This window comes from Amblyomma mixtum, chromosome 1 (assembly GCF_055824585.1).
Source record: "Amblyomma mixtum isolate Tamu chromosome 1, ASM5582458v1, whole genome shotgun sequence".
NCBI lineage: Eukaryota > Metazoa > Arthropoda > Arachnida > Ixodida > Ixodidae > Amblyomma > Amblyomma mixtum.
The window spans coordinates 169,042,779-169,114,867 of NC_143012.1; the positions used below are offsets into that span (position 1 = coordinate 169,042,779).

At 45.4% G+C, this 72,089-nt stretch overlaps 1 protein-coding gene, 1 long non-coding RNA gene and 1 pseudogene across 2 annotated transcripts; 1 reads left to right on the forward strand and 2 right to left on the reverse strand.

The window, feature by feature from the left end:
- Positions 1-11,993: 11,993 nt before the first annotated feature.
- Positions 11,994-56,032, reverse strand: LOC149369741 (uncharacterized). Its single transcript, XM_089559341.1, has 4 exons — positions 54,174-56,032; positions 33,705-33,854; positions 17,983-18,136; positions 11,994-12,106 (listed from the first exon to the last, which is right to left on the reverse strand). Exons 1-3 carry the CDS (start codon positions 54,310-54,312, stop codon positions 18,060-18,062), a joined length of 366 nt encoding a protein of 121 aa, XP_089415467.1. The 5' UTR covers positions 54,313-56,032; the 3' UTR covers positions 11,994-12,106; positions 17,983-18,059.
- Positions 12,492-13,689, forward strand: LOC149369742 (uncharacterized; annotated as a pseudogene).
- On the reverse strand, positions 35,047-36,847 carry LOC149369743 (uncharacterized). Its single transcript, XR_016289551.1, has 2 exons — positions 36,207-36,847; positions 35,047-35,296 (listed from the first exon to the last, which is right to left on the reverse strand). It is a non-coding gene; the product is annotated as an uncharacterized LOC149369743 (long non-coding RNA).
- Positions 56,033-72,089: the final 16,057 nt, after the last annotated feature.

Below are 72,089 nucleotides of genomic sequence, written 5' to 3' on the forward strand. Positions count from 1 at the left end.
CCAGTCGCAGACAAGCAGGCTGTTACGTAGCTGCACTTCAGTAAACGACGTTGCTTTTTCTGCGACAGTAAAAAATTAGCTGTAGGAGCACTTTTCAAATAGTTCTATTTTAAGATATGGTAAGCAGAAGATTTGAGAAGCACTGGCACAACGAAATACTATATTTTCATGAGTGTGTTCCATTTCAGACACAGGACACTATCTGTCTGGTCGCACGCATGTGGCGTGCCTTGGGCTAGTGTGAGCGGACGCAGTTAGTGAAAAATTCTCCACAGTAATTCCTTTTGTGCACTTGTCGCACGTTAAATTTGTCCTGCTTCACAAGGGAAGGACAGGCCTTATGCCTATTATACCCCTGTACTGGAACCGGACACATTGCTAGAGTTTCTCAATATAGTAAGTAGAGCCACACACGTCCGAGGATTTAAAATGCAGCGCAATGGTGTAGCACCTGCTCAGAAGCATGCTGTTAGTGAATATTATATTACAGAATTTAATAGTGGAAGCCTAGTTGATGAATTAGCTAGTGAAAAGCAGCAAGCTAGCTTGTCTTTCTGATGCCAAAAAGGGCGTCGCCACTTGGCGCCTTACGTAAGGTGTTTCTTAGGCGGCAACGGGGTGATGAAATAAACACAATATTGCCAGTTCCTTAGCCCTTCGTCCACACTTCTCACGTATGAGGTTTCATATTGCAGTGCATCAGAAACGCAGCAATGATTTAATAATTTCCTATGCATTCGTATTTCTTCCACACGAAGCGCATAGAGAATTGGTTTGGCTCAGTGGGGTTTCACGTCCTAAAGCGACAAAGGCTATGAGGGACGCCGTAGTCAAGGGCTACGGAAATTGCGACCACCTGGGGTTCTTTAACAAGCGCTGACACTGCACCGTACACAGGCCTCTAGAATTTCGCCTCCATCAAAATTCCACCGCTCTGGCCGGGGTCAAACCCGGGTACACCTGCTTAGCAGACGAGCGCCTTAACCACTGAGCCATCGCGGCGGGAAGAACTGTCAGGATAAACAGCGTACTCACTGCTTCAAAGGCCAAGAAATGAAGTTTAGCGGCAGTACCCTTACGGTACCTAGAATTAAGAAATCAAGTGCAATAAATCTGGAAACAAACCTTGTCTGCCAAAGTGTCATCGTTGTCAAAAGTGGCCGTTTTCCTTGCGTTCTTGTCGTACGATTGGACAGAGAGGAGGCCGCTGTCATAGACGAGCTTCGCTCCCAGACCATACGGGGAGAATCCGCCACAGAGCTGCAGGAAGTGATGACAGGGGCATGTGGCATCCCGGATTGATAAAAATGATTTCAAGAGCCCACAGACTCCGTACTTTGCCCATGGTGCGTTAAGTGGTTATGCGACACTACTGATGTTCTTTAAATATTCTAGCTTCACTTGACTAGAACAGTTAGTCACAAACGACTGCCGATCGCCCAATGGTCTTCGGCTCGTGTGCCCCGACATGCGCCGTGGCTCTTTTAAGAACCTGTAATCAAACCCATTGCTCTTTTTGATGATAGAAGCCTTTTGTTCACACAATCTTGGTCTCAGGTGATGTGGCAAAAGGCAATACACTTTTGCGTGACGAGGCCCTGTCACCCATTACATTGCTCAGCAGGATGACAACAACACATGCTAAATCAACATTTAGAGTCGATACTCTTGACTGCGTTCTTGTGACACTCCGCCCCCTTTATACGACACATATCTCATCCATTTAGGTCTCACGCCATTACGCTGCATTTGGTGTGAGGTGCGGGTATCATTTTGATTCTGGTTGTGAAGCTTCGACGTCCTGCGGCTGCTGTGGCCGTCGGGCATGTGGTAGTTGTACCACACAGCCCTTTTTTGTCTCTTATTGGGAAACTTCTTGAGGTTGCACTTTCTACACAGTCTGCTATACCGGTAATGGTTCGCACCGCCCGGCTGTGCCCAGCCCGCCAGACCAGAACCGACCTCACTATTAACCCCAGCCCCGTCCCTTGCCCTGACCAGAAGACAGGAGTACGAACTGACGAGACCGCAGCGACCAGGCCCTATGACCTCACCGACCCGAGAAGACATCTAGATGCTGTTCGGTGCGTTCATGTGCCTCGGCCTTCGGATCCAGGGGACGTGTGGCCCAGAAGCTTAGTCAGCCAGCGCTCCTCCAACCATCCTTTAATTCACCGTGGCGGCAAGCCCCTCACCTTCTTGCTTTCTGCTGTGAAATATTCCTTCACGCCCATTGTCCTGTCGTGCTTAACATCCTCAATGCCCTTCCAGTTCGCGATCGTTACGATCACTCGGTTGCCCTGGATCATATCACAGGCAAGTAGATGACGGAGCGGACAGCGGCGCGGAGAGGTGATTGAAGGTTAGACCACAGCGCATATCCTTACTCATCGCTCGAAATAATCTGCTCTTCCGAATCAGCAGCGAGCAGTGTGCAATATTTTGTGAAAAAAAACCTAAAGCATTGTCTTTATGCCATCGAACTTGCAGCCTCATGTAGCAATAAGGAACGGATACATATATAACTTGTGTCAAATAAAAAACAGGATAGGTCTTGGGTTCTTAATGAAACGATTCTGTTATTTGTACAATCACTGTCTTACCGTGTCGTCACAAGCCCATTTGATTAAAGCGACCACTTAATGTGAAGAAAACAATTTTGAAAGCTGGAAACTCGGACAGTGATGCTGTCTTGTCAGCGCAATCCGGATATTTATGGAGTCGTTGAGAAGACGTGCGTGATGGAAGTTCAGGTTATCCCAACAATCCAGCTGGTAAACCTGTCAAGTTGCTCCAACTACTCGTGAAAAAAAGCAAGGTATGTAATGCAAGAGAGCCCTAACCAGTCCATTCAAGACTGACATTGGAAGTAATAGCTGCTCGTTTACGAAACCCGTAGTGTGATCGAGATTTACGCAGGATCTAGATATATAGTCTCCAAGTAGATACATAAAGGAGTGGATCGAGACAATGACGCGGAAATAGGCGCGCACACGCGCGCCGTATAGGAGCTCAGCCGAGTTGGTGGTTGTTCATGCTTAAAACAATACGAAAAGACACAAGGACGCATAAACAGATGCACACGTGGACGCTGTTCCTCTGCCCTTTTCTAGTTTACACTGTTTTATGTATGTACAGTCAGGAACTCACCCAAGCTTCTCCACATCCAAGAGTACTATGCGGAAAAGGCCTGCGCTGGCATGCGTCCTGGTTATCAGCTCTATGTGTTGCGGATACAGTAGAGTTTCCTTTTATTGTCAGCTTTTTTAGCTGTGCAAGGGACATCTGGCATCTTCTACATGAATATCTACTTAGTTGCTCTCGAAGGAGGGAGAAGTTCCATGAAACATGTGCTAAAACCCACGTGAAAATGCAGACTGCCTGCGTTTCCAACATTATTTTTAACACCTTGTGTAATGCAGCCATTTATCGAACAATTCATAGTAAGGACGCATTTAACTTCAGTAATTTTCAAAAATGTACAAATTAGAAACTTTAACAACCTTGGAAGCGTATACAAAAAAATAACGCAACTTGATAATTCGCACACTTAACGTCTAGAAAAGCCAAATGTTCGGCCAGATTTTTCTTACATGTTGGAGAGTCACTATCCTTGTTCTGTTGCACGGGCTGAAAAATCCGAATGTGCCGATGTATGGGTTTCCGTCGTCCGGGCGTCTCACCACGTATTCGCGCCCGTGTAGGCTCACCGAGAGCACGAGTGCCGGGTGGCGCGGCAGGCGGCTCATATAAAACAGCAGTTCGATGGCGGATCCCTGCAGGACAGCAGCGCAGAGCAGGTGCACACCCCATGTTACAGTCGCCGCCTTTGTAACTGCTGTCTACTGTTTGGGGTAGTGAGGATGGATTAGAGGAAAAATTTATCTCCCGCTAAGGCACATTCAACACTTCGTACACAGACTTGATAAGGTCTGCCTTGAATTACCACCTAATCTCGAAGACTGTAGTACTAAGCTTTCATTTCCTGCTAACGTCTCAATCACTGGCGACAAAGTTGCTGGCCGGCCTTTCCATGGCACACTACTTTGATCGTGCACTGGATTGAGACAGCTGAAAGGTAACACAACTTCGGAGTCCGTTGATAGTGGTGGGACGTTGTATACACTTGGAGGCCAATAAGAAGGGTTGACAATAAATTGAAAACAATGCATTGCTACAGGGTTATGTCCTCAATCTCTGGTTCTTTATACAGAATGATATCGCTCAGCGGCGATTGTGCATTTCAGCCACTTTTAAGTGCAACCACGCAAGCTAAGACTCGATGACGCGAAATCAGTGTCAGCTTCGAAACGCATAAGTGTTTCTTTCTAAACCAGGTAGCACCAAACAGCTCCTGTGAGCATATACTATACGAATCACTTGCCGCAAGTATAAAGCCTACATGAACCGCTTCACCGTTTCGTAATCCACGGCTCTATTAGCGCCTCGTATATGCCGCGACGTCCTTTTCTGTGACGCTTAAAGCCGACAATGCTCAGCGCACGTACATTCCGTAACGGAGACCGGAAAGTCAGAGCTGGAAAATATTTGCCGTCAACCATCATCAGCATCATCATCAGCGTGACTACGCGCACTGCAGGGCAAAGGTCACAATAATGTCTCCCCAGTTAACCCTGTCCTTTGCCAGCTGCGGCCTCAGTACCCGCGCAAACTTCTTTCTCTCATCCGCCTACCTAACTTTCTTCCGCCCCCGGCTACGCTTTCCTCCTCTTGGAATCCTCTCCGTTACCCTTAAGGACCAGCGCTTATCTTGAATTCGCATTACATGCACTTGTCAAGCCCATTTCATTGTCTTGATTTTGACTAGGATATCATAAATCCGCGTTTTTTCTTTCACCCACTCTGCCCTCTTCCGGTCTCTTAACGTTACACTTATCAGTTTTCGCTCCATAGTTCGCTACGCTGTCTTAACTCAAGCTGGACCTTTTTCATTACACTCCACGTTTCTGACCCATAGGTGAGTGCAGGTAATATACAGCTGTCGTATACTTTCACCCTTGGTGATATTGGCAAACTGCCATTGATGATCTTAGACAACCTGTCATATGCGCTCCACCCCAATCTCATTATTCAAATTTTTTCTCTCCCATGATCGAGACCAGCTGGCACTACTTGCCCTAAGTTGACGTGTTCCCTTACCACTTACAGCTCCTCGCTACCGATTGTAAACTGCTTTTCCGTTGCGAGACTGTTGAACGTTAGTTTGGTTTTCTGCATGTTAATTTTGAGACCTACCGCTCTGCTCTGCCTGTCTAACTCATTCATCATGCTTCGGAGCTCATCGCATGACTGACTTAGCAAGAAAATATCATCAGCGAATCGCAAACTCCTCAGGTATTCTCCTTGAACACTGGTCCCAACTCTTCCCAATCCAGGCCTCGGAAAACCGCCTGTAAACAGGCGGTGAATAGCATTGGCCAGATCGTGTATCCCTGCCCGACCCTCTTCCTTACTGGAATTTTATTCCTGACTTTATGGAGGACTATAGTAGCTGTCAACTGGTTATAGATGTCTTCCAATACATTCGCATAAAACTCTTCGACACCCTGATTCCGCAATGCCTGCATGACTGCTGAGGATTCTACGGAGTCAAATGCTTTTTCGTAATAGGTGACGGCTATATATAGGTGGTTGTTATATTCTGCGGATTTCTTTGTCCCCTGATCGTCAATAAGGGTATGGTTCACTATCGAGTATCTCATACGAAAACCGTCTAATCATTTCATTGAGTGATTTTTAAGGTTCTCCTAATATTACTACGATTACTTGATTAAATGCATTTTGGCAATGGACAGTAAGCTGATGCCTTTGTGATGTTTGCAGACGTTGGCGTCTCCTTTCTTATGAACTAAGATAATGTTGGCGTTCTTCCGAGCCTCTGGTAAGCTGGGGGTCATAAGGCAGTGCGTATATAGGGTGACTAGTTTTTCTAGCACAATTCACCTCCCCGCCCCGTCGTTCAACAGATCTCCTGTTACCTGATTATCACCAGCTGCTTTCCCCTTTGGGTCGCTCCTAAGGCTTTTCTTTCTCTTTCGTTACTGAGCGGATGAAAAATTTACCGACGATTACGTTACTTCCTAATGCGAAATTTGAGCGCAGCAAAAAGCTGTTTCACCTTTTCGATAGATTGAGGCAAAGGAATCGAGCAACACATGTATGCACTATCACAGAGTTTTTTTTTTATTTTTCACACGTATTCCTTTAACAAAGATCCCACTAACAGTTCTTGACAGTCATGATTGAAGCTTTGTGGTCGGAGAAATAGACTGATATATGTTCGACTTGGTACACCAATGCTTGATTCTCAAAGACGAGATCTATACAAGTGCCTCGCGAGGTTGTCACAGCCGTGGGACGTGTTACGAGCGAGAGGAACGGGATGTTCTCCCGCATAAGTGTTAGGAAATTGCTGTTTGTCTTTATGTCAACATTAAAGTCCTCCACTACTAACATCGGTGTGGATCGATGGACGGTTAATGCGAGTTGCAGGAAGTGCACGACGTCTTTCGTGAGTGCGGTAGGGGCGAAGTAGGCAGCTACTACCAGCAAGCCGTTGGGCAACTTTGCGGCGCACAGTTCGCCAAGTTCATGTGACGTGCCAAACATTTCGACTGGTATTGCAGAGAGACCTGTGCGCAAGTAGATAGCGACTCCCGCCGCTCTGTTGTGGTCTCTGCGAGCACCACAGCAGTATAGGAAATCTATGATTTCGAGAGGCTCTTCGGGATCCATCGAGGTTTCAGCAAAGCAAAGTACAGAGGAATGGCGCAGAATGTGATCGTGGTGTACGTCCTTGGCATGTGCGGCAAGGGAGCGTACGTTAAGAATGTGGTTGTGAATGATGAATCAAGTGCTGCCAGCGAATGACGCGTCCATTGGCTGTCTGCGTGTGTTACTGATGTGTGGTTAACATGTTAAGCTTCGCCTGTAAGAGTGGAACGCGACAGCGTCTTGCAACGCTGCCAGGGAGTCCACAGAACGCCATCGCCAATTGGGCTGTACGCCTTGCTGGACGGTAAATTTATTTTTTGAGGAAAGGAAATGTATCTCTCTCGCATATCTGGGTGGACACCTGCACCTCGCCGTAAGGGGAAGGGGGAAGATGGGAGTGAACGAAGACGCCGTATTAGCTAGACGCGCCTTTGTTCATTCCAAACCATTCAGCTGGCATTACGGAGTGGCTAGCGTGCTCGTATCGCACTCCGGAGACCCTGGTTCGATTCCCCAACTCGACCAATTTCGTTCTCGGTTTTATAGATTTATGCGGTCTAACTAGAAAGGTTAATTAGGCTATTCATATTTACATTATTGCATTTCTATCCACCGTGTTCTGTCATTAACCTGTCAATTGTTGGAACTGTCTAGGATGTTCGACACAACATATATGAAACGAGCAACGTCTTACTGAGTGGGGAAGTGCGTGGTGGTGGTGGGAACGCGGCTTCGTACTTATCTGTTTTTTTTTCAGCAGCGTCTCCTTCCGCGGACGCTGTTGTCGCTGCGGCGCGCGTCTTTCTTTTCTTTTCTTCTGACCTCTTCATTCTCCTCAATATTAATTAGGCTAATTGATTAATTAAGCAATTAACTAAACTCAGTCCAACTTAGTTGCAGCATCACTATACGATCCCTTTGATTGGTTGCATGGTTACTAGCCAAAGTACAATTGGCCCCATTTGAAATTCGCGCACTGTGACGTCACGAGCATTTCGACCAATTGAAAAGCATGACATTGGGGGCGGAGCTGGTTACGAGGCCGACGCCGACGCCGACGCCGACGCCGACGCGAAACCCAGGAACGGACGCCAAAGAGCTGCGCTCTAAAATTGCTCTGCGCTACTTCTTCTCTCACGTTAACGTTCTGATTGCAGTGGCTACTGTATAGATTTGTGTAGAACGGTTCGGCTACTTTAACTATCTCATTCATAATGCCAATAATATTTGCAACCTCTTTGTCTCATAACGTAGACATCCGTTTTGTAGATATGCCTAGTTTTCTCTTTCCAGCTTTTAGGCTACCTCTGTTCTTTAGAGCATGCCCGATTCTCCCCCCAATAGCTTCCTTATGTCGGCTACCTTGCGCCTATTTATTAACTGTGATAGCTCTACTAGTTCTAATCTGTTTGAATGGTTAGACATTGTCATGCTTTGCCGTTTCTTAATAAGATCTTTTGTCTCCCGAGATAGATTAACGGTATCCTGTCGAACCATCCTGACGCTACTACTCCGCACACCGCAATGATAGCTCTGAGATTATCGTTCATTGTTGCAACATTAAGATCACCTTACTGACTTAAAGGCGAATCTGTTCTGCAGTGATATCTCGAATTCCTATACTTTCCCTCTCATCGCTAACTCCTTAACGGGCTTCTGCTTCAATAGTTTCTTCCGTTACCTCTTGAAGTATGAGCTAATTCGAGACCTTACCAATCTGTGGTCGCTACAGCGCACATTCCCGGGGCCCTCCATATGTGCACGGTGCTAGGTTTGCCACATATTATGAAGTATATTTCAGTTTTAGTCCCACCACTGGGGCTTTTCCAGGTACGCTTTCTGTTCTTTCGTTTCCGGGAAAAAGTACTCATGGTCAGTTAAATATTTCTCTCTGCGAACTGCACTATTAAGTCGCCCCTGCTATTCCTTGAGTCTATGCCAAAGTCACCTACCGCCAGGTCTCCAGTCTGCCTCTCGCCTATTTTCGCATCACCCAATCTTGCTGGCCCCATAAAGAAGATATGAACCCTGCCACATTAATAAATCGCGTCGTGCCACTAATCCTGCTTGCCGCCCAGTCTGATCCCGGTCGCATGCTTAACGGCGTCGGAGCAGTCCGTGCATCTTACACAGTCGCAAAAGAATATTATTTGAACATTATACAAACTTAGTCAATTTATTTAAAAATCATCTAGAACTTGAATGCATGCTCTATTGGTTTTGAATAATTAGAAAATATACATTTAATTTTTTCAGCGAATATCACAGGAAGATATTCGATTTCCTATACCTAAGATTCGAATACTCGCACATCCATAGCAGTATAGCTGCTTCCCTAGCGCATCACAATCAAAGACGTTACCTTCAAAGATGATATGTGCACTAAGTTTCGTAATTCTGCCAGGCTCACTGAGTACGCCACATTCCTACCTGCTGATTTCAAGAAACAAAAACTTGACTCTATGATCCCCAGCAAGCGTCTTTGAAGAGCGACATTTACTCACTGCTTTAAACTGGCACTTAAAATACTCGACGCCTTCCTTTTGTCGCCCTGCCTCTTTTATTTAATGTTGATACAGCACCAACGATTTAGACAGACAACAGTTGTTCGACAACCAACAGCTGTCTTACAAACGATTGTGAACTACTAGAATACGGAATGCGTTAAGAGCAAACTGAGAACGCTGCTGTGATTACAGGAGTCAAAGTAATAAGGCGCCGTCGCTTAAGGTCTCGCGATGTCCTTCTCACCTCTCCTCGACACTTCATACTTGGAGAGCTGTGTAGTGCAAGCGGCTTGGCGTGACAACAGGTGCAATTCATTTTGTGGCTAGTGCGGCTGCCCTAAGCGCATCAGCATAAAGCCACGTGAACACAATCCCCACTTAAAAGTACTGCAAACCACAGGGTATCAGTAAAGAAGAAACTTACCAAGGTGTGCCCATATGTGAAATTGAACCTGCTAGGGAATGAGTGCACATTCGGGGGGGTGATGACGCAGTCTGGCCTCAGGTCATCAGAGTAGGAGATATGCCCGATTGCAACGAAGATCTGCGGTGAGAATACTTGTCTGAAATCCAAGATGAGTGGACAGGGAAAAAAGTGAAAAGACTCGCATAGGTGATCTAAGAATACGTAAAGAATGTTACACGGCTTCCGGTAGCAACGTTTAATGTTTCGCTTTTGTGCGTATATGCTGCGTCTTCCTGTGCGTGTCAGTATCGCATTACCAGCCGTGTAGTTTCCATTATTTTTTTTGACATTGCCTATTCTTCAAGTTTGTTCAATTGCCCTTTCAATCCCTTCACCTCGAAACGGGCTTGAAAGGCTGGAATCAGCCGCCTTAGCGCTGTTGGTAGAGCACTGCACCCGACGTAGCGAGCGCCGCGGTTTTGGCAGTCTAGATTGCATACGTAGCATAAGAGGCTTCTCGCAGAGCTGCAGAGCAAGCTGTGTAATGAGGCTGCACGTAGCACTTGCGGTATCAGAAGGTGCCACGTCAGCCGCTATGGTCCCAGGTTGCGCTGGAGAAGACACTCAAAGCTAGGTTACACGGAGCATAAACCAAATCCTGAGTAGAAGGGTGAACAGGTGCCGCCGTAGATTAGTTGGTGGAGCACCGACCAAAAGATGCAGATGTCGTGGTTTTGGACCACAGAAGCGGCAATCCGCAGTTGTGTTTCGGTTAAAAATGACTGCACAATTAATTCCCGACGATCAAGACAAAAACACAACATTCTTTTACCCTTTACTTGACATGAATCACTGTTGGCTTATTCTATGTCTATCGTTTCGCTAACTTTGTTTGCTCCGTCTCTAGTCTGCTAGTCTGCTAGCTAGCTAGTCTGTCCTCACGCACTAGTACATCGCAGAAAAAGGACGACAACAAGGAGAAAAAATAACGACAACTCACGGTCATTCTTTTACATGTGCGTATTTTTGATTATTTTCCGTGGCTCACGAGATGCACAAGTTTGCCTTCAGATAAACTATTTCTTTTTTTCCCGTATCCAGCAGAAGGGTCACTGATACACAGACCACCTGTCGACTTCGTATGTAGTCTTTGTGCACAGCATTCCACTTGTGGCAAACGTGATATAGGCCACAGCGGGTGATGTATCATTGAACGTAGAACGTCTACAAAAGCATCTCTGGTAGTTGATTCCCTATTTGGTGGAGGTCATTTAACCACTTTCGCCTTTGCTCGCACAAACCAGCATGCCACGTGTTGTTGAAACGAGCAGGGATGCTGTGCAAGTTCAGCACTTAAACGTCACAGAAGTTTTGAAGCCTTCCGCATTCACAATCATAAAGATAAATGTATCAGTTTGGTTTGGTTTATGGGGTTTAACGTCCCAAAGCAGCTAAGGCTATGAGAGACGCCGTAGTGAAGGGCTCCGGAAATTTCCTGGGGTTTAAATCTTTAACGTGCACTTACATCGCACAGTACACGGGCCTCTAGAATTTCTCCTCCAAAAAAATTCAACCGCTGCGGCCGGGATCGAACCCGCGTCTTCTAGGTCAGCAGCCGAGCACCATATCCACTGAGCCACGGCGGCGGCGAAAATGTATCAGTGATCCTTCTCCTGCACTTGGGAATAAAGAAACAGGTTATATGAAGGAAACTTGTCCATCGCGTCAGCCACGTAAGAAGAAGGAAAAATTCGCAGACGTAAAATAACGAACGTGAGTTGTCGGAAACTCAACTTTTTGTGTTTTCTCTTTGATTATCAACCTTTTTTTCCCGGAAAGTACTGGCGCGCTAGGCGTTACTACCGCCTCGTTTGCGTATAAATGCCATTTTTTGCCCAATAAAATCTTTCAAAAGCCCAGCTTCCGTTGTATGTACTCTCCCCCTGTCCGTGTCTTCTATTTGAGCTGGTGATATCAGTCGCAGTGTTTCAAACTAACTACTCGACCAGCTGTCTACTCTTAAGGCTGCAAGTATGTGCACGATCTAGCGGCCGTGGTATGTCTCCCACGCGGTATGCTGACAGTGGCAATACTAACGAATGGGGCGGTTAGTAACTCAGCTTCAGGAAAAGAAATCGCAGCAAATACCTGAGCAGAAGATATCAACAGCATTGTTAGAGTTAGGAAAAAAACGAAAGGGAAGGTTTGGTAGGCCAGGGCTAGAAAACTACTCTATTTGGGGGAAAGAGGTGAATGGACTGAAAGAGATAAAGCCAGATTTTGATTGGAAGTTGACCAAAAACTTTGGTTTTACCGCCAAAACAAAAAAGAATCGGAATGCTCACTCCATGAGGTCGACGAAGGAGCTGTACTGCGTGGGGTTGAGTGGAGCCACGCCCAGGGCCATGTAGGTGTGGCGCGTGCGGCTCTGCTTCGACCAAAAGTTGCTATCGATTATCTGAAGAGCGAAAAAGGACAAGAGAAGGGCAAGTGAAGTGCAAACGTTAGTTTTCCTGCAATCACTGTATTTTAACACAGCTGGAATGGCTACCTATCCTTAGGCTTCGTCTGATGACGCGTCGCTCCGCGCAACTTTCGGGCTCGCAACATTCAATGTTTCCGCCCTGTGCCTCTTCTGCCGCAGCCGCAGTCTACGCTTGCAACCACCTTGACAGCGACGAAACCAATTATTTCACAAAAAAATGTGAACAACACCGCGCATGTGAAGCTGCCTCAAAAATCTTTCGCAAACTTCGTGCCCGGAGACCTACGTTGCTCATGCGCATGAAGTTAGATTGAAAGACTGTGGGCTCGGTGACTGCACCTCAGCGCAGCCATCTAATCCGCTAATCTTTGCGATGCAGACGATCAACCAGCTGTTCGTCAGCCTACTGTTGCCGACCTTGGCAAGCATTCTTTCGGGTGCGTTGTTTGACTGCGCACCACCATGCTCCAGTGACGAGCCGGGACGCTACCGCTTGCCGCTCATCAGCTGGCCGTCCCGAATGACTGCTGCCACAACAGAGGAACAGTGGCTGCCGGCGCCGAAGGAATCTTGGACGGCCGTACCATCAAGGACATCAACAGCTTCGCCCCATATAAAAGCACCCCCGCCACCGGCACCGTTCTGTGGGCTCGGTGACTGCACCTCAGCGCAGCCATCTAATCCGCTAATCTTTGCGATGCAGGTTAGTAAATCATATGCCTTATTTGCCAAAAGATCAAGCAATTATGTTTTGGTGCAGTTCCCGAGCCCACAGTGCTGTGTTGCCATTGCCGCCGAGTGTGCCACTGTTGTTAATTCTTTGCTATTGTTATCAGGAGATATCGAAACTAACCCTGGTCCTAACGACAACAGTGCAGTACTCACCGAACTCCAGAAACTAACCGCAGGCCAAACCCAACTAATAGCCGAAGTACAAGGACTGAAATCTCAGCTCACTACTACGGATAAAACCATAACCGATTTAAGCAATCGTATGGCCGACCTGGAAACACACTACCAAGCAGTACTTCCCCTTCGAAACGACATTGAAAAGATGCAGGCTGACACAAGCAACATGGCGCGTATAATCCAGGAACTAGAAACCCGCATAGATGACGCTGAAAACAGGTCACGCCGTAACAATCTCATCTTCTATGGTATCCCTGACGCTACTGATAGCGAAACGTGGGAAGAATCTAAAAAACTAATCATTGATGTTTGCCGTAATAACCTTCAAATAACTGTGGAACCTCACGAAATAGAAAGAGCTCATCGCCTCGGTCGTCACTCACAAGATTAAAAATCGTCCCATAATCGTGAAATTCACAAGTAGCAAAACTAAAGAATCCCTCCTATCAAATGGGCGAAATCTGAAAGACACGGTTTATAGTGTTGGAGAGGACTTCTCGCATGCCGTTCGTCACGCGCGAAAACAACTTGTTGCATTTGCTAAAGCCAGGTCTGCCAAATTTTCCTTGCGATTTAAAACACTTCACATCGGCTCGAACCGTTATATTTTTGACACTTCATCTAACACCGTAAAGCAACTCGCGTAGCAATCGTCCCTTCACCCTACACCAATAAAACGCCGGCGCGCGACACCCTCAAATGTTCCCTCAAATGTTCTCTCGTTTTCCGTGATATTCACTAACATCCGCAGCTTCCTCCCAAAGCGTGAACTCATATCCAACGTAATTTCGTCATCCAGGAGCAATATACTTATACTAACTGAAACTTGGTTAAACAGTAACGTGTCCGACGCTGAAGTTTTAACTGATTTACCCGAATTCAACGTCTACCGAAATGATCGAAAAGACTCACGGGAGGGCGGTGTTCTTGTTGCAATTCACCGAGGTATATCATGCTCTATTGCACACGTCACATCTGATATGGAATCATTATGGCTAATTATTCGCACTCCCCCTGTAACAGTACTTCTTGGCATTTGTTATAGGCCCCCGCAGTCAAATTCAAACTTCTGTCGACATCTGAACGATACTATAAATCATCTTGTTGTTAAATACCCAAATGCGCGCATTCTCCTTTTCGGGGAATTCAATTATCCGGACATTGATTGGCAGACTTTAGGCACTTCCTCATTAGCATGCAATACAGAGGCCAAGAACTTCATTGATGTCTGTACAAATTTTAACCTCACACAGTTAGTCTCGGAACCTAATCGCGTCACGCATGCAACCGCAAACATCCTTGACCTAATACTAACTAATAGCCCTGAGTACCTATCATCCATTAGTTATGTTCCAGAAATCAGCGACCATAAAATCTTACATGCTCTATTTTCGTTTATCCCAGCTCAGAAGCACCCATCCAGAAAAACAATAAATCTTTACGATAAAGGGAATTACGATGCAATAACTGAAGACCTTAACATGTTTTTTTCAGAGTACCAATCCACATTGCACACTCACTCTGTTCACGAAAACTGGTTGGTATTCAAAAATAAGTGAAATATGCTCCCTAATATGTTTATCCCCAGGGTATCTTTCCAAAATAACCGCAATAAGCCATGGTTTACTAAGCATCTAAAACGTCTAGAAAACAAGAAGAAACGCCTGTTTCGTACAGCCAAACACACTGATAATCAAGCCACTTGGGAAAAATACCTTGCATCTGAGAAATCATACTTACTTGCAGTTCGTAGCGCCAGGCGCTCATTTTATCACACTGACTTACCGAAGCTACTAATCAGCAATCCTAGACAATCCTGGCAGGTTTTAAATCCTAAGCACACTCATCATATTACACTCACTAACGACTTGCACGAAGCGGTTACTGACCATGAATCCGCAGAAATATTTAATAAGCATTTGCATCTGTTTTAACGAGTGAATTTGACATGCCTTCACAGTTACCATCGCTCAACACAGAAGCCATCATGCCAGCTATCACATTCTTCGCAGATGGTATCGCTTCCATAATTGATAACATGAAACTCTCATCATCAGCTGGTATGGACATGATTAATACAAAAGTGCTTAAAAATGTGAAATCAACATGTGCAGCCTACTTATCTTTGATTTTTTCGCAATCGTTCTCTTCAGGGATCATTCCAGATGACTGGAAAACGGGGAAGGTCGTTCCAGTCCACAAATCAGGTAACAGAGACTCCCCCATGAATTATCGCCCCATTTCATTAACTAGCGTACCCTGCAAAATCATGGAACATGTCATCTACTCTCAAATTATAAATTTCTTAGACTCAAATGATTTCTTCCATTCTTCACAACATGGGTTTCGTAAGGGCCTCTCTTGTGAAACCCAATTAGCGTTGTTCCTTCACGACTTGCACACTAATCTTGACCGTAACAAACAGACTGATGCCATATTTCTAGATTTTGCGAAAGCTTTTGACAAAATTCTCCACCGTCGTTTATTAGTAAAACTTGCGCAGCTGAACTTACATCCTAACATAATACAGTGGATTGAGAAGTTTCACACTAATCGTTCTCAATCAGTGTTTGCTAACGGCCACCTGTCTAACAGCCTCCCGGGTACATCAGGCGTTCCGCAAGGATCTGTACTCAGTCCATTACTCTTTTTAATATATATAGTAATGATTTACCTGACCACGTTTTCTGCAGTATTCGAATGTTTGCTGACGACTGAGTTATTTACCGCACTATTAATAACTCTCGTGATCAACTTAGTCTTCAAACCGATCTTAACAGCGTACTTAATTGGTGTAACAACTGGCTCATGTCCCTAAATCCTAATAAATGCAAACTCTTATCCTTCTCTCGTCGCCATAGCCCGCATCGTTTCCAATATTCCATTTCTACCACCTCGATTGATTCAGTATCATAAGTATCTAGGAGTCACCTTGTCTTGTGATTTATCTTGGCGCACCCATATTGGCAACATCATTTCAGCATCGAATAAAACACTTGGTTTTCTCAAGCGCATCTCCGCCTTGCCCCTCAACACGTAAAATTACTCGCATATAAATCGCTCATCAGACCAAAATTAGAATACGCCTCTGCCATATGGAGCCCACACCAAACTTATTTAATTAATGCATTAGAAGCTGTCCAAAACCGTGCCACTCGATTCATCCACTCTTCATACTCATATGACGTCAGTATTTCTTCATTGAAAGCATTATCAGGACTGCCGCCCCTTTTGTTCCGTCGTCGCATTTCGAGCCTCACCCTTTATCACAAAATATTTCATTCTTCCCTCAATCGGTCACCGTATATCACAGCTGCCGCACGCATATCTCACCGCACCAGTCATCCCCTACAAGTTGCCCGGCCACCATCGCATACTGCCACCTTTTCTGCTTCATTTTTCTTTCGAGCAGCAACGGACTGGAACGGCCTACCCCGTGACATCGTCAACATCGCTTCATCCTCTACTTTTCAAGAACATGTAACCGATCACCTTCAGTGCTAAATAATATTTACTGTTTTGTTTGCTCATTTCATTAAAATCCCACCCCTTATGCAATACCCCCGATACAAGGGGGCCTTTAACGTAAATAAAGTGAACTGAACTGAAAAAAAAAAAGGTTCTGCTGTGAGCGTGCTCATGTCTTTCGGGCGAATGTCAGGCAGAAAACTGAGTGTATTTCATGTGATCTATTGGTGCAAGCTGCCCAAATTCGCCTTTCCTGCAGAAGCAGACACGATAGATGCGTACAGGGTAGATTATACAATCACATGTATGATCTGCTGCACATAGCCAAATATATAAACTGTGTAAGCTATCGTCATTTCATAAATTGTCCTTTATTTAACCTGTATCACGCAGATTATGATGTGTCCACCTCACTTTACAGTTCAAGTGCGCACATCACACCGACGTATCTCTCACTGTTCTTAAAACAAAAATCCTAAACGTTAAAAAATCTCCCTTAATCTTTATTGTACGAGTGACGTGCAATTAATGCGAAACAATTACTAGTTTCATTACGAGATAAGCCGGTAGTGCGTGCGTGTGAGTATGTATGTGTACACGCGGAGATTACAGAAAATCCCAGCGATGGAAACAAAAATAGGGTGTTACCATCAAGCCGCCGCATGTTGCGCGAGGCAACCCGAGAACCCCCACTTGAGACAATCCTGCGTACACTCAACACTGGCCTATCTCTAAGAGGCGCCAGTTTTTCCGACAACATTCATACCTGAACTGTGACGCAACTGTTTGTCGTACAGCATTACGGGTGGTGTCATATGATTTCGATTTGCATATAGCGTGCATGTGCTAGTCAAGTTGGACGCTAGCTGGCCATAAGGATTAGAACCGCCGACATATGTATCTTAATGTGTATGCCTTCTGAGGCTATTTACCCCTTTTTCTCAAGGCGCTGCTCAGGTGTATACCGAGATGTCAGGCAGTCACTGAGCCATTTCGTTTCCACAATACCAGTTTTGGTATCAAAATAGTGATGCAACTGCTCTTTGTACAGCTTTCCGGGTTTTCTCTTGTGCGTGCGGGTGTGTGTGGGTGTTGCGTGAGTGGTTTGGTGGGTCGCGATGCACCCTGGGACAGCAATGCTTTTACATTCCCAAGCATAAGCTGTCTGAAGTGTCGCTGCCAAATTTTTGTTTTCGTTGCTTATACTCTAGAATGTAAGAAAAATTACCCAGAAACCGCTGCCAATTTTTGTTTTCGTTGCTCATACTCTAGAATGTAAGAAAAATTACCCAGAAATCGCTGCCAAATTTTTGTTTTCGTTGCTCATACTCTAGAATGTCAGAAAAATTACCCAGAAATAAGTTAGCTCCGACATATCGTCATCCTTTGTTAACACCACACAAACTGAGCCGCCTGCATGGCTGCGAAAACAGCAGATGCATTTCGCTGGCACTCAGGCATTTTGCGTGTACCTTCATCACACTCAGCGCCTTCCTGACGTGCGGGGTCGTGGCATAGTGGAGGTACGCGTTGAGGAACCCGAAGTGCGTTATTCCCTGTGCCCAGAGGGAGTCCAGACCCGTGGCGAAAGGCGCCGTCGAGCACTCCCGCTCGATGGTGTTGTCCCTGAAAAGAACAAGAAATTTATATGCACCACTTTAATGACAACGATCCGCTTTGGAATAAGAGCTACTTGAAAACTGGCCGTTTCCAAGCTCAGTATCCATGCCTCTGGTTTTTGTGATTGGCGCTGACGAAAGGGAGTATCTTCATTCAAGTTCGATTTCGTTGCTCCGCTTTAAACGAATTGCTGTGTTAGAAAATACGTTCTTAGTTCTCGTGCGGTATACTCTTCTGTAAGTGCGCCCATTCGTCGTGTCGAACCCAGTGTTTCATGCGATTCTGATATGTATGACACCCACTTTTATTTCATGACAAGTTTATTTCGGGTGAGAGCATGTTGTAATCAGAGAGATAAACAAAATTCCTAAAAAACAGTATTGAAAATTTGGCTTTGATCTATAACGCATGCCAACAAATCTTTTTCTTCATTAAAGGTATCACTTCAATTTCTACATATGGCTCTTCGCTTAGTGGCTTTATTTTTTCTAGAATTAGGAGAGAAAAACTGTGTGATATTTTTCAGTTCAGATTTCGGTAGAAATCGGGTTATTGTGAGAAGATTTCAACAATTCGGATGTTTTGAAGTCGTTCTTTTTTTCTTGCAGCTCAAGGCTGTTTACTATGCTCGTTTTTGCGCGGGACATAAAATGCCGCTATTTTTTCCTGGATATTTCACAAACAGCATGGAGATGACTCCAACTACTACAAAGTACATCGCATGCATGCAAAACCGGCCTCTCTTGTACACTGCGAAAGCCGTCATTAAGCATTAGTACGATTTTAAGCGGGCAAGTGCTCTGAAGCAGGACGTCATTAGCACGGACTTCGCTTCATACGATGGCGAATAAACGCTTGGTCAGTACCCATCTTCGAGCCTCTGTCCACTAAAAATTACTGTTTTTAGAGGACAGGCGTTTAGCGCCACACGTCACGTGGTTGCAGCCGAACAAACTAAAGGCATTTTTCTGGCCGCTTTACATTTCCGTGAAGGAATAGGAAAATTAGGTGGACTGATTTGACTTGTTATGTTCTTCTTGAAATTCCCCTGACTCTTCGCATATTTTACGGATTTTATGGTTATATTTAGGTCCTATGCGTTATATACACAAAAATACGAAGATAATATGATTGCAAAGACGTTCTCTTTTAGAATCCGATAGATGGGCGTAGGCACATGTTTACATTGTCTTCCTTTTCCATACTGCATTGCAGCATATTGAAGACCGAATCGTTTGAGGGTTCTCGCTTCCTGTAGTCGATGTTTGCTTCCCTTATCGTTTAACTGCACAGCGTAGACCGAGGAAACGAAGAAATTCGAGGCGCCTGATAATGCCTACTCGATGGCCTAGAAAAAAACAGAAGTAGAAATGATTTCATCAAACTGTTCATTCATACTCTAGAATGTTCAGAAGCGAAAACACACGGGGCCGTGTTTTTCAATTGCCTTGCCTTACGCTGCATTATTATTCCAGCAGTTGCAAGTGCCGTCTCTCAACACATGCCGTTTCTAGTTATGTGGTACAATACTAACGACCTCAAAGGCGCGCGAGGAGATTGACACTGAATTACTTTTCAGTCATTACGCATCTTAAGTTCCTTGTTATCGCATTATACTTTCACGGTGGTCGCTATAATCATGAAACCAAATTTTATTCCTGTCTTTAGGTTTTCTTCTCTTTAACGCGATGGCTTTAAGGATTCTGCTCAGCGGAGGAACGGCGAGAAAATGCTGGGTGGTGTAAAAGGTAGCAACGCCACACGTGAGGCGGCGGATAATATTGTGAAGAGGTCGGCACATGACTGAAATGTCATTATTACATGAAGTAATGTCGCCGTTATCTTTATCAGCCTGCCTGCGCCCTCTGTTCGATAAAGGTTTCTCCCATATCTCTCCAAATAACCTTTTCCTTTCCCAGCTGCAGCTTTCCCATCTTAATCTCATCCGCTCGCCTTACTTTCTGCCACCCCGGCTACAACTGCCTTCTCTTGGAATGAAGAAATGTAAAGCGAATTAACTACACTGAAGAGAACATTGGGATGGGATGGGATTCGAACCCAGCCTGCTTGGATACCTAGTCGGACACACTAGTGCTAGGCCAGAAAGGCACGTTCATTCGACTTGGAGAAAGGGAGGAATTGTCTGTTTTCTTCGATAGTGCCCATGTCTGCGAAGTGATATGCGAAGGGGACCCCAAGCCACTGAAGGGAGCCATTAAGGATATCGTCTATAATATCGAATACGGAATTTCTTCTTCCGAGTAAAGGCTCACGAATGTGCTTGTATTTTACCATTTGCAGAAGGTGATGGTTGGTTTAAAGTTTATTGGGTTTGAAGTCCAAACGCGACTTAGGCTATCAGAGACGCTGCAAAGGAGGGCTCCTGATAGTTCTGACCCCCGGGAATCTTTAACGTCCACTGACAGCGAACAGTAGACGGCTCTGTAGCATTTTGCCTTCATACAAAAGGCGACCGCAATGGTCGGGGTAAAACCAGCGGCTTTCGGATGAGCAGCCGGGCATCATAACCACCGGGTCACCGAGGGGGCCAAGGTGATGGTATTTCAAGAACACTTACAGTTGCATTGTTTAAGTTCCCTCAATTTCTGAATCGTTCATTATAGACCAGAGCATTTTTTATGCTTGCGGTTATAAACACTTGCCGTGATGCCTTCATGTACTGTGTTTGCAAAACAGCCTGAAGCTGCCTTATGACTGACAGCATCAATAAATAAAAATAAATAAAGAGGTAGATGTCAGGAGGAAAGGTTGCAACTTGCGGCCATGAGATTTTGGGACTGTGTTTCAAAAGTTATTTTAGCCTTATTTTGAAAATCTATCTGCGAAAGCTATTTCCGATCGCATTCTGCTGTAAATGGTGCCGGAAAAGTATATGTTTCGAAAGGAATTTTCAGCGTTTGACAATTGGCATTTGAGGATGACATCGACTCTGACGTGAAGCACAAAGCGCTATGTTTCTTTTCGTGGTGACAGGAAGGGAGGAGGAGGTGAAGCGTCTTGAACGCTTAATGTTCTCCTTTCTTGACCATGGGGTAAGCGAGGTTTGAAATTTTTCTTGTGCTTTTTTTTAGCGCTCGTTTCGCCTGACCAAGATCGCGATCGGAAGTGCCTTTAAAGCTGCAGACTGGAAATCCATGTGGCGCGCACAGTCTGCTACTAAAGCCGCAGTTGGACAATCGTACATTACTAGTAAATTTCCACTGATGTGCATGCAATCGATGTGCATAGTTCCAGGTAATCAGACCGCCTTGAAAGAGGGAATTCTTGTAACGCAGCATTTTAGATTACGGTGAATAAGTCGTTCATCATGTGGAGATATTTTTAACACTAGTTTTATTAGCTCACATTGTTGGCCGGCATTCGCGCAAACACTGCGCAGCTCTTGGAGACGAACGCTCCGACGACTTACTTGTACGAAAAGTGTGCTAGCACGTTACGCCGTGTAAGTGTTCTAGTAAGCACTGCCTTCTTCGAAAGACGCACACTCCGTTTAGAGTTTAGGCTGTAACGGTGCCGAAGCTAGAGCACCTCTTTGTGCGGGCTTCTGCGCCTGGAATTTAGGCCGACGTCCAAAATGCAGACAACCATTTTCCACATGTGAGTAAAGCTCAAGTACCAAGAGTGGCACCGTCCTGCGCTTCGTTTTGTACCTTATCACGTTTTCATTCTGCACCTAACCGGTACCTCGAGAAGTATGAGTAATATACGGCGGAGCAATAAATGACCCATACGCCTACTCGCTCTTCCTACATCTACACCCCAAAAGTGGTTCATCACAAACAATTAAAACCAAATGGTCGAATAGTTTAGCACTTAATCGCTCTGTCCATCATATTAAATGTCTAGCATGCTGTTTGAACCACTCCGTGTTTTCGAGAAGACCATTACCAAGGCTTCGAGGCGTACGAGTGATTTGCGGAGGAGCAGTGTCATTTTACGGGCGCACTAATTGCGTAACTTCCATTGTGTTGCCAGCAAAGTGTGTAGGAGTATAGGAAGATGCTATTGGCGTCAAATGAAATACGAACAGTGGTGGACGTGGCCAAAGGTACAGTTTGCGGCGTATATCAAGCGTCATCAGAGAGAGGCGCGCTCAACCGGTTTGCCATGGTTTATAGGTTTTGTTTTAATGAATGTTCGTTTTCTCTATTTCCTCTAGAGCGCCACATGCCTTCTTTCCACCGATCACAAATTCCGAAGGGAGTTAGCGCTGGCGGCTGCAGCTGTAGCCCGTGTGAGTGGTTAGTGCTCTTAACTACCTGCTTTGCAGCGCTTTTATTTTGCCCTGAGAACGGCCGTGTTATCAGCGCCTGGTTGTGATGTGAAGAAAGAAAGAATTGATCGGGCTGCGGTCGTTTCTAATGTCGCCTTTCGTGAAACGCGTGTTTCTGGCAGTGACAGTGACGAGCGCACGGCCTGAAGAGAGAGCGCGAGTCATTTTTCATTATCCTCACGATGTGTAGCAGCGTCTCGCTGCAAAGATGACAGGTCGTCCACAGTATTCATTTAACAGAATCGTGCAGTCATTACGTGATGAGGGTAGGCCCGTAATCTTACCGTGGGCACATACAGCTGGCGACAGGCATGGATTAAGCGGCAGCTGCAGCAGACACAGCCAACATTATTCGGCTCGTAAGATAAAATATACTTTTGAGTCGTGCGGAAGGATATCTACTATCCGACGCAGTCTACACGAAGCTACTCTGCGAAGTCAGCTACCGTCACTGGAGCAGGCGGTCGCAGAAACAAATAGGAACGCAAGACCTGCGTTTGCATGAGACCGCGCGTTATGGACTACGGAGGTCTGGCCCTCTGTGTTCTTCGCCAACGAGTCAACGTCTTCGACACATTGGGAGCAGCGCCAGGGAATTGGAGAGCCGACAATGCCAGGTGTGCCTTCCCTGCCATGTGCGAATGTGGAGACTGCAATATTAGAGGAAGGGTTTATTTTTATCCATTGGCCGTCATATTTAGTATTGCGACGCGAAATAAAACGGTTCTTTCAGTTCGGTATGATTTCTACAAGCACTCGGCCCGTAGCTCTGTTTTCTGTTCTGTTTTCCCCATTTAAACCTCTCTGGTGCTCGCAAAAGTCAATTGTAAGCCATGAAATTATCGGTTCTTGCGACTCCCAACATACTCTATGGGCTGCTATACAAGTTGGGTGGGAGCGCCTACACGTTTCGGACTTTGCTGCCCCACTTTACGACTACATTCCTCAGCCAATGACAGCAGTTGTAATCTCTGGAGGAGATTTCAAGTGCTGAAGCAAGATGGCGAGTTGATCCGGAGGGCGTCTGGATTGCCCTTTCCTTTTATGATCAGCAAGTGTACTGTTGGTTCGTCAAGCACAAGCGTATTTCGACTTACTGACACCTCGGTAAGGCTTCCCTGAGCGTGAACCAAAAGTGTGGGGTGGAGGTTCCGCAAATATTTGTCGTTACCATGAACAAAATCATTTTTTTTTTAATTCTACGTACGGAGAAAGTAACGGGTTCAGCGCACACTTGGTTTCAGGTATAAATAATGCAGACGGGAACGCCGTTGCGTTATGGAAACATTTTTCTTAATTTATGCAATCAGGTTCTCCTTTCTTCATTGATATCGCAACCAGACGCTGGTAACATGGCGATTTTGGAATCAAAATCAAAGCTGTACCGGACAGGTAGCTGAGAGCGCATGCTTCGTGCACGGGGGCCACTGCCGCTACCTTCAGCGATAGCGCGATGCGCCAGTTGCGATCGGTGTAATTAATGCATGTGACGCTCCAGTGGCAAAACAAGAAAAGGAACGCCAAAGAAAACAGAAGCAAAACTTTCGCAAACCGAATCAGGGTGCGGATCTAGACGGCGCAAAACTGTACTCACAGGTACTTTTTGCCATACGCACCGCTGTTCGCATTTCATTGCATGCCGATAGTATGCACAACAAGCAACGATGTTTAACGTGGTAGCGTTTGTTATAGATTTCGCTTTAAGCGCCAGACGTCGCAGCACCCAAGCACAACGGATCATCCCATTCTGCCTTCCACGAGCGCGAATCTCTGTTGCGCTTCAGACATTTATGAGATATTTGTCATGTTTGCAATATTCTCAGACAAATTAGCTTAGGGTGCTGAAACAGGTTCTCAAACCGGAAGGAAATACTTGAAGGTAAACGCATTAATCCAATCTTTTTGTCCCCAAGCCGCTACTGAAACTAAGCTCCGTGAACAATGACGTATTCGGAAATATTTAAGCAAATCTACGTAGAAAGAAATGAATCCTTGTCGTACAAAGCCAGCTTCTTTATCAATCAACTACTATGGATCCAATTTCTTGGTCATAATCCTGTCACTGTTGATTTCTTATAGAGTTTTCCTTGCTTTACGCTCCACTGGAAAACGAAAAGAAAGAATTAACCAGGTTTCGTTGGGATGTGTCACCTTTTTTGGTATAGAATGCAGCGACAGCTTACAGATACATGAATACCATTAGCCAATTTCAACACGTTGGGATCATTACTTTCTAAGCGCGAAATGAATGCTTGGAAAGTTGGCTTTCTAAACAAACGAACATTTTTGGCCAGAATGTGTCAAGCTAAGTGGTGTAAGACACGAATGCTGGGCTTAACGGCAACCATTGATAAATACTGGGCCGGATGAGCTTCCAAAAGACGCGTTGTTCAAGGTGCCTTGTTATGATTTACTCTTTCCAAACTGACTATCCTCTGCTGTACCATGCAGTCTGTCCATAGTGCGTATATAGGAAAGCGGCACTGTCATTCCCCATCACGAGACGCTCACTCGATGGCAAAGGACACGCCGAACTCGGTGATACCGCCAGCGCTCGCCCAGTTCAGGAAGGCTCTGGCGTTGGCCTCCAAGCTGCCGGCCCCCCATGTGAGCCGGTTGCTGCCTTCCGCGTAGAGTGAGTCGAAGAAGACAATGGTGCACACACCGTCGGGGGGCAGCCGAGTGTTGAAATCGAGCGACAATCCGACAGTGCACACCAGAGGGTGCACCGGCAATGGACGCTCCGCTGTGAAAAAAATGTGGCGTTGAGTGTGTGCGACGAGAACTTATAGCGTACTAAGCAATTTGTATAAGGTCTCAGGCTATATTCGCCACTCCTCTCGAAGATCTGCTCCCTGATGGAACATACTGAGGCACTCAGCTGGCATCAAACACAGATTAGATTATCGACAGGCTAAATCGAGACGTGGCGGGTGGTAAGAGGGCGCAATGCAGTAGGTTCACCCATAAATGCTCAATGGTTGTATCTCATCGAAGAAGACTACTTTCCCGTCCTAAGGCCAATGGGCCAAGTGTCGTTTCCCTACAACGGCACCATAGTGGCGCAGGAATTCAGCTCTACCAGTAAATTCATTCTACCCTATATGTATCGTCTGCACAAAAGTTTAGAGCCCACCGCGCCATTGAAATAAACGGTGCGGTGGGCTGTAAACTTTTGCAACAGACGGTACGTGCAAAATCCGATTGCACAGTATCACACACACATTAAGCTCACGGGCCCGCACTACCGATAAGGACATGTTCGCATTTTCTTTTGCATTATTTTCCTCACCTTTCGTAGTGCAAAATTTGTGACAGACTTCACTATTCCGAGGAAAAAAATCTGATGGCCACGTTTATTTGGCGACGCAGCAGCGAGCCACGTTGTTCGTTGTACCTTCCCGATGCCTTCATTCTTGCTCCCGAGTGCAGGCACGTGCACAGTATTGTATATGCTGCGTGCAATACGAGGGTATCTTCTGCAGGGTTGTAAGCCACGTGCCGCAGGTGGCATGGAAACAACTACTGACGAATTCAAGACCGAGTAATCGTTTCTATGTCACTTGGAGAGGCATATGCCGACTCTAGGAGAACCTAGCAGCGCTGAGGAAATATCGGCTTATGTTGGCAAACATTGGCGGGAAAATATTGGCTGAGCATTTGACAAAACTAAGGCGCACTGCTGCAACAGTCACTACGCTGTTTACAGGCGCCCTAAAAATATACATTTATGACCGCCACAAGTGATCACAGGTAAAGAAAACAGCGTGGACACCAGACGAAAGAAGAGGCCACATAAAACGGGCCGCTCTTTAGCCTATTTTAATCTTGTGCTTACAAAATCTTTTGTAATCAGAATCTCTGCCTAGCATCAAAATAACCTACCTACATTCTGTAGCCAAGCGCAGGTTAGTACAGTATGTGAAATATTTTCGATATAGAGATAAATGCAGTAGTGCGTAGGATTTGTGTCTTCTGCAGGTAAAGAAAAAGGCACGTAACAAAAAACTACAAGAGTGCCAAAGATACGTATCAATACCGAAAGAAGCTCTGGGATTTAACAGAACGTTGACGAAACCCAGAAAGGTCAAAAGTTAGCAGAATGCAAGAGGTGAAAACATGTAAAAACGTGAGCGTACAGAATAAACATTGAAACACCATGACAAGCAGTTGACATAATTAACAGAACCGATAAATAAAACCGACGAACTGAAGAGGTAAAGTTAAAATGTTGCCAGAAAAATATGTCACTGAAAATTTTTAAAAATTCTGGTAATATCATTATGATCACTTCAATCGCAATACCAAAGTGCCTCCGGTTTTAGCCAATAAACGTTCTAGGTATGAATTATTCGGTGAAAAGAGGAGTGCAGAGGAAGCGGGTTTCACTTGAAAAGGATGATCTCTACGGAATATTGCAGAGGGTGATGGAAAGAATCGTCGAGAAGGGAATAGATGTTGAAATATTATGAGATTTGTAAATCCAGAATGTTTTGTGACGATGGGAAATATCCTCTCATTCAGCACGAACATCTAACGCCATGACGCTTGTTGAACGCAATTAATCTTAAAAAATGAAGCGAACACCATGGTTTAGGCATCAGGAGTATCATGGCTTCCACAGTGTAAGGTTGACACGGGTGCCAAATAGCTAAAATGTCGTTAATCTTGGGAAAAATTACCTTGATATAAGACACTTTCCGAAACTGCGTAGCGCCATTTCAAGATTTGTTTTAGGATGCCTAGAGCGTGGTTATCAGATGTTACAGGTGAAGTCACACTGAACATAAACACCCAAGTACTTGTAAATAGTACTTCTCTCTGTTCTTTTGTGTATAAGGAAGTACTTGGCTCGGGCGCGGCTGCTTTCTTATAGATGTGTCCAAAGCATTTGCCAAGACGAACACAAAGTGTTAGTCTAATCAAAATCATTTTTAAAGTTTGACAGCCGGAGTCACTTTAATATTGCACATAGCTCAATCAGGGAGAAAACGTATTTGGGTACACCAATAAATATTACAAAACAGCAAGGAACCAAGTACAGTGCTCTGTGGATGACGTGTGCGATGTAGGAGTTAGTGTCACTGACAGAGAACTGAATGCAGGATGAGAGGATGTTTTTTACCCTTTACAAGGCGCACGCTGTATGCGTGCCTCTCATGCATCAAATGGGCAAAATGACACTCAGAATGGCTATATAAACTGAGTTGCAGCACTTCTCATCCGTTTCGGTTAGTGGTTTTGCAGGAAAAGGGGTTGCAATTTGTACGAATGACTTCGTAAAGATATCAGATGAGGTCCGTATTAGTACCCCCGTTTTATCGACGCATAACAAAACTTTCCATAAAATTAAAAATTAATTTATGCACTACTATGTAGTAGTTGACAGAAGAGAGAGGCTAAAAAGCGAATGAATTTTTCAAACCGAACTTTTTCCGCCAAAATTGGTCCCATCAACTAAACCCGTGCTTGTAACAACCCCGAAAACAGCAAGAAGGCGTATGAGCGAGAAACGAAAACACGCTAACTGGTTTGTTTTATTGATCGGTAGCATTCACCAAAAAAAAAAATTAGCACGTTGTGCACCGTTGTCCATTTCCTGGCACTTTAAGCAGCTGGGACAACGTGAGTGTTGCCTTCCCAAAATGGGTTAACTGATGATAGAATCTGGGGGTAAATACTGAGGTCCGTTAATTTAGGGAGAACACGGTTGTGAAAAAACCGTTGAAAAGTTTTGAAAAAAATCAAGAAACGAAGCGTGGGCGAGCAATGCAGTGTCTATGGAAGTAAATATATCGTTAGTGAACACAGAGTAGTGGATGTCACATCAGAATCTCTTGCAGAAACCATGTTGATACCGAAAAATATTGCCTGACCTTAGAGGTGGTAATTTCAGTTTCTATTGCGTACTCATAGAGCCTAGGATAGTTCAATGATCGAAATGGGTCAATAGTTGAGGGGATCGAATCCTCTTCCAGATTTGACTATGAGCATTAGACTGGCTAAAGGCCGTTATAAGGAATTAAACCAGATCGTAAACATTGCGGAAAAAGCGTGAATAATACTTCACAAATAACCCGAGCCGTTTTTCTTTTCAGTAGCTTGTTACTAAAGTAAACGTGATCCGAGCTGGTGGTAACAATAAGGTTAGCGAAAAAAAATAGCAGCTCCACTAAAGAATACTCGCAGCATAGAAAACACAATGAAACGAATGGAGACAAAACAGCGTCCTTCAGCAATTTGGTGGGAAGCATGAAGCTTGGCATCATTAGCTGCTCGCGGGGTTGTATCAAAGATTAAATGCGAATGAATTAAACCCCGGAATCACCGTGGGTTATTGCTTGCGTCGTTGGGAAGGCGTCGGTATAATATGAACAACGAGTTATTGGAAGCTTTCGTTGGGATTTTTGTGACAGTTCTATGCTCTTGCCATGAAGTTGGAAGGTGGATAGCAACTGCCTACCTATACAAACGTTTTTGCTTGTGGTTAGTTCTTAACAGAGGTCGTTGAGCCAAAGTGCGCTTTTACTGTACTTGATTGTGATTGCAGGTGTGAATCTCGGTGTAAGGGCATTTAGAAAAGCTACAAATGCTTTACAAATCTGTTCAACGGAGCGAAGGAACAATCAGCTAAATAATTCCCAGAGTAAGTGGTTAATTTGGACTGAATTAATGCTGTCACGACAACTTACCTATTTAGAAGCATTCAGCAGACAGGAAAAGAGAACAGAGGGGGTCGTCGCGACAGACATGAAGGAAGCTGAAAGTCACCGAGACCAAGGAGCAACGGGAATTCTTCAATCTTGTGGTGTTGATCGATGGGATATAATTTTGTAATTTTTATCGCTTGAATATAACTGATTAGAAAGCTGAAGAAACAACCACATGCCACCGATGAGATCCGAACCCACGACCTCCGAACCTCGCGTGTGTGTGGATCCCACTGGAGGCATGTGGTTGTTTTTTGTGCTGCTCTCTAATCAGTTCCCATTAACCGCTACAATTACTGACCACCAACGCTGCAAGACAGCATTAGAAATCACTGTATAAGTAGGAGCATAATTTTTTTTGTTTTTTTTGTACGAGCTTTTTATTTGTTTGTTTTTTCTCTGTATTGCTGCGCTGTATGTTGTGTATTATGTACTATTAAACAGCACACCTAGAACCCAACAGCTAATATTGTATAACTAGGAGCCATCATTTTTGCATTACTAATTAGTTTGCTGCACTGTACATTTTTTTCTTGAAATTTATGTAACCACTCGTCTCTATAATGCCTGTGGCCCTGAGAGTACTTGAAATGAATAAAATAAATAAAATAATTCCGCGATTAACCTCCCACCAATCGACATCACAAATTAAAAAAAAGTTCCTTGGTTCCGATGAATGTAGGTTTCTTCATGCTCTGTAGAGGCAGTTTTTCTATCGTTTAAAAATTGATTGATGTATTCAGTATTCATGTCAGGTGCACAAAGACTATGTCACTTATTTCAGAGGAAGAATCAGGGACATTCATTAACATCTAACCCGGAATGTCAGCAGCATTAGTCTAGGATCATTTGGTTGTAACGAGCTGAATAAGGGGAAATCTAGACAAGCCTGTCAGAAGACGTGTGCATTTTTTTCACCTCCTGGCACAGAGAGAGCGCCTTATTTGATAAGGGGGAAGTTAAAATCACCAGAGGCAGTACAAATTGAGGCAAAGTTACGACAACGACCACACATTTCAGCAAACATGCTATAAAATCCGGCTGTAAACCCAGTAAAAATGCAACGGCGATGATAGATCGCAACGTTAATTATATTTGTTTAATTGCCGTTCACTAAAATGAATACACAGTCAACAAAGCAGCAAATACGAATTGCTACCTGAATCAGTGCGTTTTTATTGCAGTTAGAATGCCACTCCTTCTGCTGCTCGTTCTTTCTAGAAACAATTTAATACAGAATACGCATGCGCGAATAATATCGTCAGAGACAGAGTCGTTGTCATATTTCAATTAAAGCATATAATGTGGCTGCAGATGAGTCGATCGGTTAGTAAAGTGTGACACATTTCGCAGTAACGCTTGTTATGTTAACGTATATGAAAGGAATTCATGAAAACGCTTTTGTCTTGACCTCGACGCTGCACCAGAGTGGGCAAAATCAGAACTCGAAGGTTGTCATTCGGAAGACTGGATATATGTGTGAGCATAACTGGCATTACCGACAGACCAAGAGGTAGATGTCGTTGAGCACATGAAGTTTAATAAAAAATTAACGGTGCTTTAGCTTTGCTTAAACCGCGTGAAAAGCGGTAGCGTCATGATTGTTCTTGTGCGGTTCTTGTGCGGTTCGTTCAGTCTTTCTTAAGTAATTTCCAGGCTAAACCATCGTGAAGCTATCGCTTCTAGCTCGGTTTAACCAAAGCTAAAGCACGTAATTTGATTCCTAGGCGCGCCGACGCTCTTGACATTATGTAGTCGGTTAAAGATGACGTGACTTGACGCCCTATCACGTAAACGCCGCGATTAGGCGCCTCGGCGTGCCCAAAGTCGGTCAAGTGACTAAAAATTTGGTTGACTTTGACGTGACCTTCACGTCATCGGCTTGACCTTGACCGGACCTCGCAACGACCTTGACCTGTCCGATTGTTCGGTCATTGGTCTGACCGTTCACCGTCCACCTGTTCTCTAAACTTATAACTGAAGGTTTGACCTTGGCTGAGCCTTGAAGGTCATCTCAGCACGAGACCTCTAGTAGTGGTGCTATCGCTATTCCAAGTCGTCAATTTTGCCCTTGACCCTGTACACCCTATTTCTGAGTTGGCAATGTTGCCCTTAATTTGCAGAAGCCATTCTCACCCCTTATCAAGGGCGCAATTCAAGGTAGTGCTTGGATTTGAGATTGCAATTTAGGAGCATTTCTAGCCTGCTGTTCAAAGTCGTTTTGAGGGTTATGCTGATGTGCAAGGCCTTATTTTCTGATTCATGAGGAGTTTTGTTATTACCGAAGGGAGACTGAATGGCACAAGCAACAGTGTCGAGGAGATCTTGTTGCACTTTAGCCATAGGCTTCTCCACATCACTCACAAGAACCAAAAAGTGCCAAAGGTACAGGACAGCCACGAGAAAATTCTTCGTATAATCCAGTAGAGTGGGTGAACATGACACCGCAAAGAGAAAAGCATTATCATTCTGGTAACAGCCAGTTTAAACGTAACGAACCTCTCAAGTCGTGACCAATATGTCAGGGAAAAATTATTTTTTTGCAGAAAATTGCCACTTTCTGAAATTTCTCGACTAAATTTGAGAAATACTGTTGGTTATTATTCGCCAGGCGGGAAGCCAGCCAGGAAACAGAAAGGACAGTGCTTGCCAGACCTAATTATGGAGTTATCAATAAATGAATTCCTAAACTTTGATCGCCTTCATATTTCTCAAGATTAGACAAAAATCGATCGTGAATGAAGTTGCAGGGACGGAACGCCACGACTCCAGCGCTAGAAGATATCGCGCACTATTCAAGCAGGGCGGTGAAGTGACGTAGTCCCAGGTTTTTTCCGACGAAAATGCAGACACCTCCTGTTGCCCGTTTACTGCGGCAGGGGCATACGACGGGACGTCGATGATGATGGCGCTAAAGGGGTGATATAGGCTGCTTACAGCTAGCTCCTTAGAGTTAATACTAACGCAGCTACACTATTGGTGAACACGCTGTGAGAGGAAAAACAGATTGCTGTAGGCAGTGAAGCTTTGTACCTGGTACAGGGAAGAGAGAGATATAATTTAATGAATACAAGAAATGTGTCTTGGCATGCTACTTCAGTGGAGGGTGAAGGCAGAGGGCGAAACAGAGGGGAAGAGAAGAAATACAGAGGTTGAAGCTGAAATCAAGGCCATTTTCACTTACAAACACAAAAGGTCATAGAAGGGTGCGAACCAAACCGCGTCAATAAGGTTTTTGTCTCACGCGCAGCCGATGCCGCATCACTGAAGGGTCCAAGGACATGCTCCAGGCACAGGGCGCCGTCCTGGTGAAGTCTGAAAGTACTTAGCAATGCCTTGCGGATGCACAGGGCACATACTGAGGCGAGGTAGTGACCGCTGATGCGGACTAAGAAAATGAATCACCTAAGCGAATGAGAATGGGATGGAGTGCATTTGGCAGGCCATCTCAGGCGCTGAGTAGAAGCCTACCAGGATTCCTCAAGAAGAATGTGTACAACAGCTGTACCATACCTTTTCTCGCCTATGGGTTTGAAGCTTAGAAGCCAAGGAAATGCTTCGTTGGTTTGGTTGGTTTATTGAGGTTTAAAGTCCCAAAGCAACTCAGGCTATGAGAGACGCCGTAGGGAAGGGCTGAGGAAATTTCGACAACCTGGGGTTCATTAACGTGCACTGACATCGCGCAGTACACGGGCGTCTAGGATTTCACGTTCATCGAAATTCGGCCACCGCGGCCGGGATCGAACCCGTATCCTTCGGGTCAGCAGCCGAGCGCAGTCACAACTGAGCCACCGCGGCGGGGCGGAAATGCGTTGAATTTCAACTGAGGACCGCCCTGGGACCTACAGAATGCCGACAGATAGGAGCAATGTGAAATGATAGGAAGAGAAAATAGTGGATCAGGAACAAACTAGCCGAAATCAAGAAGAAGAAATTAGAAGGGGGACGGGCATGCAAAGTAAACGAACGATAACGGACTGTCTCGTAATGCGAATGAGTGGACTACAAGACAAAGCAAATGTAGAACGGGCAGGCAGCAAGTCAAGTAGGCGGTGGAAATTAGGAATTTTATGCTGGCTCTAACTGGCGGTGGACAGGCTTAACTGAACGTTAATTACAGAGGCCTTTTTCCTAGAGTCGAAGTGGTTAGGCTGGTGGCGGAAACGGCTATTCGCGCAGAGTTGGCGCAGTTGATTCTCAAAATGCATGATCCGGGAATTGCTCAGGGAAGCAAAGGACACGAAGTTTCGTTAATAGACAGCACGCTGACAACCATGTGAAGACTCCGAAGGGGAGTCGCCAAAACGGGCAGATGGGTTTCGTTAACTTTGGCACTGAGGACAGCAGCAGTTATTGGGCTAGTATGGCGTAACGACAAGCATATTTTTTTCCAGAGATTTTGTTTGTCAATTCAGAATAAAAGACAAATTTTAACCCTATTAGAGGGTTAGCATCCACACGAAAAAAAAAATCGTGTTTATTGTCCACAAGCCCAACTGATTTTGAATTCATGACAAACTGCTCGACACGCAACACGAAAATCAACATCTTGGGTGCAGTCTCAACATACTTGTAGTGGTCGGCGTTTCTGTGGTCGTCATACCGCCTCCGGAAGGATCCTTTCTCTCAGGTTGGAACACCTGTCCAACGTCGCTGTCATCAACGGAGCTCGGGCCACTGAAGTCAAACAGCGGACTGGTCGCCAGCTCGTCATTGGTCACTGCCATCGGGAGAGAGTGCGTTCATGAGCAAGCAAAGAGGCAAATGGCAAGGAACATGCTTCCAAGCTCAAAATTTTCGTCAGAACTAGTGAAGTGTTCCTTTTTATGTGTAAGATTGATGCTAAAAAGATAGTACCGAATTATTCAGCAGCTCCAGGAGTGTGCCAGTTACCGTAATTATTCTTAAGGTGAGCTTCGAGTTGAACGTTGTCTAGGTATGTGAATGCACTACCTAGAGTTGTAATGACGAAAGGATGAGTAATAAGTCGCACGGAATTATCACATCAGCTTAGCAAGAATTGCTTACGTGAAAAAAATATATTATGACTATCATAAATAATTCATTCTAAGCTTTAGCGAGCTTATTTTGGTACGGAGGTTTGCAGGGAAAAAACTATATTGTATTTTGATGCTTAAATGGATGCTGAACAAGAGTCTGAAAACATTGAGAACACATTTTTATATCAAAGGGGTGATCACGCAAGTGTACAGTATCAGACCGGTTAATTTTCATCTGATGACTGTGTGCTAATATTTCATGAGCGGCCGCCGGGCCAAACTCAGAGAGCTTTCTGGCGACGAGCTGGCGGTGATAACGTCAACCCTACCCAGGCAGCACAACAACATTGGCCGAACGTCGCGCAAGTGTTGGCAAAACTTGGCACGAACATCGGTCCTACACTGGCATTTGGGCCGAGCGCTACCACTTCACACATTGGCCTTACTTTCATGCCAGTTTTGGGCCAACGCTCGGCCGATCAAGCGGCCAACGCAGTCCCGATGTTCTTTCTGCAGCATGGACCAGCAAAGGTCTCATACTGGCATCCAACTTTCAAACATTGGTAGCCAAGTTTCAAACATTGGTAGCCAGCTTTCGAATAATGGTTTCCAGCTTTCGAATATTGGCATCCAGCTTTCGAATAATGGTTTCCAGCTTTCGAATAATGGCATCCAGCTTTCGAACGCTGGCACATGCAATTAACCCACTCGCCAATGACCGGCACTGTGGATAGATGTACATACATAACATTCTACCTAGCAAATATTCATAAATGAGGGTGCGAAAGAATTCCAGAAAAAAGACCCGTTTATTGCTTTGAGTTACAAGAATCACGCTTCTAGCGCACACAGGATGGTTTGCGCTACCACCAGCCACCCTGGGGAGTAAAGAAAAGGGGCCCAAGAGCATGGTGGCAGAGGCTGTGGGAAAACAATTTATTTTCAAGTTTGGTGAGTGCCGATCAGGTTGGACAAAGCATCTCGGCAAGCTGCTGCGGCACGGCTAAGGCATCCAAAAAGCGCTCAACGGAGCTGTCCTCCAGTGAACTGATCAGTCATATCCGAAGTAATCGTTGCACTCCACTTGCAAGGGGGCTGCTGGACTGCATTCAAACAAATTCCTCGTCCAGTTCTTGCACGATGGCCTCACGAAGTGCCAAGCCTGCAAAGAGATGCATGATGTCATGGTAAGTTGAATTATGGCCATCACAGAACAAAAACAAACATAACAAAGATAACACCGAATTTTGTGAAACACAGTAATCGTGAAGACACTAGCAACATATTTTACAGGATAATTTTTAATTTATTCTTAAGAACCAGCCCCACATTAGTTGCACAAAGTGGAATTTAATTTACTAAACTTCCCTTACACCAAATGGTTTAATTTAGTTTAATGCGTCGTGTCGCACTCCCAGTAAATATACTCAATGCGAGATAAGGAAATTAATGTGATATTGAAAACAGATTAATGTATTATTTTGTTTTAATATCATAACTTGTGTCTCTAAATTGCGAGGTAATTTTTTATTCCAGTAAATATGCACAGGTTGTAGCGTCTCTTCCTCATGGACGTCAAAACAACATTTTTGATTAGTTTTATTTAATGGGGTCAAAAATGCGGCTTGCGACTTTTGACGAAATACGCTGAACGCAAGGAACTCAGGGCACCTTTGTTTTACCTTAGTTGCTTCGCATGCATGCTATAGTTGGATTCGAAACTGCAACTTGAAAACCACACAAAAATACTAGTCTGATAGTCGAGAGTAATGCCCTTTTTCATTGCGAGAGAACTTGGGCAAAAGCTTTAACCAGTAATTGCGGATTTTCTATTGAGTCTGCAAGAGTAGAAGGCAAAAAGAAACACTACGGAAGTATTACACATATCCTTACCAACTAGTCTGCAGTGGCAAATTAATTAAGCGGTTCTGATTTCCGTCGTGCATAAGCGGTAAAGGACATATTCCCGAATGCATCTTATTTCAATTCATATGAGTTCAAACCCGCTGTTAGCCAAAGTAGTGAGTCTTTAGTGAGTTCATCTCACCAAAGACGAAAAATTAAATTCTCACCATTCGGCCACAATTCCACTGCGCACGACGTCAAGCAAGCCATTTCGCAATGAGAGTGGGTACACAGAAGTCGTCCTCGTGCTTTTTGGCTCGCTCTCTTCTCCTGCCGAAAAAATAAAGGCGCATGTAGTCAAAGCAACATTTACTACAAAAACCACTTTAACTTCCAGACGTATATCAAGATAAAAGAGTTTTAGTACTTACAAAAGATCTTGCAGGCGGTACGAACAGCGTCGGAGCTCTCCTAATATATGAGTGTGGCTTTTCGCGTGCGCAGACTATGAACGGTGCTAGCTCGAGTGTGCATGCATTTTCGTCGCGTTGGTTTGCACGTGGTTGAGCTCCGCCGTGCAGTCAAGAATGTCTTATTGTGATGAGTCGCGCGGTTCCAAGACGAGCAGTGGAGACGATGGTGTGGGGGGGTGGGGGGTTGGCTGGAGGGGAGAGAGGAATTTTCCTTTACACAGGTTTTGCGGTTCCGAGAAAAGTCCTCGAGCTGAAAGGTGGAGACAGGGAGGTGGAGGAACAGCGAAGCGCGTAGCTGCGCGCGAGGGAAAACAGGTTTGAGAAAGTGACAACCAGAAAGAAAAAATAGCGCTTCGCGGGGTGGGGTGTTAGCCCGCTACCTGGAAAAGGGCACGGCCGGGAGAACAGGTGGGGAGATATCGGACTTGAAGACTTGAAAGAGAAAGGGAAAGAGGCCAAAACACGTGAAAAGGGTTTGGAATTTTTGGAGAATGAGTCACATGGCCACAGGCAGTACAGAAAGGAATATCTACAAGAGAGAAGTGGATGGGAAACACGGAAGCGTCAAAGTATTGCTACAAAGCTGCAGCAAAAGCCTGAAAATTTTGAAGTGAAAAACTTGGAGCTTCAAGATGCATTTCGCCAAAACGACTTGAGACACTCGCGTATTCTGTGGGGCCGTATGATGTGGCTTCTGTTAGTTCAAGATAGCTTAAAATGTTACCACATAATAACAAAAATATAAAGCAAAAAAAAAATATCCAAGCAGAATGCGCGCTCTTTCATAGTTTCATGTACCGTACATGCGCCAAACAAGCTAGGTTAACATGCGTCTAACGCCAGTTGTCAGTCCATTTATTCAGTGGTCGTCGAAGAATCCTCAAATTGTTTGTTGGTGTGGAAGTTTCGCGCAAAAAAGCAAAAACAAACAAAGGCATGTTGAATTGTGGTTCGCAACTACTTTCGACGGTTTTCATCAATAAAGGTCATGTTCGAAAGAAAAAAAAAACTTGCGAGTAGATATGCAAGGACGTGAGCAAGAGCTATATTGCCCCCAATGCAAATTACGCAACAGAAGAATAAAATGGTCAAAAACAACAATTTCCAACACAACGATTTGCAGAAAAGGAAGGAAATAGCAAATCAGAAAACACGGGAAAGGCGCAATCACAGGGCACGACGTAGGGAAGCGTAGGAATCGCTTAGCACGTGTCCGCGTGCGTTTATGAAGCACCCGCCTAATATTTCACGAGCGCAACGCATAATTCAAAATTACGAGGCGGCTGCTTCGTTTCTGGACGTTGCCAAAACTGAGCACAATTTCGGTTTAGCGAATGCACTTGCGCTAATCTATTACGTTTGTATCGCGATCTCCCTGAAGCAGACACCAGCTGCGCACTGCGGCAGTGAATTCCTAGAGCGAATAAAAAAAAGTGATTTTTTATTCCAAAAATTTAATAAAATGAAACTTATTTGATTTTTGTTGAAGGCGTCTCGGGTGTAATCAGAACGTTAATTCTGATCAACAGGACTTCGATCGCAATTCTAAACGTATTATTGCTGCTCACTGCGCAACCAGAGTGCAGTTTTTCCAACGGAATCATGGGTAGCTTTGCTCTCAAACTGCAAAAGTGTTCGCTTAAAATATAATAATAAATAAAACCAAATCTTTGAACTCGCATGTTTTAGCGCGTTCGAAAATTATGAACTGCCGATATGGTACTCGACAATAAAATTAATTTTGAACCCATTTTAATGGATGACACAATGTTTACCAACGTTTGCCAGTATACTTTGAACACTGGATAAGCGGTGGTAACCTAGGCCAATATAGCCAGCTCCCGGAAATGGCATAGCCAATTCTGGCAAAGAGTGGAACAACACTGGCTAACATGGCCCATGATAGCCATGATTCGATGATGGCACAGCCAGCAATGGCAAACAGTGGGGCAATCCTGGCTAACCTGGCCCATGATAGCCAGGATCTAATGAGGGCTCAGCCAATACTGGTAAAGCGACGGACAACCAGGGCCATTGTTGGATGTGCTAAGGAGTGGCACAACCAATATCGGATGCTCACTGGCAACTCTGGGCCTAGTTAGGGCCACGCTTTGCCAGTGGATTTCCAATATTGGCCCGCCGTCGTGTGCTACCTGGGTACCTTCAGTAGCGCTATATAACAGCTAGCTGGCAATGCGCATTTGAGTATTCTCCATCTCGTGTCATGTTTTGGAGCGTATATGTTAAACAGTGCATCAACACGCGGTTACTCAGGAAGATCAAACAGTGGTTCAGGTGCCGTTTGATACCTGAAAGGCACATATAAATTAGGGCTCCGCGGGTCACGACAAACGTCGCGAGCTCACTCCTACCAAGAATTAGTAGCGGTCGTTCCTCTGGAGGGCGTGAGACGGCGCTACCTTTATTAATTCTGCGACATTCTGTTTTAGAGCGCAGCTCCTAAGGCCGACCCATATGCGGCGGTTTTCATGCGACCACCTGGCTAAGGGCCGCCAGGCGGCATCCGTTCACAGGCCGGCGGCTGTTCGTCGTCGATCAAACCAGGCTAGGTACCGAGTGCAAACTGCCGAAACGTTCGGCTGCTGCGGCCGTGTGTTGGTGCTTGTCGCGTGGTTTGACATATGCGCGGGATCGTGCTAGCTCTACTGAACGCTGCGCATTTGTTCAAAGTGGCGGATATCGCGTGGAGGGGCTATGAAATTTGTTAATTCCAAAAGTGGCGGAAAATGTCACACCGTCATTTCTGTTGCGTTGTGCAAAATGGTGCAAGCCGGTCGATCGACCGGCCGTCATCGATTCAACGGGTACTTTGAAGAAACAAGTAACCTTGAATTGTAGCGGTTATTCAGATTTTCGCTCGAGACAACCTTTGACAGCTGAAACGCGTGATTCAGGCTGTTGCCGTTCTATCGATAAGTGACTGCGGTTGTCCGCCAGTTACAGAAGGAAATATGGATGCCTGATTCACGACAAATCGCGTTCACTCTCGGTGGACGGTGACGTTGGAGTGACTATTAGAGACTAACTGGCATGCGGAGGTGTGGGCTGACGGCGACCCAAAGACCAGTCGCTGCTGTATGCGGAGATGTGTATGATGCCGGAACGGGTTATCACAAACGTGCAATCAACCGCGTATTAAAAAAAAATCTAACTTCGGCCTCTTATTGAATCGTTTCATCGTGCTGCGTGCAATTATAATATTTGCTCATTAAGAGAAATGGTGTATAGCAACGTGTGAGGCTGGACAGAAAGATGATTGCGCCATGCCAGCCAGTCGCTAACGCGTGTACACAGTCACGCGCATACGCACACGTACGCGTGCGTACGTGTGCGTACACAACACATTATTTGTTTGAGCACAACGAAGCAGCCCAACACCACCTTTTCATTCCGTGCTATTTCTCATGCATAATTAGCACATTCATGTTTTTTTCTGTTAGTTCAAGATCAGAGCACATTCCAAATACACGTTACTAATTCATATACCTCACAACGCATTCACTGGGTGCCCCTCAGACACGTCTGAACCAACGACCCCTCGTAGCCTACGGGCAGTAAAGCAAAAAAAAAATATCTTGGTGGGATATGCTTTGCATGCCCATCTGACGCAGTGGGGCTGAATTCGATCCCAAATATCCGCTATTATTTTTTGTATTTTCTGCTTAGATGAATTGTGAGATTTTTTCCGACTGACGACGGGCGACGTCGGGATTTCAGCACAACGAACTCCTTACGCTGCCACTTAATACCTGCAGTCCAATAGACCTCTCCGGGCCTGCATCACAGCTGCGTGTTTCTGGTCTGATGGGCAAAAGATAGTGCGCAACGAAGCGGGCTGTAATTGGGAGAAGAATGAATTCGACGCGTAGGAATAAGCCTCTCTAATCGGGAGAAGAAATGGGGCCCGCGAGCGATCGTCCCAAGCAAAACCGGTTGGAAAGCGAAAGTGGACGGTTTTGCCTGTGGGCCTGGCATGCGTTAGCCCATGTGGGCCTGCAAGGTGCAGCCCAAGTGCGGCTGGCAAGGCCTAGCCTACGTTGGCCCTTGTGGCTCCCTGCTGCACTGCCCCCTTATACCCCCTGCAGATCCCCACTGAGAAGCCCATTACTGTCCAACTGGGTCCCAAAAGAGACCGAGGAAAGCCCCCTTTACCGTTTTTATGCATGCAAATCGTATGGGTACCCTGCCGGCCCTAAATAAGAAGCCCACTGGGCTGCCCTTTTGGGTCCGGCGCGACGCCAAGTTCGAAATCCCGCGCATATCCCATTTCTGGCCCCCATGGGCAGCCAGTGCCGGGCCCACAACGGCCCGCAATTCAGAGCCCCATTTGGGCTACTGGGGTACGGACAAAATTACCCATACGATGGTAAAGCACTCTTTTTCCGGGGCATAGTAGTTGGCCTTCGTCTTGGACAAAGCCCGACTTGTGTTGGCGATCACACGTTGTTGGCCCTTCTGCACCTAAACCAGAATAGCCCCCAAACCAACATTGCTCGCATCGGTGTGCACCTCTGTGTCGGCATTTTCGTGTAAATGTGCCAGTACGGGTGGTGTCTGAAGGCAGCGGTGGATTCCTGAAAAGTATGCTGCTGCTGGCCAAACGGGTAAGCGATGCGGCAATTGTCGAGAAGGTTTTGACTAGCTGGCACACTCTTAAAAAAAAGGGTGCGAGAAAGGGGTAAAAAGGGCATAGCATGGACTTTTACACCCTTTAGAGGGCCCTAGGAATAACTTTACACCCGTTAAAAACACGCTCCCGATCACTTACCCCCTTTTAGAAAACTTGCACCCTACTTACACTCTCTACCAGTGTTGATAACTACGCGTCCGTTCATGCCCCTAAAACAGCGGGAAGGCTATAGTTTGCTCGTGTGCCACGACGGGGCGCTCGTGCAGCATTTTGTGCGGAGTGCGTCTTCATAGAGTTGTCGTTTGTGTTCCTCGTTTTCCTGTCTTGTCCCATTCCTGCTTTTCTGCAGTGAACCAACTAGGCCACAAGAACGTTCTACTTCATAGAGGGACGGCGAAGAACGTATATAATGGTCGATTTTTATTGTGTGGCAAACACATCAATAAAAAGATTAAGCTGAGCAGTTTGTGCTGAAAACGGAATGCAAATCCTTAGAGCTTTTTTTCTTATAGGCTATTTCTAGTACGACAAAAAATATTCGATGCTTTACTATGACATGATGCGACGATAAACTCCTAGGTTCACGTTCTATGCGCATTTAATCTGTGTCCATTATCAAGAAAATGCAATATTTACACCTCGCGCTCAGCTGCACGTAACAACAAGATCGGCGGGTGTTGATTTAGTGTGATAATTACACTTACATCATAAGCTCACGTTTGTCTGCAGGACATTCGTGGTTTACGTATTGCATCAGTCGATACCTAAACGCAGTTTGCACTTGACAACTTTGCTGTTAGGAGGACGGGGGCGGGGGTGAGCCTACGGTAATATTTTACATAAGAACAGAAGAAAAACTAATGATTTTTGGGAAGCAAGTTGAGTCCTCGGCCACTTTATCCTCCTCCCTAGCAGTGCAAGTTTTTTGTTTATTTCTCCACTAAATCTGAAAAGTTCTTTTGAATACTATGCGCCAGGAGAAAAACAGGGAGCAGAAATACTGCTTGTCATTAATTATTGTGTGATCAATGAATGAATGCTCAAACTGTTACGTGTCATATTTCTCATGGCACACTCGCAAACAAATTTCTGTAGAAAGGGCTGAGTACGAAAGAGGGAAAGGAAGGCGCCTTCGGCCACGTATGACTGCAGCAAGTAGTCCGAATAGTTTTTTGTCGCGAATCCACTACTCCGCATTTATAAACGACCAAAGGGGGGCAAGAGCGCTTCGCTCGAAAACCGATGAAGCTCGCGGAAGGGCGCGCATTCGTCACTTAACCTGGTTTCCGTGTCTGCTGAATATATCATGATAAGAGCCTTCTGCATGGGCGTGGCTCGCTGCCCAGTGCAATAGTTCCATCGAAGTCAATGTTGTGGTCACAAGCCTCACTCACAGTGTCCGCCACTGCGCTTCGTTCCCTGTTCATTTGTTTGACATCCTTTTGTTCAGCGAAGTTTTTGGTCTCGCCATGACTGTAATCTCGCCGATGTACGATGCCGATCGCGCCGCCGCAGAAGGCTCCTACTTGAGTCATCAGCCACACGCGGCGCAATGTAAACCACGCCCAAGAAACTCTTCCCCCTCTGTTTTATCCACGGTTTACGTTCAGTGACCCGGCGGATGACTAGCAGAATGCTTAAAAATGCAAGCTACAACTCGCCCACAGTCGCACGTGGTGAAAAAACCGAGTAGGTTCCGAAACGTGTTTTTGTTTTATTTTTTGGTTGGCGTTCTCTCCAACTTAATTACGAACAAAGGGTCTAGACCACAAGCTCTTTTAAGATCACTTCGTCCATCTCCCATTGCCTAAACCACTATCGAAGAGGCTGCTTGCTTCTTTGGTCTCGTTTTTTTTTTTTTTTACTTATGGAGTGTCCTGGAGGTTTGAAATGCTGCATCCTGTCCATCCTCGCCCCCTACTCTTCCTCCCCTCTCCAAGCCCTCTGGATATTCACGTGAGGGTTCTCTTGCGTTCCCCGACGCGGAAGCACTTGCACAAAAGATCAGTCAGGCGTGGCCAGGTGTCGACCAGCGCTGCCGGCACCATGGCATCCGCCACGCTTCCAAAGAAATGTGTCGGGAATAGAACAAAAAGCACGAAATGAAGCGGGAAGCGAAAAGAAAAAAAAGACCCCAGCAACGAAGGATAGCCGACGGCGTAGCTTTCTGCTGCCCCGGCCGAAAACTGCGACATCTTAATGACCTCAACTATCAAACATAGGATGAGCTCTCCCGAAAAACATGGAAACGAAGGCTTAGCGGCGCCACTCCAGAGGCCAATGCCTTGCCGGACGTCTAAACGCGAAAACCAACCTTCCAATTCTCTGTGTACAGTTTTATTGTAATTTTTCTGTGACCCCAATGGGGAACGAACGAATATTTCAAAGCACGCTGTCGTGAGAGAATAGTACAGGAGCGAAAGAGACGCGGACGCTAAGCTTTCTAGAGCTTTTTAGTTTCGCAGCCCTGATAACCGCTTGGAAAATAATAACTCCGTGCTCTCCAGTCTCCGTGCGATAGCCTTGCTGTCTGTGCAAAATGCTGACTCCCTATTCGCACGAGTACAGTCAACGGTTTGAAGTTATCCCGCATTACGAGCTTTCCGACTGACTTGATACTGCAAGCGCAAGTGAGTGCGAATGCTAGATACATGTGTAAAAGCTGCAATAAATAAACGTTGTAAAACTTATCTTTATTAAGTATGTTCTTAATAAAAAATTTCAATACGTTCAGATAAGCGCACATATCCATGTTTGTCCCATAACCTGTGGATCATCCTTTGTACCATCTCTTCGTGCACCTTTTTTTGATTATGTATGTATGTTTACCAAAAGCTTCGTAAACTAGTACCTACATGTTTAAAACAGATTGGCTTGATTTGCTCTCCTGCGATAATTACAATGTGACATTTGCATTGTTTTGGTAACTGGGACACTCTCTTGGCCGTTATTTAATAATGGCGCTTGGAGGAAGTACACCAATGAACATCTGAAATTCATGAAATTTCAAATTTCATGAATTTCAGATGCTTTATGAAATTTGAAACCATGAAATTTCCCCAGGAGTGCGCCGATGAGGACGACTGCACTTATACTCTTGTTTACATCGCTGCGTACGAACAGCTACTGCTCGTTTTCATGAAATAAAACGCAATCTGCGCTTTAGTTGTATTAAACAATCTCTTCTCTTTTGTACTGGTTGTACCCGTGCTTGTTTAGGTAGTGCGAGAATCTGTGGGAAGCGCCGATGTGATCGCTCGCCTGAAAAACACATGACAGCCGGGTTGTTGCCATCGCGTAGGATCGGCACTTCTCGCTAATTGTCCCTACTTCTTCCGAAGTGAGCAGTACTCTGTTTTAAACTACTTTATCCAGAAGTATGTTTGGTGATCGTTCGCGTTAACTGAAATGGCCTAACTAGTTATCCACAAGCTAGCGTCGGCGACGACTGCTCCTGCTCGGCCGTCTGGGTCGCATCGGCGCTTCCCGTTCATGATATGTGCGCCCTGTGATGTAAGCAATGGTGGACTTCAGGTCACTGCTGTCGTAACTACACTCGCGGACCATTTGCATTTGGTTGTGAATTCGCTATTCACAACCGCCGCAGTCAGACCGCACCCTGCGGACTAGCTAGGCCTAGTTGTCGCTAAAGGGAAGAGAGTCGTCGACTGAAATTTCACCAGCGCTTATCGTTGGTGAGTGTTCACTTGTGTAAATTTGAAATATAGCCGTTCATTTCGCTCATTTCTAAGACGGATAATGTAGAAGCGCGAATATACTTCACACCGTCGCCTCATCAGGGTGTTTTCGCTCAGCCGCCGACCTGCCGAGAACACGAAGGCTGACTGTCCGCCGATCGAATTCGTCGGTGTCATTGGCCTAAGGAACTTTTCCCACCACAATCATATTATAGTGCATTAGATAGTTCACTATAATCACACGCTGCTGTTGACCTTGACAGTGTCGTTGTCCGACTAGTGTGACTGCCGCCGTCGTCTTCGTTGTGCTCTTAAAACAAGCTGAGGCTTATTCGAATGCGTTTGGAAAGTGTCATACAGCACCGTGGGGGTCCGTCGAGTCCGAATGCCATTCCAAGCCACGAATGCCATTCGACTAGGATCTCATTCTAACGTATCCGTGTAGCACAGGTAAAATTCACCACGATAATCAATTATATTTCAATTGGAACCATTTTAATTGTAATCGGTTTGCTATTTTCTGTAAGGTGTACAAGACTGATTTATAACCGAGCTGTGTCAGCTGTGTCCTCGTTTTCTGAGTAAGGAATGCGGTTTGTATCACTGTTCATAGTTTTCCTATGTACGAAAGAGGTGGGGGAAAAGAGTAAAAAAAATATTTTTTGTATTCATCTGTCTTTCCTCGGCTGTTCTGGGGGGAAACGGAAACGGTAGAGGTGAAATACCAAGAAAGCAGACACGAGGGACACGCGGAAACCGGTTCAGAGAAGGAAAAGAAGAGCAGAAGCAGGAATCTGCCTGCAGGAGGAGGAAATAGTGAAGGGTATGAAGAAAGGTTGCAAGGGACACGTGGATTCGCTCATTTGTCCTTCCGCGAATAGAGCGCGACCCGTCATTGTACTGCGTGTTACTGGCAGCTGCTGCCGGATGTGGTTTGCACTTGGCGCCTCTGGACCGTGCTTCTCATGTTGTCTGCTATGCGAACTCGGTGGTGTGCAGTCGCCGAGGGAATAACGCGTTTCGATAGCCTGCCAACAGGCTTACTTCGCGACGACGTCATTAATCCTGGTAAGTACTGTCGAACGTTTATTTGCTTGTATTCTGTAGAAGGGTGAGGAATTACTTATGCTCATGTACACTTTCACTAAAATAATTCAATTTCGTCACCGTCTTTCCATGCATCTTAGAATAAATATATGCAGACTAATTGTAATGGTGAAAATTGCACAGTGCACCCTTATATCTCCAGCAATAAGTTTTGGACGCTCAGCTTTTACATGTTTTCGACGCAGTCGCCTTTCATGAGCTCTTGACGGCGGATGTATGTTGTAAAATGCATGCAACTTCCAGCATGAGTGAAGCTATTAGGCCATTTAAGCTTCGTAGGTTGAGTCCTACTTTCATTTATGAACCTTGATGATTTCTCTCAATGGTTGAAATTAAAAACAAAATAATTGAACTGGAGACCAACACTTTTTTATTATGCGGCCCAGAGCCATTTGGCAATCTTTGTTCCAGACGCACGCGGTTCAGGTGGTCACCGAGATATGTGAGACACTTACTGCGTCATTCATTTCCTTTCCTCAACACCAATTTTCAGTTCTTTCTCCAAGTCGCTATAGCCGTGCTCAAGCTTCACCCGCAAACATTTTTCTGTCGCTATTTCACGTCAATAAACCCTCACAACAGTTCACAACTTGCAAAATTGCCGCTGACTTAAGCCTGTTTCACATGCCAGCGAAAATGCTAGCGAATCCTGTCGCCGCTGTGGAAAAACCTGTTTTGAGTCGTCGCTGCGACGAGCGGCGAGGTTTCAACAAGTTGGAAATTTTCGCTGCTACGCGCCGCTCAATCGCTCTGTCGCTTGTATGTGAACCGGCCTTTAGATGATATTTTTTAACACAGCAGATTTTTTCCCCATCCTGCATTATCACTTCCTGCTCGGCCCACAAAAGGGGAAATGCGTCAGTCAATCCCGAAATAGATTAGGGGCTTCTCCCACCTTCCTTTTCTAGAAAGAATGCGAGACTGTTCTCTGTGAACGAGTGCTTTTGGACGGAAACCATCCTTCTTGAGGAGCTGACTTATATAATTTTGCAAGTTGTTGCAGAAAGAAACGCAAGATCTCAGTGCGCATGCGCTTTTGTGGAGGCTCTGTGGAGGCTTTGCTTTCGCTTTATTTTGTTTTTTAGGTTTCCGTGAATAAATAGTTTCATTCGCAGATGATACATCCGCAAAATAAGCCCGCAGAAATAAAAATACGGGCGGACTGTTTGCTTCTACGGATTACTACGTATTACTCCGCCGATGGCAGAGCGGCAAGCCGCCACGGGACTGGGTGAAAGGCACTCCACGCGTTGGTCGACTCCGCCCACCGTACCGGGGAGAATTAAAAAAAAAGGCGGGAGCCGGACGTTAATTCGATTTAATTAGGGAAATCGGCCACAAAGGGCAATAAATCGATGTTTCTAAGAATGCTCGGAACGTGTAGATTGAGTTCCCGTGGCAAAAAGACGAGTTCAGATTCCTCTTCACTGCAACTTTAAATATGTGTACTTACCGCATATTTCAACGATCTTTTTTTTTCTCACACAGGTTCGCTTGGAGAATGGATGCCATCACGACGTTGACAGAAGACTGCTGAGAATTATTTTGTTACTTTAAACTCAATACGAAATAAACCTTGTCGTGCGTACTGGTGTACTGTCACTGGAGTGGAAAACTGCCCTGTGATGTGCTGCACGGCACGCCACAAACTTATCGCACTAACACAAACATAACCAGGATTGTGGAAGAGAAAAACGTCTGTGAACTGCACGTAAATGAGGTAGTTATCATGTCTTTTCAGCAAGCAGCTTTGCTCTGTAGGTGTATGATAACATACACACTTGCAGGGCAATGATATGCCCACTGATACGGTGAAAAGTTGCGCTTCGGGAGCGTCGTTATGAACTCATTAGGTAGGTTTAACTATAACCCTTTTGAGGGTAAGTTTACACTCTAAGAAAAAAAACCAGCCCAGAGGGGAGTAAAGACAATTTTAGTCCTCAAAAGGGCCCGCTAGTCCGTAAATTTGCACACGACACTCTTCTTGCCACAAATGCGCGCCGTGCGCAATCTTAACAGACTAACTGCCGAGAAGGAGACTAACGGGGGGCGAACCGCAGCATAGCAACACGCGAAAATCGCGCGAGAAGACTCCGACTGCAATAGTACGCGATTTTTGAAGCGCAGGGCGTGGTCTAAGGCCAGTGAGAGCACCGCCGTTGCCTGTGACGAAGCGGATAGCCTTTCGCGTGAGAAAAAGGCTTCGTGCAACCGAAACGGCTGGCAGCTGTGCAAGTGCATAAACAAATACTACGAGCTTCAATACGTGTCGAATGTGAGTAGTAAAGGTTAGGGTTGGGCAAGTACACGTAGTTTCATATCGTTGCCGTTTGTTTACGAGCTTATGTGATACTGTGCAAGTATCGGCGACACTTAGCGAACCGGAGAGTGGCAAGCAGTCAATTCCCTGTTACCGCTGTCCGCCAGTAACAAAAAACGAGGTGAACCATCGTCTTCTATATTTGTTTTCAACAGGCTGTAATGTGCAGCTGCCAACTGCTAGAAGTAAGACCACCTTATAAGCAAAAAAAGAAACGAAAAGAAAACAACTGTTGTGGTTGTGAAGTACCGGCCCTAATGTACACACAGTTCAGCACCTCTTCTTTGGCCAAAACACGATTTAGACAGTTGTGCGTGCGCATTAAAGCTTACCGCAGGTTGTTCCGAAAGCATATGACACAAAAATCACCATACTGTGCTCTAAACAGCAATATGTTTGATAACAGTTTGAGCGGTAAAGACAGACAATGTGTGTGTTTCGCATATAAGGCTTTTATTTTCTGCCTCAGACCGTCTGTTGTGGTGGTGTAGTCGTATTCGCGCTCGGCTTGTAATCCAAAGGTTGTCGGTTCGAATCCTGGTGTTTTCATGTATGTTTATTTCTGTTTCCTTTATCGTTGTTATGTGTGTTAAGCTGTGTCGGAAACTCTCCCCCTCTTAATTACGCAGGAAATCACGTGTAGTTCGCTTTCATTAAACGTCTGCTCCCGGGGACTAACTGTTGCACCCTTTCCAGGGCACCAACAGTTACACCCTTTGCCCCCTGTTAGTCCTTTTTTTCTAAGAGTGTACGCTTAACATTACCCTTTCTAACACGGTGTAAATGTGCACCTGAAAAGATCAAAACCATATGCTCTTGCAGAGCAGTGTTACGCCCATTGATAAGGTGTAAAGTTGCACTTCAGGAGCGTTGTAGTAAGCTCATTTGATAGGCTTAATTGTAGCCCTTGTGAGGATAAGTTTACGCTTTGGGATAGAGCATAAGCTTATTCCGAGTGGGTGCAAACATGCACCAGAAAGTAAAGCATATGTTTGCACTTTCATGGCCTAAGCGTTAGTCTTTCTTAGGAAGGGTAATGTTAGTCATCAAGGGCTTATACTTACACTTGTCCAAACGGAATAACATTAGTCCTATTGCAGCCTAAACATTACACCATACGCACTTAGTCCCCCGACGAGGGTGCAAATTTGCACCAAAAGGGGCTCGCCACAGCGTCAGTGGATTTACCCCCTTAAAGGACTAAGATCACACCTTTTTTTCTTAGAGTGCAGTAATACATATGTATCAGCAGCACGAACACAACAAAGGAAGAAGGAGATAGTACAGGGATAGCACTTAAAACTAGGAAATTCAGCGCTCTGTACTATCTTCTCCTCCTTCTTCCTGTGTTGTGTTCGCGCTGCTGATACATACGGATCGCAACCAACTAGCCCGGCAGACGTTGTTGGCAGTAATATACTCCTAAGCTGAGGAAACGACCATTTTCTTTTAGGTCACACGGCGCCGAAAATTCGCAATGGCAACAGTTTTCGCTGGATCCGGAAGGATACCGCGTAGGTTGACTACGTGGCCTAAGAAATTCAGCTCCTCGTAAACAAAATGACATTATCCAGCTTTAAGTGCAAGACCAGAGGACTTTACAGCCTTCAGGGCAGCATCGTGGCAATGAACATGCTTCATGAAATTCGGGGCTACGACAGTCACGTCGCCTGTAGAGGGCTAGCATGCGCCATGTGTGTTTATTCCCCCCCTCCCCCCTCCTTTCTTCGCGGCTAAGGAAGGGGAGCTTCGCCGTTCAGCGGGCCCCAAGATCTGTGGATGCGTGCGGCCTCATTAGGAGCGCCCATCTTTCTGTCCCCTGTGTCACCGCTACAGACCCCGGAGAGCCCCCGGCGGGGGGGGGGGGGGGGGGGGGGGGGGGGGGGGGGGGGGGTGCTGCGAGGAGGGCGCGAAGCGGGCAGCCGCCAGAGAGGGAGCGGCCGGCTCACCCAAGCCTCCCATTGTCCCCTTTCAGGGAAGGACGCGTGTTTCTCGCCGGGGCCGCTTTGTGCCAGTGCCCAAAGAGCCAAGAGCCATAAAAATGTCAACGCCGCCGTTTCATCGTACGCCGACAGCTCACCGCGGCTTGATAAACACCACTTGCGGTCCAGTTAAGATTCGAACGCTTCGTTCGGAGGTTCGACCGCTTTTCTTTTGAAAAGAGAACACTGCTGAACGAAGCGGGGCCAGGCGCGTCCGGATGAATGGGAGCAGTGGGCGGCGGTGCAGCTATCTAGCGTCCGGTATAGCCCCGAGGCTCGACAACTCGCTCTCAAGAAACGGGAGCGCGCAGAAGACACCACCGGACAGAACGAGCACAGCCACCTGCTTAATTGGGGGCAGTGGCGGCCACTTGACTTATGTCGCCGCCCGGACCCCGGAGGGCGGCTGGTGGGGTCGGCGGTCCATTGTGATCCGACTCTTATTGGAAAGTGGATCTGCGCTCCCGGGTGTTGTTTGCGACAGTCGCAGCTGGGATGGGGCCGATAATTGCCCTAGTACCGGGAAGCGTCAAGGTCACGAGTACTGGGGAGACAGACGTACCCGTGGAAGTGTTTTGACATGTTGTTTTTATATGTTTTGCTGTGTATTTCATAGGGGAGAGAGTTTGTGTAATACAGTGGAAGTGTGGGGCGGGGCGCGTAACCCAGGCGGCCAATCCGTATGTGTGTGAATTCTCGGAATGTACTATGTTTTAAGTGAAAATGATGCCCTTTTTACAATATGTACATTTGAGAGAGAGTTATGTGCCTTAAGGAAGTTGGAGGGCGGGCCACACGGCTAATAACCAATCCTGTTAAGAGTTTGGCACGATTGGATGCTGATGAATGTGGGTCGGGCCCATGTGTCTTTAAAACTGGGCCCCGGAGCCCGGGAAAGGGGTTCTGGGCTACGGAGATAGATGTAACGCATCTTCGGCTATGCCGAGTAGGGGCCTACCCTAAATGTTAGCCAGTTCCATGTTGTTGTTGTGCTCACTGCTCAACATTGTATGTATATATATGTAAAATATTGTACATAAAGCTTCAAGTTATATCCCCTGCAAATTCTCAGTTGTTGCCGAGTATCGTCTCCTATAGACCTTCAGCCTTCAAGTCACCCAAAAGCCGTCTCAGACGGGGCACCCCCGGTGCAGAAGAAAGAAGAGAAAAAGAACCTATTCGCTTTTGGTAGAGAGGAAGGGAAACTTTACTTCGCCCATGTACACAAGACAAGTGTGCCACTTCAGATCGACAAGAGCGGTGTCCATGAGTCTTTGAAAAGTGACTGGTGTGGAGCAAAGATCTAAATGCATAACCTGCAAGTCGTATAATCCATCTGGCGTGACGAAAGCCGTCTTCTCGCGGTCCCTCTACGGTACTGGCCACACACAAGCCCAAGAAGCGGCACAGCAGTTCTCTTTGTCAAGTATTTGTCATAATCACCATAAGCCTGACTATACCCACTGCAGGACAAAGGGCTATCTTATGCCTCTCCAATTAATATTTTCCGTTGCCATTTGCGGCCATCGTATCCCCGCCAATTTCTTCATTTCATCCACCCACCTAAGTTTCTGCTGCAGCCTCCAACGGCTGCCTTCTCTCAGAATCCACTCCGTTACCTTAAGGACCAGCGCTCTCTTGCCTTCTCATTACATGCCCTGCCAAAACCCATTTCTTTTTCTTGATTTTGACTGAGTTGTCATTAACCCGCCTCTGCGCCCTCAACCACTCCATCCGCTTCGGATCTCTTAACGTTACACCTATTATTTTTCTTTCCATGGCTCGCTGCGCTGTCCGCAACTTTAAGCTGAATCCTTTTTGTTAACTTTCACGGTTCTGCCCCATAGGTGAGTACCGGTAAGATACAGGTGTTGCATACTTTTCTCTTGGGGGATATTGATAAACTGCCATTCATGATCTGAGAACTTCTCATATGCGCTCCACCCTATTCTTACTCTTCTAGTCATTTCCCTCTCATGATTCGGGCCAGCGGTCCCTACCTGCCCCATGTAGACATATTCCCTGACTTCTTCCACACCTCACTACCAATTGCGAACTGCAGTTGCTTTGCTAGACTGTTCAACATTAATTTCGTTTTCGTTTTCTACATGTTAATTTTTAGACCGACCGCTCTGTTCTGCCTGCCTAACTCAATGATAATGCTTTGCAGATCGTGTCCTGAGTGACTTAGCAAGACAGTGTAATTAGCGAATGGCAGGATACTTAGGTATTCTCGATTAACTCCTATCCCCAACTGTTCCCACTTTAGGCCTCGGAATACCGCCTGTAAACAAGTGATGAATAAAATTGGCGAGATCGTGTCTCTCTGCCTGATACCATTCCTTATTGGAATTTTATTGCTGACTTTACGAAATACTATGGTAGCTATGCAGTCGTTATGAATATCTTCCCGTATTTTCGAAGACTCTTCTACACCCTGATTCCGCATTGTGTGCATGACTGCTGAGGTTTCCACTCAGTCACATTCTTCTCGTAACCGATAAACGTTATATACAAGATTTGGTACCCTAGATTTAAAACAGGCTTTTTAAGTTGGAAGAGTGCTTTTTGCTGCATAGCATTGTATCCGGTGCAATACATCAGAACACCGCTAAGACAGGGTTAAGCAAGCGAATGGTTAACTAATATTTAATAGACAAATCTTTAACTATCACTGTTATGCTCCTTAATTTCTGAGAAGCGTGTAGCCCACCGCAAGTAAGAACCTTAACAGTTTGCTTTTTGATGCAAAACATTTTGGCGATTTCATCGAATTACGTGCACATGAGAGGTTGCTTTGCCTGCGAGCTTGTCGAAAGCGCATGTATTTTGCCGCGAAATTGCCAAAATTTGCTGGGCCACAGCGCCGAGAGTAACCAAGTTTTAGAATTTCTGAAAACTAATATGGGTAATAATTACGGCGGAGTACATGCCTCTCAATAACTAAGGAGCACAAAAGAAATAGTTATTAAGATAAACATTTAATAATCGTTAAATATTAGGCTAGTTAGAACGTCTTAGCTCTATTCTGATGTACTAAACCACTGATAATTCTATACCGAAAAAAGCGCTCTTCTAACTAAAAACCCCTATTTTTTAAATATTCATAAAATCTTAGGTGAAAGCCATGTATAGGGGTTGGTTATATTCTGCGCATTTTTCTATCACCTTATTGTAGTGTGAGTATGGTCTATTATCGAGTATCCTTTTCGAAAGCCTGCCTGATCATTTGGCTGATTGAAGTTTAAGGTTCTCCTCGCTCTATCAGCGGTTACCTCAGTAAATACCTTGTAGTCAACGGACAGCAAGCTGATCACCTGTAATTTTTCAAGTCCTTGACGTCTCCTTACCTATGAATTAAGGTGATGTTATAGCGTTCCTCCACGCTTCTGGAACGCTCGAGGTCTCAAGGCATTGCGTATAGAGGGTGGCTAGTTTTTCTAGCGCAATCTCACCTCCTGTTACCTGATCCTCTACAGCTGCTTGGCCCCATTGAATTGCTCCCAAGGCTTTATTCCTTCTTCGCTACTGGCGATGTGTCCTATTGCTATGCGCTACTGTCTCTCTCATTAACAGTATTATCGATCAGGTCAGGTATTATGATCCACACTGTCTTTAGCCGCCGCAGTGGCTCAGTTGTTATGGTGGCTGGGTGATGACCCGAAACACGCAGGTTCAATTCCGCCCGTTGCGGTCGCATTTCGATAGAGACGAAATGCTAGAGACCCACTTACTGTGCGATATCAGTGGACTTTAGGGATTGAATAACCCCGGGTGGTCGATATTATCGAGAGCCCGCAGCTAAAGCATCCCTCATAGCCTGAGTCGCTTTGGGGTGTTAAACTCCAGAAGATCATAAAACACAAACATAGGCAAGTTTACCAGAACGAAGGCTCAACCAATGTGCTTCTGTCTTGAGCGCTAGTTCGACTATCGCATGCCTTCTAGAGATGCGAACCTTACCTGCATGCAGGTACAGCATGGCCAGCGAGATGGCGACGAGACACAGCAGGATGCAGAAGGCGCAGAGGATGAGGGTGGCGAACTTCTCTTCTATGCGGCCTTTCGCTATCCTGCAGAAGACGAGGTAACCAAGGCCCATAAAGTGAACGTAGTGCAATGGCCCGATAACACGTGTAGGATTCGCTCCTCCTAAGTTACCTGCGAGCTTTCAGATACGGCGTAGTGGAGGGCTCAAATATCGACAACATAGCGTTCTCTAACTCCCAATGGAATCACTCCGCTCGATGGCAGTTTTTACTTCGACGCGATCGAAACGTGGCCTGTCACCTTCAGCTGCGCCGCCGGACGTCATTCTTATTGAATCACATATTCGGCTTCAGAGCAGTTAAAAGAGCGCTTGATATGCGATAGCAAAAATACCATGCTGCCTTTAATCAAGAACGCAGGTTAAATGAGAAGGCAAAGCTGAATAGATTTCAGGTGGTCCCGAAGGGGTTGCAAAAAGCAGAAATATCACGAGCACTAAAGAAAATAGTGTCAGTTTCTGAAGCGGTGAAAACTATGTTGATATCAGTGAATAAGCTTCTTACACCTTGCACGATATAGGGCCAACACATTGAGGGACAGAGGTCCACCCAAATGTCATAGGCAATATTCGTTTTGAAGGTAGAAAACATTGAAATATCACAAAAACGTACTCAACATGCAACATCTTAGGAAAGTTCAAAAGCTGAATTTCCAACCTGGGGAAGGTTTCGTTTTGGGGTTAGAATCTAACACTGCATAGTTACGAGAAAGGTAATTCTGAACATGCTTTGATTCTCTTGGAGGTACTGTTTAACAATAATGCCTTCTAACGTGAGGTTTGAAGAGCGAGCGCCACGCTCTTTAGTAGAAATCCCATGTAAAATTGGCGCCGTCAAGGTCTAAGCGGACACCCGAGCTAGAAAAAGATTTATCTACGGATAATTTGACGGGACATAAAATAATTATCGGCATTTGACGTCAACTCGGGGCCACTGCGACCAGAAGCAACTTAAGGTGACAGAATGCGTACAAAACCACTCGAACTGTTCCCTGGCAGGTTAACGCGCATCAGCGCGCGGAATTATGCAAAAGCTTTGATGCAGACACGCACTCCAAAGCTGTCCTTCGAAATCAAGAATGCAAAATGTTTTCACGAAATAGCTGTCGGTTTAATTCGTTTCTCGGATCGTCGTCCCAGCTGTGTTTTAGAGAACCCGGACAGCTTCAGTGGCTTCCTCACTTCGAGCGCATAAGCTCTCTGTAAGGCTCGCGTAATTCGCAAGCTCACATCCACCGTTGTACTCCGAGGCAAAGACACGAGAGGGACGTGAGGCCATCGCACCTTGTGAGAACCCAAACCATTGAATAGCTTGAATGCTATTCACTCGCACGTTAAGTGAAAATTTCAGCTGGTTAAAACTCTGTGTCAACGTGAATTATCCAACAGAACAAGCATATTTTCAGGTCTCACTTCAAGGAATGAACAATATTATCCACCAGCCTATTGGGGAAAGGCCACCGATGGTTGTTTTTGAACCAGAACGCTCTACCGGGAGTGCCGACTACCTGTCCTTCCTGGATGGCTTCTCAACACAGAGCGCATCCTGACAGCTCACACTTTCCCGACCACACATGCTTTATGATGAAAATATCTGAAACGGAGCTAATTATTTCATAGTTATAGGTTTCGCAACCGGCCTTGAAAGGACCGGAAACCGAGGAAAAAAACGCGAAGCTAAACGACTGGAAAGTTTACGGAAGGCGAATATAATTCTACACGTAGAACCGACAGATCGAAAAATCAGAAAGGAAAAAATAAACTTAACAATGGCGCCACATGGTGGTAATGACGTACACAGCTCGTTCTCATGCGAATACGCCTTGTCCATGTCAGTGAGTCTGATAAAAGGGTCCTTGACGCACTGATTTCAGATGTCTTGTATGGCGTGTGCTTCCAAGATATCGCACGCGAGCTGGTCCTTGATTCTGGCTAGAATCAGTGTTGTGAAACGCCGTTCTGCTTCGAGCATAACCGTCTTGTCGGCAAGGCTACGGAACTTCGGACAAAGACTTTTTCTCAAATTTCGCGTACTTTTTTCCTTCCACTTGGACGTATCTCCTCTGCCTGCGTGACCTATTTCGAATTACATTTTTAAAGTAATAGCACACTGACCAATGCTCGCCCGCCGTGAAATGGGTCTGGTCTTTTATGTGTGATGTTGTCTTTGCATCCCTTTGTTCACTTCCGTGCATATGGAGCAATCAGTTATGTGGGGCAGAAAAACCTCTACACGCGTAGCATAGCCTCTATCTACTTCAAGATGCGGAATAGCCCATGTATGTACGGCGTACGAGCCTCGCGTATGTAGGGGTTGTCAATAGTTTTGTTCTCGGCTCCTGCTGCATTAACGAAGCTTCTTTTTACTTCCTGACGGCAGCTATCGTAGATCACGATCAGCCGAGTGGACTCATTGGTCGTATCTTTTAGCCTGCCAGTCGCCCATCGAAGCTGTGCCCCATCTTACGGCAACAGCAGCTTAAGATTTCATTTGGGATACTAGAGATGGCAGTGTACGTTTTACATTTTCTGAATGGCCATACACCGAGAAAAAAACTGGGTATTCGAGTTGCTGTTCAACTTTCAGTACCCGTCGTCATCTCCAAAAATCACTAGTAGTTCAATGAACACGCTTTTTTGTTGGGGAAATTCAGGTTAGCCTACGCGAAAAGTAGGCCGAACGGCTGCTTGCACTGCAGTGCTCACTGCCGTAACTTAATTCTTCAGACGACAAGTCGCTCACATACCGGCACACGGCTAGCACATCCGGTTCATCAAGAAGGACGTTTTATGCCTTCCTGGCAAAGTCTGCCGGCAACAGATCAGAGCTAAGGCGCCACTCGAAAACTAGTGCGGAGAGCACTTTTCATGCAAAAAATATTCCTTCTCATGAAGTGCCATCTTTGCACAAAAGTGGCCACCCTACAGATCCACAGAGATGTTTGCGCACATTCCCATCGAGTTTTCGAGGCAAAAGTTTCTTTTTTGCCAACTTCCATCCGAAGAGGATGTTGCAAGACCACCACCTGGAATACCATAGTGCATGCCCTCTGCGAGTCAATACACTCCCAGCATTTAGCGACCATATAACTTCGCAAAATATGTGAGTGATCCGTTGTTTTAAATCTGTTAAGTTCCGTTCCATTAGTACTTCATATCGTTTAAAAGATATTTGCCTGCCACAAACTTCTTGTAGAGCTACAGTGTAGTCTCCCGTGAAATTATATGTAAAACTATGAAGCAACACGCACTACTCAACACTGGTGCGCTTTTATTACTTTGAACAATGTGTTCATTGAGGTGCAGCGGAGGTTTCATGAAATAGGGTTTAACAAATTACTCGTTTAAATCATTAATAAAGTGTGTAAGATTTTCTGTCATTTATTGAGTTGATTGTATGTATATTTCCTTGCAGTTAGTGTTATTTGCCGAATTGATATTTTTGGTGTCATCTTAATATAACTATATGTTCACTGCCTTTACTTGAATCCATGATACTCTTTTGTTTCCTTGTTGTATCAACTATTTGCTTCTCTAGTTTATATGAATATTCTTTTAATGTGTGCTGTTATGCCTTGTAACGGCTGGCTGGGGCCTCGTCAAGCTGTTTACGCACAGCTTTTAGCCCAGTCAGCCGACCAGAACCTTCTGGGAAATAAATTGAAATTGAAATTGAAGCAATACACGATCCACTAAAGGTTTTCGGACCTAACCCTGCGCACCAAAGGAACCTCTATAATTCAATGACAAAAGCATGCTCTCGCGATGAGTTTTCGCATGCTATTAGCAGTCCATGAGGTGATGTGCTCGATGCAAGAAACGCAGCCAGGTTCACCTCGCACAATAGCAGCCGCAACCACTACATGAATTTCCACGGTTGTGACCACGCTGTCTAGTTAGCAAACACTGCGTCATAATCATCGGTGCGCGTCTGGAGAATATTACAGGAAGTTACAAAAATTATGACTCAATTATTTTCGGTGTGAAATGGTTCGAAAAGAGCCACAAAATCCTGCCAAGAAAAAGCCGTTCTGATGAGCAATTTCCTGACGACTGGCACTTTCACGACCATGTGCTTGCCGGTGATGAAGGCCACAGCTACGCCAGCTTGTTTCGCGGGCCATGCAGTTAGTTAATTCGTATAAAACAACGCACAGTAAAATACTTACAGTCTATCCGTGCTTTCTGCGAAGTGGGAAGAAATGCAGTAATGCTGTTACAAACAACCGAAACAGTTAACACCCGAAGAGATAACGACAATATTTAATCTACTTACCAACTTGCGACTGGCCAGGTTCAACTATATTAGAAGAAATACGTTGGAAAAAACACGTTACAGGAAATAACAATACTCTAGACAGAATCACAAAACTTACGCAGAAAAAATCGGGTTAAAGTGGCCGTAAGACTGCGAGAAGGACCACTGTTATAGATGTCTATCTAAACAGTCCAGGAATGACAAGGTTATGTGAGAACAAAAAAAAATCTTGTCTAGAGAAATTTCTAGTCTGGAGACACACAAAATAATAGTTCGTAATAAAATTGTCTTTCACAGCAGTAGTTTTCTTTTTATTACACGTTTCTTGGAAGGTTAATGAAAATAGTAGCCTTCAAAGAAAACCACGCGAAAACCTATGCTTTGCTAATTTCATGCAGTGCAAAAATATTCCGTTATCGAAACTTCACCCTGCAATGATATGCGTGATGATGAAACAGCATAAATTATTAACATAAGTGAAGCAAGCAGGGATGTAGAATTTATACAACCATGTTAAATTAATGTTTATCGAAGGAAAAGGAAGTGTGCTTTTTGTGGCCTTGTACCTTGCCCAAACAAGAATACAGGTTTTACTTGAGCCAACCACTAGCTGCTGGTCAAGCAAAGCAGTAATTGGTGGAGAAAAGTTCCGCAAGAACGAATTCAGGTAATGGTGATGATTTTTATGGCGCAAGCGCATCTCTGGCCAAAGTGCGCCATGCACAATTTTTTATCGTATACTCAATGTGGGGTCAAACACCCATTTCCACAGCGTTTAGCCAAGAGAAGTCGAGTAACAGGTCAAGTGAAAGCTTGTACCCGTGTATCTCCAGTGGGTTCCCGGCAACACTGGGGATCGAAACCCACATCTCCCGCAAGCGAAGCGGTTGTACAAAAGCCTACGCCGCCTCTGCGACGCGTGAAGAAATTCCCATAAAGGTCGTCAGGGCATATAATGTCATGTTGCTTTTGCGGTGCCTTTTCATAAGTATGCTCTAACTAGCCCAGTTCAGCACCTTAATCGAGCCTACTTATAACGGCCGCAGATATAACGAGCGTTCGTATATTACGCTACTGTCAGAATATACGTTCGGGCAATGGAAATTCGTAGCAGCTAAAACGAACTGCGACCGCACCACTAGGTTACAGTGAACGAGGAGTCGCCGAATACTGAACCTCAAAATTGGAAATCTCCTGCTTCCAGCGAGCGCGGAAAACTAAGAGCGTCTAACTGCTCCCGCGACACTGCGCCCAAAATACCTCGTTGCCACTAAAAAGCAATAAACTTTACGACGTTGAAACTTTACGCAACCACCGGTCAAGCGCGCGCCGATGGCCTGCAAGGCCATCTTCAAGGCCTGCAAGGCCTCCTTGGGCGTCGGATGGCTACGTGGAAGCAGAAGCGCAGCGTGACCGAAACAGTGGCAGTGTCGAAAGAGAAGCTACCGTCCATGGACATGGATTAACTAAGTGGAATGATTTCAGCAGTTTGAATGCCTTGCTGGCCACGGTAATCACGTGTTATGCTACGCCTGCCAAGTCGCCTTAACCTTTTGTGCTGCTACTACGTGCACGTAGGGCCAGGTAGCAGGGAGTGCAGCTAATGCATTCTGTGCGCATTCCGTGGTGTCGTAACTGCCTGAGTATACTGCTCAAAAGCAGACCCTGTGGCCTGGCAACTATTGACAAACCCTGTACGTCCTGTCTACAGGAACCGATATCATGTGGCTTGAGAATTTTGAGGGATATTGAAATCTCGCCGACGTTTTCAAGCTGGATTCGACTTCCCAGTCTGGACCTCTCCAAACTTGCTCTCCAGCATCTGGCAACGGGCATCCAGTGCTGCCGCCTGCTCACAAGGCCACGGAGAGCACACTGTCAACACAACCCCCACAGGATGGGCTCCGGCTGAAAGCATCCGGACCACAGGCATTTGGACTGGACGGATCAAGGTGGCATCAACTACATCAATGCCTCGATCAGGAAAGTGAACCATGATCTGGTAACCGGGAGAATTTATAACAGAGAAAGGAGCAACCTATGAAAGTGATGCCGATAACATGCCCGCCGTGGTTGCCTAGTGGCTTTTGGGTTCCATTACTGATGCCGAGGATGCGGGTGTGATGCAGGTCACGGAGGCCGTATTTTGATGAAGACGAAATAAAAAATGAAAGCGCCCAAGTGCTACACGATGTCAGCGAACGTTAAGGAACCCCAGGTGGTCTCATCATCATCATCAGCTGACTACGCCCACTTCAGGGCAAAGGCCTCACCCATGTCGCTTCAATTAGCCGTCTCCTTTGCCAGTTGCGGCCACTCTATCCCCGCAAAGTTCATAATGTCAGCCGCCGACCTAACTTTCTGCCGCCCTCTGTTACGCTTGCCGTCTCTTCGAATTCACTCCACTACCCATGTGGTTTAAATTAGTCCAATGCACTCAACCTCATCTTACAAAAATCTTTGTCAAAAATTCATTTCGAATTTATTTTACTTATTTCGTAACTGTATTTTTTGTTCACATACTTAAGTACTAAAAGGAATGCTTTCTCAATGTGCTTGGAATAGTATTTGTAATATTGAAAAATATTTCAGAAATACACTTCTGCCGCTAAGTATATTTATTGTACATTAAAAGTAGGCTAAAATATCCATTAAAATCATTACGTTACAATAAACATGCATTTAAAATACAGGCAGTTTTACCTCAGACTTTACAAAATTTTTAAAATAGGCTTTTACATTTAGTATAGCACTTTTTTCGGCATAGCGTTGTCAGCAGTGTAGTACGCCGGAATACAGCTAAGACGTGCCAGCAGCAGTTTCTTTAACGAATACTGAATAATTAAGTTTTTAACTATTACTGTTACGCTCCTCAACTATTGAGAGGCATGTAGCCAACCTTAAGTAATATCCATGTCAGTTTTTCGAATTTCGAACACGCATCTACCCTCGGCCCTGTGGCCCAACAAATATTGGCAACATCGCGCCAAGAAACACGAGCTTTCGAGAAGCTTGCAGGCTAAGCAACCTCTCTAGTGCAAGTAACTCGCCGAAATAGCCAAAGTTTGCTGGGCCACAGCACCGAGGGTAACCGTGTTTTCGAAAGTATGCAAAACTGATATAGAAATCATGGTGGGCTACACACCTCTCAATAATTAAGCAGCGGAACAGTACACCAGCCTGCTAGTTAGCACGTCGTAACTGTACTTTGACGTACTGCACCACTGACAATGCTATGACGAAAAACGCTTTACTCTGGCTCAAGAAGCCTATTTTTAAAACCTGCCTAAAGTCTTAGGTGAAATATACTGTGTACTAAGTTACGCCCAAAAACGGGCCAATATTTGGCGGTATTGGACGAGTCTGATGAAATTTGTCATCGACCCCCTCGACTGACCCACCACCACAACGTTTGACCCACCAACAGAACTGTTTGGTGGATGATCCTTTTAATTCGCAAGCAAAATGAGCACCATCACTGACAAAACGCGGTGTTGCAACCAATCAAGAGGTCGACGACGTTGCAGAATCACGTGATGTCACTCCAACAAGAAAGACGTCGCCACACTGGAAATGTGAACCGAAAGGAGTGTCACAAAACTCGAAGTGTTATGACAAGGGCAGTACTCGGCTTCCCCTGTATGACCCCTCCTCCCTCCCCCCCCCCCCTCCCCCTCCCGAGAAACAACACATTATCTAGCCCGATCAGGCATTTTTAACTCAAAGACTGTGGGCCTCCAAATTGCTGCACAAGTGCGGGACAGGTGGCATTCGAATCGGGGGGGTAATCTATAACCTAACTGCTAGTCGTAACTTGCGTAAGGCATCGGTGAAGAGTCGAACTCGCCATCAACAAATACATGGTCGTCTATGGTAGCCTGTAGGCCTCACGAGCCAAAGGGCATGTCCGGCCCGGAGGTGCCCAAGATGCACTTGCTGGTCTAATGTTACCATGTTATCCGCACTTAATGCAACTAAGTGGTGGTTGCCTTCCTGCTGAAAGTTACGACAAACGAAAGGACGACAGAAAACTAAGAGTTTCCACTGTTCTCCTAAACGAAATTTCTAGTACTAGACTCTCCCACGGCCACTGGAAGTGTGCTGCAAATATATTTAGAGGACTACTGCTTATTTGTTAGTTTTAACAAAGAATGTACATGAGCAGGCAGCCTCCAGATAACGCTCGTTGTTCATCGCGAAGTCTACACAGTACCCCCAATATGATGAAATACAACGTCTGCGCGGTGCTTATGGAGCATGCTGTTGTGAGGAGATTGGCTCATCTTTCTACTTTTAATCATCGTACTACAGTGCACCGCGTTGCCTGACTAACGTTCAGTCGACCTTTATGGTACAGTCTTTGGCAAAATTATATAGCCCGAGGGGTCTGCTTCTGAGCCCTGCAGCGCGCTTCTCTTGCATACTAAGGGACCCTAATCTCACGAAGGCGCGAGGCGCTGAAGTCCTCAACCCTCCCGAGCTTAGGGCTGCCAAATGAGCTTAAGGGCCTCCCAACACGGCTAGGGAGCAAACCCCTCGGGCTGGATATTTTTGACGATGACTGTACGTTGGTGCTTATTTCCACCCGGTCTGCTACCATTGGTGAGCTCAGATATTCGCAAATACGGGGCTGTACCAACTCATGGAATATTCATCAGCTGCGGAATTTCAGTAGCTAAATATTTATCATAGAACGGCTCACATTCACACAGTTCCTGGATATGTGCAAGATCATTTCGGAAGGGAAAATGTTTGGGCGCGTTCGTTCAGCATCACACACAAACATAGAGCAGTCACCGCAGAGGACGAATTGAGGACTGGACAGCGCTTGTCCTCTCTTTGCCTCATCCTCTGTATTTAGTGCGCTATCCTTTCTCTGTGAGGAGTTGGTTTTTTTCTTTAAATACGTACTTCTCCGATAAAGACAAAGGCAAGCGAGGAACACATATGTCAAGCGCGCAGACCACATTTTGTATGTGTTTTTCGTTGGTGGTCCTGCGACGCGTGTTTTAAAGTCCACTCATCAGCGAAAGACACAACCGGCAATCAAAATGAGCACTTTAAAGTGTTCTATGGCGTCTTCAATAAAGATATTTGGCTTGTTAAACACCTTCGCAACTTTTTGAAGCCCGTTAACTGCGACAGCATCTCGCTGAATAGAGCCATGAACCTGCGTATTACGTTTACGCGGCTTGACTTCCAACAAGGCGTAACAGGTATGGTCGAGCTCCTATTAGCTATCCTTTTTTAGTTTGAAGAGAAATTTCCAATAATAGGCCCTTCTTCCTTCAGCTTATCACTGCACTAGAGATTTTCGAAAAAAATAAATATTCACGAAGTCTTTACTCTCTCGCCTGGTAGCCCCTAACCGTTCATTCCGTTCAAACTATTCTCCTTCGGAAAACGACGCTTTGGACTGAATACAATTGTGCGAATAAAATACACTTGCGCAGAAATGTTTCAGTGTGTTGCATTACATTCATGCCGCATAAGAGTAGATTATCTTGAATAACCGACAGAAAACAGACGCGCTCAGTGCAAGAGAAAATGTTTTCACTGAAGACAGTAGAAGCACAAGGCATGTCGGCCTCCTCGTGTTAGTGAGCTAGCAGTAGAGCCCGCACTCGCCGACTTCTCCGTTGTATGAGTGTCTGGTCTGACCGTGGCAGTCGACATACATTAGGTTGGGGCGACATAAAAAGAATTAAAAATAATAAGCGTCTGCCTGCGCCACATACGTACAACAGGCTTAATCCAATTTGACGATAAAATAAAAGGCCTAGAGCAATGTTAATTTTACCACACGTAGGTGGGCAAAAAGGAAAAAAAATGTAGGAGGGGGAGGGGAGGAGAGTTACTGTAGCGACCCACAGCCGGGCGAGCGGGCCAGGGGAGATTCCCCTGACCTCGCCTGGGAAGTAGCGGAAAGGATGGGCGAAATGGATAGGGTGAATGGTTGTCAGGAAATGGGTTAAGGGGGATAGGGTGGGCATGGGGACAGCGAGTTGGTTGATCTGATCCTTCATTTATCTCCATTGGTCGCGAGAGGATGCTCAGAAAGGCCAAACCGGGTCTCACAAGTCCCGCTTGTGGCGACACCTGCCACCGCAATGCAGTGGAGGATTGCTTAATTGTTGAACCATTGCGCCAAGAGTTGTATGAGGGCAACCAGCAATATATAAATGTTAAGCACAGAAGAACCAATTCCACATATATGGGCTTTAGCCCACGAACTCTTTCGCGACATAGCATTAAAAGCCTACTTGACCGAAAGTTTACTTAGGCTAATTTACCGCTCGATATAGTGGGCAAGGTATAAGTAATGTTTATTTCTAATATCACCGTTGTGAAGCATCTAGTATTTTATTCAGAAGCATTCAAAAACTGTAGCAGACGATGCAGTCCCCTAGCGGTGTGGAGGACAACTAACAAGCCAGACCGCAAATGACGAACCATTCAGACGCCGGCATCGCCGGCTCCCCAGTGTCAGGCATTCTCAAGTGAGACTAGACAGCTTCCCTTGTAAGCCCTTTTTCTGCAGCGTTTCTGGCTGCTTTCGCCGCAAAGCTCGATGGTCTCCGAGAAAAATTAACTGCTGGCATCATGTCTACGCAGAGCGTAGCTGCGTAAAGAATGCGGAAAGCCCCATTGCACCCTTTCGGCTAGTGCCCTTTACACCCAATCTCAAAAGCTGGTGCCAAGTGTCTGGAGGACAGATTTCAACATGAATTCCCCTCTCTTTTTCAAAGACGATAACAATGGTGGGCGGCTGGCGCCTCTCCCTCGGGCTAATCCGTTTTATGGGCGGGGCTTCATCAATAGACCTTTCCCGGTCTACATCATCAGCGCACCTACGCTTGTCTGGTCCGATCAGCAAAAAATGCCCCATACCACGGCGGCAATTATTCTGAGAAGAAAGTCGTCTCTAATCGGGAGAATAACGTCGACGGCGGAGCGCTGGTCACAAGATAGCTTAGCCGGTTCACAAGCTAAAGTGCACGGCTTCCTCATCGAGAAACGCCGTTTTGACGTCACGTTGTTTGCACCCGGCAGAGGTCTAAGGAAGGGTCTGCTTTGTCTGAAAAGGATTAAAGATGCACGCTTTTACTGCAGGTGCAGCTCGACCCGATGCGCAATAATGCCATCGTGTATCGAGTGTACCTGCGGCCGCGAGACCTGCAGGCCGTGCGTAGAATCTTGGAAGGCCACACGTTCGCACATTACTGAAAACGCCGAATTTCTTGCTACCTTACGCAGTTAATACTTGAGGCCGACTACAGGAAGCTTCAGCGTTACCATCCTGCGCGTTTCCATGACCTCAGAGACCTGAACGCATAAGTTTTGTGAATTATAATATATTCAAGGAAAGACAACTCATAATGTCGACTATATGTTCTGCATTATTATTCAGCCTATACAGATACACTGCCTACCAGCGATTTGCGTGGTGGGCGTATGGTCGAATGGGGTCCGGTAACCACGTCGTTCTGCCCAAGTGTGAGGTTGAAGAGATTAGAAAAACTTTACCGTCCCTGCAGTACACAGGCTTTAAGTGGTTCGTGGTAAATACAGTAAACAACGCAGCGCATAAGCATTTGTTCATTTGTAACTCCTAGGTATTTTGCAACGCAAGGTGGCTTGCCCGGCCGAGGCGCGCAAGATGAACCAGCTAACCATCGGCACCGCATTGATGCCGTTATTCTCGAAGAAAAAAATATATATTTATTTTGTAGCAGAAATTTTGTTTCTGGTATGTTCATTCGCTTCACACTGCGTTTAATTTTCTAGAGCTCCTTTTTGACATCCAGCTAGTTTTACTTGATTTACCTCACGTTCACTGCTCTTGCTCCAGGTTCTTATTGAAAGGTAGGAACACCTTTCCACAAGGTAGAAATATGAAAGTCCAGAACCGGGCGGCTCGTTTCATTCTTTCAAATTTCATCGCAAATCCAGCGTCACAACTATGAAAACAACTTGTCACTACCCCTGCTGTCACAACGTAGGAAAATATACCGTCTTTGCCTGTTACATAAGATTTATTACGACAATCCCATTCTTAAGAATAAAATGATATTACCACCCTTTTACATTTCACATCGCATTGACCATAGTCATAAGGTTGATATTCCTTCATGTCAAACCAACTATTATCACAACTCATTCTTCCCAAGTACGTGAGTAAGCTGGAATCACCTTCCCGGATCTATCTTTGAAATTTCTGATAATTCTACGTTCAAATCTGCTTTAACCAACCTGCTGCTGTCATAAACTCGAGAATCCTTAACACTAAAATTTTTTTTTTACGGTTGTTCCACTTGTTCTATATGCGCGAAAGTTACTGCCTTTTGAACGTGATTTCTCTTGTCGTTTTTGTTTTTCTTGTATGCTGTTGCTTTTTGTTGTTTCTATTCTGCGATATTCTCTGTTAATTTGTTAAATGTTTTGACGTAATCTGTTTGTTTTTTTCTGTGAGCTTCATTTATGTGCAATTTTTAAGTGTATTTACAGCTGTATTTTTGTTTCACTTTCGTGTGTAACCCACTCCCCTCTGTAATGCCCTCTGGCCCTGAGGGTAATCAAATAAATAAGTAAATAAATAAAGGAGAAGGCGGGTCACATTTTTTTATCAAGACAATAACAATATTGCACGCTACCGATATTGCACGCTACCGATATACCGACTTGATAATACAAGCAGTTTTTTTCCTTGGCGTACATTTGAATATGCCTCCCTTCTTTCGCGTTGTCGGAACTTTGCACAAGCTCTAACCGAATACTGCCAGGCAAACAACGCTCGCTAGCATCGCGGTGCGATCATCTTCCCTTAGGTTACACCAGTAGTTTTAATGCGAAAGCAGTGCTAGGCTACGTCGGTGGGATTGTGCAGGATGATTAAATAATTAGTTAGAGCAAGAAATGTCGAAAAGATAGCGCGGTCCTCGATGAAGTGAGCGGACGGGAAAATAGCAGTGTACGGCAAAGTAGCGAAAAATAGGCAAAACAGTGAAAGTAAGGTTTTAAATGAAATGTATTTGATGACTAATATTTAATCGTACAAAAAGTTTCATTCACATAAATAATCAGTTAATTAAATGCCAGAAAAAAAAAACCATTGGACAGTTGAATAGGCTGGACGGGGATATATAGTAAGTGGACGGGAAAGCAACCACGGCGCCAAGTTTGGAAAAATAAAATGGTTGATTCAGATAAAAGAAGGTATAAGCAGAGTAAATAAACCGATCTTTAATTAAAGTTTAAGACAGTCACAGAAATTCCGTGCTTCAATTAGCAAATAAAAAGAATATGATAAAGAGAGGCGACTAGTTCCGAGGTGGTGTCAATGCTTTCGCATTCTCCCAATGCGGATCGCCGCAGTGATCTCTATTTTTTTCTAGAAGTAAAACACGTTTGTAACTTTTTCTTGGGCGTTTCATCCGAGTTAAGATGCATGTTATGTGATCTAATATATGTTTCTCTTATATAACCCGTATTTTTTGAGGAAAGAGGTTACGCGATACCGGTACCACCGCTTTGCAAAAGCCGCATCGAGCAAACGCTATGAACTTATCCAGACTCCGGTCTTAAACATGCGTCACCGCTGGCGGATGGTAATGGCGCCCGTTTTCGAGTTTCGGTAATGAAACTCGTTAACTTCTTGAAATTGGAACGTTATGCTATGTGGTTAGCATAATACGGGGGTGCACTATAAAAAACAACCTTTTTACTTTTTACAAAACTTCATTTAATTAGGCCGTTAAGGCGGAGTTTAGGACCGACTTCAACGACATTTGATGTCTACCTGACCTTGAAAACCGAGTCTCGAAAGTAAATCGAAGCGCTAGCGCTACTAATTCGGGTTTTGCCTTACCACGTATAGCACTCGCACCCGCAAATTTTCTCCTCCTTCGTGCCTGTGTAGTGTGGGAAACTGTGACCGTCAATGGCTCTAGAGTGATTGGTGTCCTTTTGAAAAGTTGGCGCCCCTCTGACACGATTCACTTGCCTGTCGCTGCCTACATGCGCTTCGATGACAATGTGGCCAACACTCTGGATGAGCTTCGTCTACGCCTTATGCTAAATAATGAACGAGGAGCGGTAATTCCGGCACACAAGAAATACTTACGAAGTTGCGTGCCAAAGGCGTTGATTTCCGCTAAAACAAGAGAAAAAGAAAAAGACTGGCAGTGTTGCCGAAAAGAGCACGTGTACGTTGCTGGGTAGAGATGCAAAGGAAAGGACGTGCGAATGACACCAATAAATGAGATCATTTATGAATACAGAGAATTATTCGGTGGCAAGAAGATTACTTCTGACGGTACTAAGTATATACCGTGTTCTGCAACTTTATCGGCACAGGTTTGAAAAATTCTCCCGCCACAACCGTTGGCTCGTTTGTGGTGAAACAGCGCACAAAGCTTCCTTATTGTTGTCCGTTTTAAGGCATAGTAAGTATAAAAGTGGTACTTACTAGGTTTGGTCACGCGAGATGCGAAACAAGAAGCACCCGTGTTGAGATCGAGCCGCCGTCATCGAATTTCTGCCGAAAGACTTGTGGCGTCATCTGGCATCGCTGAAGGAAAGCGCCGCGACAGAAGCGCCGAGGTGAGCGCTGCAACGAGCGCGGCGGCTTGCTTTGAATGCGTCGTTCGGGCCATGTCGTCTGCTTAAGCGCGTGAAATATTTTCCGGCCAACGCATTTTGAAAACTATCGTAAACAAATTAAATGACTTGACGGTGATTTACCAATAAAAGATATGTTCTCCATTGTCTCGTCGCATTTCTGCCGTCTGCTTTCGCGGCGCTTTCCTTCAGCGATGCCAGATGACGCCACAAGTCTTTCGGCAGAAATTCGATGACGGCGGCTCGATCTCAACACGGGTGCTTCTTGTTTCGCATCTCGCGTGACCAAACCTAGTAAGTACCACTTTTATACTTACTATGCCTTAAAACGGACAACAATAAGGAAGCTTTGTGCGCGGTTTCACCACAAACGAGCCAACGGTTGTGGCGGGAGAATTTTTCAAACCTGTGCCGATAAAGTTGCAGAACACGGTATGTCTGATGCTATTGTTCCTGTATGCGCGTGTAGAAAAGAGTCAATTTTATATAAGGAGGACGTAATAATACGTACTATGCCAGCCGAGCAAGATGGGCCTATGTATTAAATAATCAGTAATGGGCTAAACATCATCGGAGGCATTAGGAAAGGTGGATACAGACTGTGTGGTCGAATGGCGCTTCACTGCAGACCTTGTATCTCAGCCTACGTCTTGTTCAGTCTTTTCGCCTCACCACTGATAGTGCGCTTAAGGAGTCATAGAGATATAGCATCATAAAGCGAAAGAGAATTTTACATTGTGGGGCACCACCGTTCTCAGTTTCTTAATTTACGTAATTGCTCAGAGCTGTAGCACCACTTTTTTAAACACGAGACGCCCCAACCGATCTTAATGGGCAGTCCGCCAACCCGCAAAAGTCTAAATTTCTGAGCAGAGGACACGCATGCATATGAGATATGCCTACATGCGCTGAGAATAAGACGTTTATTAGAGGTTCACACCAGTGGTCTGCCACATTTATACCACAGAACCTATTACCACAGTCATCGCGTCTAATTCCTGGAAAATAAGCGCTGGTTCTCACGCCTTCGAGCGCTATGCCAAAACTGGACCAGAGTGGTTGGTTGGTTGGTTGGCCTCGAGTAGAATGGCACATACCCACTACGGGGGAGTGGCCAAGACACAGGCGGTGAACTGTTGGAATGATTAGGAGGCGGTGAACTGTTGGAATGATTAGGAGAGTGCTTACCCATGATGAGCTCAAGAGTAAGCGTTGTCTGGGTAGTCTTTGCGGGCTAAGCACAGAAGCTGTAGACTTCTACTTCTTCTTCTTCTCCACAGTCAGCACGGCACGGTGGCAACGCTTCTTTTTCTTTCACTCCCCTTCCTCGAGCACATCTCACGGGGGGGTGACGTTGGCAGTGGAACCGGCTGCAACTACCGGCGAACGCGTTACAGAAAATAAATAACCAATTTAAACTGCTCAACTTAATCTGAAACTGGTTATTAAACCAGTTAAATCGGACGCGTATCCACCCACTAGATCCTCTTCCTCCCTTGAGATGAAGTTGAGCAGTTGAAATCGTATTTTTAATCGTAGTTCTATTTTTTCTATCATTGCCACAAAGAAGGCCACATGCAAAATACCTTTCCTTATCCTGCTGCTGTGGTCGACATGAATGAACAAACAGTTGCTTGTGCCGTATGCAAATCGTCGGACCATGACATTTGCTCTCCCGCTTGTCTAAAGAAAAAGGGAGCGAAGAAGTTGCACAAGCGATCTGTAAAAAAGGGTATTCCTACAAGTAATCACTTTGCTCCTTTCGCATGTGAAGACGACTTCCGTAAACGTCCTTTAGCTGAGCCCGCTGCTCACCACCCGTCTTCTCAGCACCTGTCTTCTCGGCAGCGTTCATCCGCACAAGCGGCTCACCTTCGTAGATCAAATGGTACACCGACACGGCTAGTGCAAACCTCACAAGTGGATACCACAGATGAAGACCCAGCTTTAGAAAATGCCATCGCAGAGGCTCGCCATCGACTAGACGAACTCACCCAGCGCCGGGAACTGCGTCGTTCTCACTCCTCTAGAAGAACACCAATCACTCGAGAGAAATGTTCACAGGAATCACCTCCAATAAGCACTGAGCCACAATAAGGTGCCGACCACCCGTTAACTGTAACTACCCCGACAGTGGATAAAATATTGGAGCTCATGAAGCAGTGGACACCACTCATCATAGATGCTCTTCGGCCCCGCCATGGATAGCGTGCGCATAATCTATGATGGTGCAGTGGAACTGTCGAGGCCTTGCTAATAAGGCCTCTGAGGTGAACATGCGCCTTCGCGACAACAAGCTGAAGGCATGGGCGTGCCTGTTGCGAGAGCATAATTAATTTGCACGCCTTTCAGGATTCTGCGCATACATTCGCCCTCTATCCCTGACCGCCGTTGTATCGCCTCCTCCGTCAACCCAGGTAAATCTGCAATTTATATCTGAGGCCGCCTTACTGGAAATCAAAGAAAAGCTAATTGAAAACATAGAAAATAAACTGCTAACAGTTGGCATATTCCTTGATATGAGGAAAGCGTTTGACTCGGTTAACCATAAGATATTGCTTGAAAAAATGCAGTGTTATGGAATACGCGGCGTTCCTTTAACCTTATTTGCTAGCTACCTTGACAACCGATCTCAAACAACTATCATTAACGGTATTTCATCTGGGATCGGTCAGATTGTGTCTGGTGTGCCACAGGGCTCCGTTCTAGGACCAACGTTGTTCTTATTATATATTAATGATATCGTCAACCTTCGTCCAGGAGACAAAATTATAATCTATGCAGACGATACTAACGTATTTTTTTCAGGGCAAGATAGTAATATTTTGCAAGCAGCCTCCAATAGTTGGTTATCCCAATTGTCTGTTTGGTTAAAATCAAATAGGTTAGAACTTAATGTCAGGAAAACAAAGTACATACTGCTTAGAGCCAAAAATAAGGAAGTTCCGAACAA

Bases quoted from the DNA above. Each gene is read 5' to 3' on its own strand.
- LOC149369741 (XM_089559341.1), bottom strand. From the start codon at position 54,312: ATGGGCCTTGGTTACCTCGTCTTCTGCAGGATAGCGAAAGGCCGCATA. The intron at 33,855-54,173 runs GTAAGGTTCGCA...TCCCGATGGCAG, and splicing joins CATGCTGTACCTGCATGCAG to TGACCAATGACGAGCTGGCG. The intron at 18,137-33,704 runs GTATGTTGAGAC...TGTTCTTTTCAG, and splicing joins AGAAACGCCGACCACTACAA to GGACAACACCATCGAGCGGG.